The sequence below is a fragment of the Rhipicephalus sanguineus genome, unplaced genomic scaffold (genome assembly GCF_013339695.2).
Source record: "Rhipicephalus sanguineus isolate Rsan-2018 unplaced genomic scaffold, BIME_Rsan_1.4 Seq964, whole genome shotgun sequence".
Lineage (NCBI taxonomy): Eukaryota > Metazoa > Arthropoda > Arachnida > Ixodida > Ixodidae > Rhipicephalus > Rhipicephalus sanguineus.
Window position 1 is genome coordinate 17 of NW_023616391.1, and position 72089 is coordinate 72105.

The 72089-nt window shown below is 45.4% G+C and overlaps 1 protein-coding gene across 1 annotated transcript; it reads left to right on the forward strand.

The window, feature by feature from the left end:
• Nucleotides 1-833: 833 nt before the first annotated feature.
• On the forward strand, nt 834-28802 carry LOC119378762 (sodium-coupled monocarboxylate transporter 2-like). Its single transcript, XM_049411812.1, has 7 exons — nt 834-964; nt 9769-9898; nt 22240-22328; nt 25573-25682; nt 26965-27032; nt 27917-28003; nt 28668-28802. Exons 1-7 carry the CDS (start codon nt 834-836, stop codon nt 28800-28802), a joined length of 750 nt encoding a protein of 249 aa, XP_049267769.1.
• Nucleotides 28803-72089: the final 43287 nt, after the last annotated feature.

The window sequence follows — 72089 nt, forward strand, 5'->3', positions numbered from 1 at the left end:
GTCTTAGTTCTCTCTCTCTCTCATCGTTTAGTGACATCTCCGTGTAACATCTTTTAGTGTATGTGCGTAATATGACTCAAGTTTACGGGTAGCACTAAAGTTGCCAGCAGCTTGAAAAGTACACCAAAATAACGCACGACGTTGTAAATACTATACGATAACATTTTCGGCAGCCTTTTCGTCATCGCAGGAAAGAGAAAAAATCTTTTCCTCCAATGGCAACATGAGCGTGTGGTAGTTAGTTCCATTCTTGCACTCTACGCACTAGAGCGTGTGGTCTGTTGTGCGCCTATATTAACGCGACAGCGTTAAAGAGCTTGTTTCGCAGAAATTCCGGCGTCGGCGTCGTCGTCGTCTTTGGTTGTTAACGAAAAAGCAGCGTTGGTCGTGAGCGAAAATTCGAGGTAGATGCAAATAAAAATAGGAGCCGCAGCGCTGTCGTGTGTGTGCGTGTTACTCGCTGTTCAACTCTTAAAGGCGAAGATTAAGGGTCCCCCAATTTTTTCCCTTCAATTTTTTATCCATTTATGCTCTGTGAGGTCCTTATCCCCACGTATCAGCATCAACTTTGGGCTGTCCAGAGAGCCTGCGATGCGGCGGTTAGGCTAGGTCTAACTGTCCCCACGTGGGAGCGGCCCGCGGTGTCACCCTAAGGGGTGGCACTTCTCCGGATCTTTAATAAAGTTCTTCGTACCGTAATTTTTTATCCGAGAGATTCTGTTCAGAGATTTCAAGGGTCTTCACGAATTGAGAAGTCAAGCACATTTCACCTCTTCTTGTTATGTGCTGAATTTACGAAGTTCGGCTTTTAATACAAGGCTCATTGGCCGGTGATGGCGCGCACGCACAAGAATTTGCATCGCCAGTGCTGCATCAATTCTACAGAATGCTGGGAGCAAGGCAGCATGTTCGCATCTAAGGAGGATGAGGTAACTTGCATGTTTATTACTCAGATTGCAAGCAGGTTAGTTACAAACAAAACCCTAGTCATTAGACTATATCAGGAAAATAAACTGTTCTGCGTATATTAGTTACTATTTTTGTCTCAGATGATGACTCAGATTTAATGCGCACAGAGTAAAGTGCAATGCCGAAGAACCTCAAATTATTGCGATTCAATGTTTTTTTTTTTTTCGGTGCAGCACCGGGAGCACGCAAACATCTCGATGTATGACCTATGAATGCCCTGTACCAACAGCATATGTCGGCGAACTCACTCGTGAGTCGACTCGCCGGACTCACTCATACTCAGATCGGCCCGTGAGTCTGAGTCTGAGTGAGTCCGGGTGAGTAATATTTTGGTGAGTTTGAGTCCGAGTGAGTCCTATAGACCTTTTTCAAGCAATCCCAGAACCCCCCGCGGGCGCGCGAAGCACTATGGGAAAAGTGTGTACGGCGAGCCCGCCGGCTGTTCCGTCGCTCGCTGCTCGTTGGCGCCGTGGGAGCACCAAACGAAAAAAAACGCATCGCCTGGTTGTCCATTATTAAATCCTAAATACTACACGTCTCAACGCACCTGCATGTATCTCTACTCATGAAATGCGAAAGGAATGATGCGGTAAGTGTAGATATTACCGAGCGGATGTATACCGGAAGTAGCAGTTAAGCGGCATGCGAGTTATCACATAAGTGCCGATACATGCAGTCAAAACGTGCTTTCGTGAGCGATGTGTGCTGGAACACCGAATTCGTATTTATTCAATGATTACTTGTTCACAAGCCGCTATGGCATTTAATGTCATAGCGGCTCGTGATCGGTTTAACCAAACTGTAGAGGTGCTACAGTGTTCAGGTATACAGATGATTATTTGATCTTAATTGACAAGTCACGCGCTGTACAAAGAAGTGAGCACATTCTAAACGTGTTTAAAGAAAAAGGATGGGACTAGAATTCACTTGCGAGATGCATTGCTCTGATAATTTGCAGTTTCTTGATACATGCTTTAAGTTTCACTGCGGAGCATGTTTGCGGGCAGTATAGCCCGCGTTCAGCGAAATCGGTGTTTAATTTCGCATCGGCGCATTCTAATATTGTTAAACGAGGAATCGTTATGTCATGATTACGCACGGCATTGGAAGAAAACTTGCGCACATAAGATGAGCAGTAGTTTCCACTGCAAAGTGATCAAAGAGGCGGGATATCCTGCGTATCGTTGTATCGGTTTGCGAAAATCGTTCACATGGCAAAGAAAGATTAACACGGACGTCCTCCATCCGTAAATAATGAAGAAACTAGAAGTATTGCAGTTACCACTATGTATAAGAAGTCGCATGGCCTGAAGAACGTAGGGAAGCGATGTAGGGGTGAAAGTTCTGTTTGCCGCCCCAAATAAGCTTAGTCGCATTAAGGTCGCAGGGGTCTGCGGTGGACAAAGAAAAATGCGGTCAGAGGCATGCCAATTGTTTTGTAAATTGTGTAGGAGTTAACCGCAAATTTCTCTTTCTTGTTTCTACATGTACATCGGCCAGAGTGGTCGATGTATTAATACGCGCCTCAGCGAGCATCGAAATTCATTGAATGGAGCCGTCTCATCTCGCATCGCTATGTCAGTCATGAAAATGTAATCCCATCTTCGAAAGCACAGTAATTTTGTACCATCAACCTAATCAGACAACGCGAGAAATTTTGGAGGCATATCATGTCACAAATAACGACACACTTGTGTCAGTCAACCTTCTCAGTCGTTACAAGACAAGGAATTCAACTTTATTAATCGACTGTAAGCACGCGCCTTGGTTGTTTGACTTTTTGTGCCTCTTTAAGACGCGCTACGCGCTCCCATTTTTGTATGTTTTTTTTCACGCGTTCAATAAACTTTCAGTTGTGTGTGAGCGCTGGTTTGTGCATTTCTTTCCTTGTACTGCTCCTTTCTTTTTTCGCTCTAAGTATTATTCCAACCTGTAGTTATGGCACCAACGAAGGTTAGTAGGCACTTATCGTTATATGGTGCGAGCGACGCATGAATGTATCTCATTTTCCCAAATGCCGACTACACTTTCTAGTGTACTCCTTAAATATCAGAACCTCACACTGTACTCGTCGACAGTGTCGATGGACGTTAAATAAAAGGCGACGCTTCTGAGCCGCTCAACTATAGCCCAACAGTGGGACAGATGGAAATCGTCGAGAGGTCGTAGCAGCTAAACACTGAAGTTTGTGATTGAATTGCGCAGTAACATGTTGCACCTTGCCAAATTCACTGTGCTAAGAAGTCCTGGCACGGCGCAAGCGGTAAGCTACAGCGCCAGGCCCGCGCGCTCGTCGCGGCGGCTGCTGCGGCGTACACACATTCCCCATGAGCGCTTGCGTGCCCGTTGGTGGCGCTCCTGTGCTTGAAAAAGGTCTACTGAGGAAATTTTTAGTGAGCCTGAGTCAGAGTGAGTCCGGTTGAGGAAAATGTTGGTGAGTCTGAGTCCGAGTGAGCCCTAAGCGCAAATTATATTTCTTGAGTGAGTCTGAGTGAGCTGCACCTTTATTGCCGACCTATGGTCCTATCTACTCATCTTCAGCATTACTATCAACCTTATATCGGCTTACGTTTATACCGAAGTCTATACACACAGATCTCAACGCATTCACGTTCATGCGCCACATCAATATTTATTGGTCAGAGACGTGAATTGGGAGGGTGCCATGACTTTTCCCCGCAAACTTTCACGGAATATTCTTGATAAAAAATATCTCATGTGAGTCGGGTATTTCATAAAAATGTCCTTACTGGATTACTAATAACTCGTATTTGAAGGTATAAGATCAAAAGACGTATCGTAGAGCACCGATTATGTGACATATTGGCATTAAGGAGCACTGACACCGAGATCGAAAAAAGGTAGTCTTACGCTCATGGACTCATGAGTCGACTCACTCAGGCTCACTCAGACTCAAGTCAAGCCGTGAATCTGACTTTGACTGAGTCCGGCTGAGCGATATGTTGGTGAGTGTGAGTCCGAGTGAGTCCGGTTGAGGAAAATTTTGGTGAGTTTGAGTCCGAGTGAGCCCTCGGAGCAGAATACATTTGTTGAGTGAGTCTGAGTGAGCTCCAACTTTTTTTGCTGACCTATGACCAACAGAGACGTGAAATGAGCTCTGCGTAGTCTTAAATTTATGCTTAATTTTCTCGGGGAAGATACGTGTCTACATTGTGGGCTTTATTGATCATTCCGCAGAAGAAAAAAAAACCTGTTTTGAAAAAGCTCGAAGTTCTCATGTGAACTTTTATAATACTCAGAGTTTGTGATCATCATTCATCCTTCTCAGCCTAGTTTATGTGCACTGCAGGACGAAGGTCTCTCCCGATGATCTCCAGTTTACCCTATCGTGTGCGAGCCGATTCTATTTTATCCCTACGAACTTCTTGATTTCGTCGCTCCATCTAACTCTCCGCCTTCCTCGACTGCGTTTCCCATCCCTTGGTAACCATTCTGTTGCTCTTACTGTCCACTGCTCTTGTCTGTCCTACGTATTACGTGGCTAGCCCCAGGTCCATTTCTTTCGTTTGATGCCAACTAGGATATCTGCTACCTCTGTTTGTTCCCTGACCCGTTCTGCCATCCTCCGATCTCTTAATGTTAATCCCATCATTTTTCGTTCCATTACACGCTGCGTAGTGCTCACCTTGTGCTCTAGTTGCATTATTATCCTCCATGTTTCAGCCTAATATGTTACAACTGGCAGTATGCAGTGATTATATACTTTTCGCTTTAATGACAGTGGCAGATTTCCTGATATTATTTGGGAGTGCCTGCCGAATACGCTCCGGCCCATTATTATCCTTCAGTGAATTTCCTTTTCGTTATTAGGCTCTCCTGTTAATACTTGACCTAGGTATACATATTCATGTATACACTCCAATCTATGGTTTGCAATCGCGAACTCTCTCTCTTTCGCCAGGCTATTCAGCATTATCTTTGCCTTTATCATGTTCATTTTTAGGCCTACTTTAATACGTTTTCGGTTCAATTCTTCAATAATTTTTGTGATCTCAAATAAATATCACATATCGCCTTGCGTCACTCATGCAGGAACCGCGGGCTTTGATCAAACGGGCGTGGTCGCGCGCGCTATCTCGACGGAGATCAGCAGACGGCTCATACCCTTGTACGTGGTGTTCTCTCCCCGCTCACTTCGCGTTGAAGCGACAGACAGCACATAAGCCTCTTCGCTCGCTTGAGCGGCCGTATTCCCTTAAGCCAGCGTTTTGTAGAGTTACGCCAGATCGGATTCTGAAGGACTTAGCTGCTAGCGTTACTTCGATGTAAATTGTGACGAAATTGTGACTTTTTCAATGGAATGTCAAGAATTTTCCAAAACTGTCGAGCATTTCATGTAGCGGATTGCGCGATCGTTCACGGCGACTGCACGTTAGTTATTGAATGAGGTGATACCCCAGCTACGCTGACCAAACAGTTTCGCAGCGTGTATTGGAAGGCAATATTCTTTTTGTGCTGACATACATTTCGCCACCAGATGTTCGCGGATACCCGCGTCGTAGCATAGCAGCTAAGGTGTTGCACTGCTAAGTTCGAGAACACGAGTTGTCATGGCGGCTTAATTTCGATGGCGGCTAAACGAAAAAGACTAGTGCACGTAGACTTAAGGCGCTCGTTAAGAAACCCTTTGTGGCTGAAATTATTCCTGTGTCCCCACTACAGTGTCTCTTAGCCTGAGTCGATTTTGGGACGTGAAACCGCATAAACTAACCAAGCAATGTTACCACTTTGGCATGTGTTCACACGCGCATCTGTTATGGGTTGGTAACAACTTATTGATAGTCCTGCAGAGCTTTCGCGACCGGGCCTTCGGTCTCCCACGTGGGGACGTCGAGGCCTTCCCTCACCGCCGCCTCGCGGGCCTGCTAGACAGCCCAAAGTTGGTCGCCGTGGCTGGGGCTGCGCAAGGCAGCGGCGAAGAGTACATACGCATCTGTTATTCGCGAAATAATATGAGCTATGCTATTTGACGTCTACCAACACTGGCGGTTGAACTTTTCACCTCGCTGTTGTAATTTCGCCGTATGTATTATGTAAGATTAACAAGGTTTAAAAATGCGAAGAGATCGAATTTATCTTGGTGTGGCGCTGGCGCCACTTTTTTAAATATTTTTTTGAGCACGTGAGGTTCGTAGGCAACGAAAATGAGTGCTTCACAAAAACAGAACGAACGCAGGGAACAGTGGTTTCGATAAGGGGTAATAGAGTTTTCTTGTCGTCCTAGAGGATCACTACGCGGCTGTACATGCAACCGCAAGGCGAAGCTCCTTGCTAGCTCCTTTAGAGCCTTGTCGACTCCAATATTCCGTGCCTCCGTATATAGTCGGTTCCTCGACAAGCTGGCCGGCAGCTGTCTTCCACAGGTGAACTGTTTAGATATATTAGAGCACCTACGTGTCTAAGCATTATGGTACCGGCGGCACGTCAGTTTTGTCTCGAGTAATATGCACTTGACAAGTTCCACGCTAGTAGATAGCTGAAGGAAACTGCTGTAAGCGAAGATAATACGCGCAAGCCAACTTTCTATCACCTCCATAATTGCTAGCAAGGGCTGCCCGTATATCATGCGTGAAGAGACTGGAGACGACGGGCAGTTGGCACTCATTCGGCGCTGCTTGCTGCGAGATACGCAAACAGAAATCGACAACGAAGAACCGGCACTAGGGCATGTGTCGGCGCTCTGAAGTGTCTAGCTCTTAAAAAAAAACAGACCAGACAGAGCGCTAAACTGAAAGAGAAAAAAATTAGAGGAGGAAGCACTCTCGTCTTCCGAACATTCATTTCGACGTTTTCGTTCGTCCGACGCACTCGTCCTCGTGGAAGGAGATAAAGGAGCTTTGCAGGCTTCTTTGAAAAATGGCATTACCTGGCCTTACATTTAGAAAGGGAAAGAATAAAAGGGACCAAGTGTGGGGATAAATAAGCTAGGGACGTGTTTTTTTATTATTATTATTGAAAGCAATTATGTGCCGGGACTCGCATCCGCCGTTCTTTTTCAATCGCGAGAGTTCTTTTTGTGGCCGGTGTGCACAAGACTCGCGTTCTGTTCTTTAAAAAAAAGATGACGAGATCTTTGTTCGCAAACGAGATTGGTTCGTAGGAATTATTCGAAAACGTCTTGAGTTCATGGTCGCCAAGTAAAAAAAAAATGCGAAAGGGAAAAAGAGACGGCCCCTCGCTGGATTATCAGCTGCATATAATTTAAAATCTATTCTTTCCTCAAACAACCAACCGCCAACCAGTGTTGCAATGCTATCTCTCTATAACCCAGAGAGACAGAAGAAAACACTCATGCATTTTTCTTCGCCTTGTACACTGGTGAAATAGCCCCCAAGTATTGCGTTCTCTCGGTTTTCGTCTTGCTTCTGCCCCCCCCCCTCCAGATAGATAGATAGATAGATAGATAGATAGATAGATAGGATAGATAGATAGATGATAGATAGATAGATAGATAGATAGATAGATAGAATAGATAGATAGATAGATAGATAGATAGATAGATAGATAGATAGATAGATAGATAGATAGATAGATAGATAGATAGATAGAGATAGATAGATAGATAGATAGATAGATAGATAGTAGATAGATAGATAGATAGATAGATAGATAGATAGATGCAGAGAGGGCGACTTTGTGGGACATTGCATTGTGGCCTTGACGAAATGCACACAATGTCCGCACTCAGTCGACAGTGCTGATCCCACGTGAAAACTTATGGCGTTCGTGTATCTGCTGAACGGCAAATATCCATCGTATTGTCTTTTTTTTGTGCGTGTGACTGTGCCGCTGTCAATACAGATGTGGGCAGCTTCGATCGCATCGTGCACTGCTACGAACAGCTTTGTTACTGAAGTGTATCGGACTTCATTATTAAGAAAACGGCAGGACAATAAGAGACGAAAAGACTTTAACCACACGAGCACAAGTCTATATTGGGCCGCTTCCAGGCACTTCATGACGCGTTCATATACAATAATTTTGTGTAAATGAGTAAAGTCACTCTTAGGAAGTCACCAAGTTCTTTATTCGTGTCCGGAGAAACGAATGCACACTGTCAGGAGACAAAAAGATATCCAGAATTCTATTCAGTCAGTTCAATATGCCGGTCGATGAATGAATATCCCACTGACGCATTCAGGCTGTCGCAACAGGCGGTGGCATCTTCATTTTATGCGAAAGTGACGGTTAGCGCCCATCCACTTGCACTCATTGTGTGAGCGCACCAAAGGCGTGGTCAACACGTTGTTCGGACGCGCACAAAGGATCAATTTTTGAAAAGCAGGTATTGCTCTGTTCGGTCGTCAAACCAAATAGTATCACTAATTTTCCTTGCATTCAAGATGAAAAGCAGATGATTTTGATACTCAATAAGCAACGAGGGCCAAGGGCGTCCGTTTTTCTGCCGCCTCATTTTATTCTCAACCTACGCTTCCCGGAACTCTACAGAAAATAGACTGAATTGCTACTGCTTGCCGAGGACGGAAATTGTAGAGTTTAGGAAGATATATTTTGGAGAAGCTATTTATTCGACAAAGTAGTAAAAAAGCAATAAGCGTATCAATGCAATGTAATTTAGAGTATCGAGAATCGTCCTAGAGTGAAAGTATGCACTAAAACCGAAGAATCGGCAATAGTAAATGACTTTTCATGAGAAAGTGGGTACCTTTTGGCCACATGATATTTATGGACGCGAAATTCCACCGTCGAACCTCATATATCTATCACCCATTTATGAAAACAAGCATTATCATCGAGCTTAACTGACCCATGCTTTTTTATTTCCGCTTGTCAAATGAACCGATTTCTCGTTTAGTCGATTTCGCCTTTAGTTTTTTTTTCCTGTGCCCATGAAGTAGTAGTATTCGTTTGACTGATCACATGCCTATTCTGCGGCTCTTAATAAAAAATAGCACTGCGCCCAGGACGCATCCGTCGAAACCCACGTATACGATCTAATTTGTGCAGCAGAAAGTGTACGCAGAAAGCATACGTAATGGCAGGAAGCGTACGGCCATTTGCGATGCAAATTATCCCTGCCCTAACCAAGCGGCTTGACACACGGTCTTGCAATAACAGCAAACTCGGGTTTGTAAACACGTAATTTTAGCAGTAACCTTATTCAGACATCAGTAATTACACTATGCTGTTATCAAACACGTTTAGTGCGTCTCCATGGCGTTAGGCACTGCCTTTACGAACGCTTGTAACGTTCTTTATCTGAATAGCCGAAAGCGTCGCATGTAATTCTCGGAAATATGACGAAACTATGGCTGTGCTTCCTCACAAACTATGTGATATGCGTACCGTAGGCTGAGCTAGAGCATTGCACGGGATCGGGCCTACCCGAAAACCCGGGCCCGGCCAAGCCGGTGCGCCGGGCCGGGCGAGGTAAAGCAGTTTTCACGGCGGTCCCGAGCCGGCTCGGGCCTGAAGCTAACGCTTAGGGTTGGGCCCCGGTTTGAGGTGGCGGGCTCGGGTTGGGCCGGGCTTTGACTTTGCTTAGTTCTTAAAGGTACACTAAAGTGAATCATTGAATCGGTTTAGACTGAAAACATGTACCCTAAGAACTCGAATGTCATTAAATTAATCGCTGGATGACGCCGCCGGACGACTACGCCTACAGCCAAATTTTGCGTTTGATGAGGCATCTAAGGCTTACGCCTTAAAATTATCATAGCACTTACCATACGCGAGTTTTTGATATTGTCTGCGGTATATGCCCAATATTTTTTCTAACAGTTTTGTGTTGTCTTTCTTTTTTTGCCGTTAATGCAGCATCACCTACATAGGCGTCACGTTGAACGCCTTGTACAACTTCATCATGGCCGGCATGGCTGTAGCCCTAGTCTACTGGTACCGAGATTGCGACCCGCTTCTGTCTGGTGCCATCACCAAGCTTGATCAGGTGACTATGGACGAATAATGCCAACATTGTGCTTCTTTTGTTCTTTTTCTGGTTGAGTTATAGCAGAGTTATGCTTCGTTAACAATAAAGATATCGCTAGTCGTACCTACTTCAGGTTCTCTGTGAAAACTAAATGTCCACCTTTTTGTGTTCACTGACGAAATAAAATAATGGAGGCGACCCTAATCCCTGACTTAGGTGTCGGGTAATGGCACTCACATCTCGGCATTCTCGTTCGTGTACCTTTGTGTATTCCTTGTGTTAACTTTGTGTTTCGTCGCACTGCCGAAGCAGATCTCAGAGACTGCGTAGGAAGAAGAGCGCGGTTGAGATCTGCACCGCCAGGTTCCGCAACGATCCTAGCTGCTCACAAAAAACTATCTGCTTTTTCAATGAACTCGTTCAATCAACTTTTATTAATTATCCTGACAGTTGATTGGCCCTTACCTTAAGTGAGCTTATGCTCCGATAGCATATGTAACCATTATAACTCTTAACTTGAACCAAAACCATCGATTTCATATCAGATTCATTTTTATGAGAATTTTCGTGAATATATTCTTATAACCGGAAGTAAGTACTCGACCGGAAGTGCTTGAAGAGAAACAAGAGGTCACTCGTTGCTTGTGCAACTAGAAAGATGACATTTTGGTGTCTTTGGATGGCATCTGCTGCCCCTCGTCAGTTAGCATAAAAAACAAAGAAGAACGAAATAAAATTAATTTAAAACGTTGTTGGCAACGTATTGTTGCACGTGACGTCACCATTCTGCGGTCCTACTGCGTGCCATATTGGAGAACAGCCGCACAAACAAGCCGTACGTACCAGCCGTACGACTACAGTATTCAGTACGACGGAGCTGACGGAGCCGTATTGCCACGGTCACTTTCTTTCTCGCGGGCCGTTTATTTTGCATCATGGAGCCGGTTGGCACAAGGCAGCCGTTAAATGCTGCGTACTATTCAGGATTCATAACGCGAGCGTGTTCTCGCTATGAGGAAAAGGTACGGTTGTGCGACTGAGTGGATCCCTATACACTTCGACCCGGAACGGACACGACTTCGAACATCTCCGCCTTCCCAGAAGTGTCGCACGGCGACATCGTGAACTATTGGTTTTCAGCGCTAACCTTGTTGCTCTGGGCGAAATAAAGGCGTAAAAGTCAATGGAGTCGCACAACTACTTTACCAGCGGCTGGGTAAAGAGCCTGTCTGCAAAGGAGCTTCGCGACCGTAAATTTGATCGTGCTTATAGAGGTAAGTTGAACGGTTCATCGAATTGACCCATTTGCCAGCCCCGAGTTATCAAATAGCGATGCCCGAACGCTGCTAAATCAACAAATGCTGATGTTTGCGCTTAGTTCACATGCGAGTGCGGCGAGGTGCCCACGCGTCAGCGCGTTTTTCGAACGCGCGTCCCCTTTGCTGTCCGTTTTATCCTAAACATATAGGGATGTATGTATACGTGCGTGTGGGAACGTAGTGCTGAGGGTTTTGTAACTGCATGCGGACGGTCATGGAGAGCGAACCGTATTCAGCTTCATCAACACGCATCGGCCTGTGCTCGGCGCCGTTCGGCCACCGCTTGCCGCTTTTCGTGACGCTGTTTTCCGCGCGCTCATGTCGCGCAGCGCCTGCATGCTTGAAGCTGTAGCCAATTCGTAGAGACGGCACCGAGTCTGGGTTCGTCTCGTCGAACAACGCGGACGGCTTTCCTACGAACACCAAGAGCATCCTCGATAATTAATGTCTTCATATTGTAGCGTATTGAAGAGGGGAAACACAAACACTCGTTTATTGTAGGCGAACTTGTGCCCAGATAACTAGGTGCAAAATCAAGGAGTCCGCTATAGCGTGCCACACATAAAAAGTGTCCGTTCGACGAACGCACTTCTTCTTCTCGCCCGCTGGTCAACTCACAGTCTCGTGACCGTGCGCGAGAGGCATGCGTTGCGCGGCCACATGAAAGCACGAGCAGGCGCGAGACGTTGCGGACGCTAACCCAGCGGCCCGCTGGCTTCTTGGTAGAGAAAACTTATTGTCGGTAGTCTCTGCGGCATTAGCCCCCTCCGGAATACGCATCGTCCCGATGCGCGATGGGGGGAAGTAGACAAGAAGGGAGCGTTTTCACTGTCTCTCGTAATAGGGCTTCATGCGCACTACGTGTACGACCTCCGCAGTGTTTTTGCCGTTTTGAGCGCTCGTGTCCATCGGGGATGACTTGGTAGTTTAGGTCACTAAGTCGTCGGAGAACCTTATATGGACCAAAGTACCGACGGAGGAGCTTTTCTGAGAGCCCGCGGCGTCTTATTGGTGTCCCATATCCACACTTTATCGCCTGGATGGTACTGAACTTCTCGGCGGCGCAGGTTGTAGTGGCTTGCGTCCTTGCGTTGTTGTTGAATTATTCGGTGTCGTGCCAGCTGGCGCGCTTCTTCAGCTCTTTGTAGAAAGTCGTCAACTTCAGATGGCTCGTAATTGTCGTTGTCTACTGGTAACATCGCGTCGAGTGTCGTGGTGACAGTGCGGCCGTAGACCAGCTGAAATGGGGGGGACGCGGGTAGTTTCCTGTAGGGCCGTATTGTAGGCGAAAGTTGCGTATGGCAGGATTTCGTCCCACGTCTTATGCTCAATGTCCACATACATCGATAGCATGTCAGCAATGGTTCGGTTTAGGCGTTCCGTCAACCCGTTCGTTTGTGGGTGTATGCAGTGCTTTTTCTATGACTGGTAGTAGTCACTCGTCATCAAGGACTGCATCAACGCAGATGTGAAGGCTGCTCCTCGATCGGTTAATGACGACCATTGGGCACCATGTCGAAGAACTATGTTTTGAACGAAAAACTTGGCAACTTCAGTTGCCGTTCCTCGCTCAGGCAGCCGGTTTCAGCGTACCGTGTCAAATAGTTCCGTCGCGACGACGATCCACCTTTTCCCTGATGACGACATTGGAAACGGGTCCGAGAAGGTCCATTCCCACTTGTTGAAATGGAGTCTTAGGAGGGGTCTATGGGCTGGAGAAGGCCGGCCATCTGAGGGGTGGTGCTTTGCGCCCTTTGGCATTCGCGACATGTCTTCACGTAATGCCGCACAGACGCAAACAACTTGGGCCAGTAATATTTTTGGTGAATTCTGGCGAATGTTCGACTGACGCCCAAGTGGCCCGCCGACGGTTCATCGTGACAAGCTTCTAAGATTTCAGGCCTCATGGCTGACGGTACAACGAGTAGGAACTTCTCCTTGTTGTGCTCAAAGTTCCTCTTGTAGAGTGCATTAGCTCGGAGACAGAATGAGGATAATCCTCTCTTAAATGCGCGTGGAACTTGGACGTCAAACCCTTCGAGATGCTTTATCAATTGGAGCAGTTCTGTGTCAGCCCGTTGATGCTCGGCAAATTTCTGAGGTTTCCATTACACAAAAGAATGGGAAGTCCTCTTCTTCTGAAGGAGTAGAGTCGAGTGGCGAGCGTGACAAGCAATCAGCATCGTTGTGTTTTCTGCCAGACCTATATACAACGGTAATGTCGTATTCTTGGAGCCTGAGGCTCCATCTCGCAAGTCGTCCCGACGGGTCTTTTAAGCTTGCCAGCCAACAAAGTGAGTGGTGGTCGCTGACGGCACGGAACGGCCTGCCGTAGAGGTATGGCCTGAATTTGCTGATAGCCCATATGACTGCCAAGCATTCTTTTTCTGTCGCGGAGTAATTTCTTTCAGGTTTTGAAAGGGTGCGGCTCGCATACGCTATCACTTTCTCTGCTCCATTTTGCCACTGACGAGGACCGCGCCGAGGCCGAGATTGCTTGCATCTGTATGGACTTCCGTGTCAGCGGTCTCGTCGAAGTGGGCGAGGATAGGCGGGGGCTTGCAAACGTTGCTTCAATTCACTAAAAGCCATCTCTTGCTCAGCATGCCAAACGAACGGTATCTCCTCCTTCGTGAGTCTTGTTAGAGGTTCGGCAATTTTTGAGAAATTTTCCACAAATCGCCTATAGTAAGCGCATAAACCCAAAAATCGACGCACCTCTTTCTTGTCTCTTGGCTTTGGAAATCGTGCGACGGCCGCAGTCTTGTCGGGGTCCGGGCCAACACCTTCAGCGCTGATCACATGACCCAGGAATCGAAGCTTCTCAAATCCAAACTGGCACTTTTCCGGTTAATCGTCAAGCCAGCGGACTCAATAGCCTGAAGTACTAAACGTAGTCTCTCTATGTGCTGGTCAAACGTTGCCGAAAAAACCACTACGTCGTCCAGGTAGACTAAACCAAGACTGCCATTTGAGGCCCGAGAGGACACTGTCCATCATGCGCTGGAATGTCGCTGGCGCACAACAGAGGCCGAATGGGAGTGCTTTAAATTCATACAGGCCGTCCGGAGTTACGAAAGCAGTCTTTTCACGGTCTCTTTCATCCACTTCAATTTGCCAATACCCGCTTTTTAAATCCAATGAAGAAAAATATCTTGCGTTCCGGAGCCGATCCAATGTATCATCGATTCGAGGCAAGGGGTATACATCCCGCTTGGTCACGCTGTTCAGTTTGCGGTAGTCGACACAGAATCTCAACGTATTGTCCTTCTTCCTCACAAGAACTACCGGCGATGCCCATGGGCTTTTGGACGGCTGAATGACATCGTCCTCCAACATTTCTTGCACTTGACCCTTTATGATCCTCTCGTTCTTTCGGCGATACTCGATACGGATGTTGGTATACTGGCCTTGTTGTTTCGTCTGTTATTATTCTGTGTTTAACAATCCTGGGTGCGCCGAACTTTTGACGAGGTGGAGAAACATCCTGCAAAATCTCTTATCAGGTCTTGTATGATTTTCTTCTCGGCTGGCGACAGATTTTGGCTGATTGCAACTGTCCCTCCGACATCATGCACATTTTCTGAGCAGGGTGGTCCTGGACGCCAGGCTACTTAAATCTGTCACAGCTGCAAAACTGTGTAGAAAGGCAATGGCAGTGTTTCTTGCAACATGCTGAATGTTCATTTCCGAAATTCGTGAGCAATACATTGGCACAACCCACCACGTAACTGAATAATGCCCCGAGCTATGCAAATGCCTTTCTTCAGCAGCAACCTCGACGTTGGCATCCGCTATGCCCTTCATAGTCGACGAATGCGTCATTCCTTACGCCAACCAGCACGCTGCATCGTGGTGGCACCGTTACGTCATCGTCGATAACACGCAATGCAGGACACTCCGGCTCCTTCGTGTCTATGGCCAGCTTAGTCGAGAAAGAAACGCTAGAATTCTGCAGGTTGATTATAGCCCCGTTCGCCAACAGAAAATCCATCCCAAGTATTACGTCCCTCGAGCATTCTGGAAGTACGACGAAATCAGCGACGTAAATAGAACCTTGAATTCCGATTCTTTGCGGTACATCTTCCCAGAGGTGTAATGAGATGGCCCCCAGCAGTACGTATTTGTGGTCCACTCCAAGGCGTCCAAAACTTTCTTTAAGTCCTTTGCGATAGCATAGCTTACGACTGAATAATCGGCACCTGTGTCGACTAAAACGTTCAATTCACACCCGTCTACGGTAACGCGCAAGTCCGAAGAAATTTTTTCTTTACTTATCTTAGTCCTCGTATTCTGCTCGTCGCTGCTGCGCTGGGGCCTTGACGGAGGATCTTCGCTTTGTCGGACATCAGCGGCCTTGCCTCCCCAGGTCGCTGGCTTCAGTTTTCCTGACGGGGACTCCATTGAACGGCGCCTTGTTGAGCTTGAAGTTGGTGAACTTGAACGCCGAGGGCTTGGGCGATCAGAACGAGCAGGCGCTGGTGACCTTGGCTCGTGCTGGAAACTAGCAGCTGGAAATTGATGCCTTGACAAGTAGTCCTCGATTTCGACGGGTCTTTCACCATTTCGGGGCATGGCGCATTTACGGAAAACCCGCGGAGACCGACTCTCGTATGGGCACATTCTGTAAAGGTGTCCAGCTTCCTCCGCAATGAACAACAAAGCGGCGTCCTGTCGGGTGTGCGCCACACGTCGCTTTTTAGTGGCCTCAGATCTCCTTGAAAAGGTGAGCCGCTCGAAGCCGATGGACGGCCACCGGGGGCTGCAAACGAAGCACTGTGCACCGACGGATTGCGCAAAGCGTCGGCGTACGTTGGTACTCGACGTTCCTGCAATGGCTGTTCGAGTCGAACAGGTTGCGCCTCGGGTTCCGCTTGCAGAATGGCGTGACGAACTTCATCCCGAATAACAGTGGCAAGAGTTGAGACTGTCGGCGTAACTTGTGGGTGCAGAAGCTTTCGAAGCTCTTCCTTTACAATGGATCGTACCATTTCCCTCAGCGCTTCGCTGTTGCTGCCCATGCTTGTCGAAAGGACCTCTGCAGGTACACTACTGGCATCACGGTTGTAGTGACGAGAGCGCTGCTGCAATGCGCGCTCTATGGTCGTGGCTTCGCTGCGGAACTCGGCAACGGTGCGTGGTGGGTTGCGAACCAACCCTGCGAATAAGTCCTGTTTGACTCCTCGCATCAGGTGACGCAGTTTTTTCTCTTCGGTCATGTTCGGATCGGCGCGTCTGAAAAGGCGGGACATATCCTCGATATACATGCCAACGCTCTCGTTCGTGCGCTGGTTTCTGGACTGGAGAGAATTCTCTGCCTTCTCTCCACGATCGGTGCTGGCATACGTAGCGACCAGATGTCGTCGAAACTCTTGCCAGGTCGGTATCACCGCTTCGTGGTTTTCATACCCATGGTCCCGCTGCATCCTCCAACGCGAAGTACACGCGGCTCAGTTTTCTTGCCTCGTCCCACCGTTGATGTTCGCCACCCGCCTCGAAGTGTTCCAACCATCCTCCACATCTTCGTACTATCACCGTGGAAGGGCTCAGGCAATGCCACGGTGGAGACACGATGAGTTCGGTGTCCACCGGGCTGGTCATCGTTCTTTCGTGGCAGTGGACGATGCCTGTGTTGCCGGAGCAGTAGGGAGCGGTCCAAATTAGGCGGGTCTCCTCGGAGCGGCGGCTTGCACGCTGGTGTACTGGAGTCAGTTCACCAGGCTCCAGTCGCTGAGGGTCAGGGCTCCGCTCTCTTGCACCCAGGGAACTTCCAATCATACCCCGCACCTCCACCAGAATGTAGCGTATTGAAGAGGGGAAACACAAACACTCGTTTATTGTAGGCGAACTTGTGCCCAGATAACTAGGTGCAAAATCAAGGAGTCCGCTATAGCGTGCCACACATAAAAAGTGTCCGTTCGACGAACGCACTTCTTCTTCTCGCCCGCTGGTCAACTCACAGTCTCGTGACCGTGCGCGAGAGGCATGCGTTGCGCGGCCACATGAAGCACGAGCAGGCGCGAGACGTTGCGGACGCTAACCCAGCGGCCCGCTGGCTTCTTGGTAGAGAAAACTTATTGTCGGTAGTCTCTGCGGCAATATCTCCTCTCTTCTTCGCTTGCCTACTAAGAAGTGCGCTCCAGATACATGAACGTTGGGGTTTTCTTCGTCGAAATTCCCACGCCTTGTGCGCGCCAGCAAGGTCCTCCGACGGTTGGCGCTGAGCGTTTTCATACGCTCGCACTGGCCTTCAGTAACCTTTGGTATTCGAACGAAGCTCAGACGAGTGGGCTGCTTCTTTCTTCCGCAGCTATCGCTATGATTATAGCAGCCTACAACGCTACTATTAGAGCAGCCTACAACTGCGCATATAACCATAGTGGAGGTCTAACCGCTGTTCATATTGCCATATACTATATGTTCATATGGCCATATTGGTGAACAAGGTCTAACCACTGTTCACCAATATGGCCGACTCGCTCCAAGCAGTGACGTCAGGTGACGTAGGTGCAAGCGATGTATAGCAACAGCGTAACTCCAGATGTATAACACAGGGCAGTCAGCATATGTAGATGAAGTTTTGCACATGACCTCGCAAAAGCCAAAGAAGTACGCAACTGCACATACAGACAAATATTTTTAATCGCCTATTTATGAAGAACTACAGTCTTCCAGGTTGACCGCTGGACCACACGCAACTTGTGTCCAAGATTATGCCAATTGATATAACCTTTGACAATTGACATAAAAAACTCCCAGGGTCCCGTATGCATTCACCTAAGACGACTCGAAAGACAAAGCCATCTTCTTTTCCTTCTCAATCGATGTATTGATCGTGCATCGCCAGCCTCCGAAAGCTTAGTGCACCTAGCGTGGTTTTGCATTGCCTCCAGGATCGGAGGCACATCACCTAGTTTTTCACTGCCTCCGTGATCTGCCCACTTTCGACCAAGCTACGATGTCATGTGATGACGGCATCATGTGACGTCATGATACCGTCATATGATGACGTCATCACGTGATGATGATATTTCGCATCACTCGTGTGGTCCCCGGCGCCGCGGAACGCCGACGCCGATGGTCAATTTTCGCGTTTGATGAGGCATCTAAGGCTTGTGCCTTAAAATTCGTATAAATTAACTCTCCCTCCGGCTAACAGTAACCTCATCACATTTTACAACGATGCTACTCATATCTAGCGTTCCGCGCATTTTTCCTGTGCGTCAACAAAAGCGTCTGTCCCACACATATTAGCCAAACTCCACCACTCACCACCGGTCCACTAAAAATGACGAAGAGAACACACGGACGGCAAATACTAATTAAGATCATGAGCGAAACGCCAAGCGCACGAAACGGCAAGCCATACACGACGATACCAAGAATGCGGCTGAACGAAGAATTGACAGAAAAGACGCAAACACACACTGCTCAAAAGGAAAATTTTGAAAGAACATGCGTTAAATTCAAAAGGCCCCGCCATGGTGGTCTAGTGGTTATGGCGCTCGACGGCTGACCCGAAGGTCGCGGGATCGAATCCCGGCCGCGGCGGCTGCATTTTCGATGGAGGCAAAAATGTTTGAGGCCCGTGTACTTAGATTTAGGTGCCCGTTAAAGAACCCCAGGTGGTCGAAATCTCCGGAGCCCTCCACTACGGCGTCTCTCATAATCATTTAATAGCTTTGGGACGTTAAACCCCAGATATTATTATTATTATTATATAATTGAAAAGGGGCCTTCCTGGCAAGACATTTCGGTTTTAGTTGCAAGGGGCGTGATCGCCTGTGATTCGAAATTCTGTGCCACATCCGTGTCATTTGCTAAACAGCTTCGAAGGTCATCCCCTTCACAGAGTGGAATGGCTCACAATTTAATAACGAAATGCTGTGCCCGTAGCTTCCATGCCTTGACCATACCACCTTTCTTTGCTAGTACTAACACATTCAAGCAGTTTTTTTTTTTTGTTTTCACGCATACTAAAGCTTTGTAAATCTCTGCCCGGTAACATTCGCTCGTTACCACTAAGCGATGTTTCACCACTTGGGAGCATGTTGCTGACATGTAAATCGCTTCATTTTTAGTTGTCGTTCTTTTTCTTTGTATTTCTTTATCCCAACTAGTAGTATATTTGTTTTCTTGCATTTTCTTTGTTTGCTGCGTTACTAGCATTGTATAATGTTCCCACTCCTGCTATAGCCCTAAATTATGGCTGCAGTATATGCAAGTAAATAAATAAATAAATAAATAAATAAGTAAATAAATAAATAAATAAATAAATCTCCACAAAGTTAAACATATACTTACGTCTATCAATCAACGGTTTTAAGAGACAAAGCTTTAGTATTTACCTGAGATAGTTGTATCTTTGAAAAGTTTTTTAAAGCGACCATCAATTTTTCTGTGTCCAACTTAATAAGTAATACTGGCTTTCTGTGTGATTTTCTCTCTTTTTTTGCAACTGGAGCCATCTTTCCTGGCTTTTTGTGAGAGAGGAAAGGCAGGGATTTTCACCACTCTAGAATTATTGGTATGCTACTCTACACTGCGCAGAGAGATGGGGGAGGTTGAAAGTTAGAAGTAGAGAGAAAGAGAGAGAAAGAGGGGGAAACACACATACAAAGTCGCAGTGCTCACCGTCACGACATCACTACTGATCTATAACCACCTGCATAGGCGTGCACACAAGGGGGGGGGGCAGGGGGGGGGGCGGGCCGCCCCCCCTAATCACCTAAGAGGGAGGCGCAAAATCTGCCCCGTACATTGACCCTTCTAGTCACCTAAGAGGGGGGGGGGCACAAAATCTGCGCCATACATTGACTTAGTAGGGGGGGGCGCTGCGATGAACCTTTGCCCCCCTGATGGGGAACCCTGCGCACGCCTATGACCACCTGTGCAAATCTGTTGTCGACAAGAATTTTAACAGTGCCTTCGTCGCCTTCATCCGCGATGACTTCTCAGGACGACATTCTGAAATAAATGTCGGCAGAAATCATAATGAGAGTGACATATAAGACTCTACAGGAACAATTTTTTTTCGTCTAAGGACGTGTTTCACTCTAAAAAGTCGGTACCATCCAAACTCTATTGTACTCAAGGTGATCGAGCGAACACTTTACGTTATTGTAGCAGCGCGGCAAAGTCTGAAATTGTGTTCAGTAATGCGTCCTTTAGCGCAACAGCGTGATGACACATATTTAATTACTACCTTAGAAAAAGTTCTAATGCAAATGCTATTAGGTTCTTGAAACTTGTATTTGCCTAATACCTTAATTGGTATATCCGTTGATTAGTATAATAAGTATAATAATGTAATTAGTGTATTGGTCTGTTAGGTATATTTGTGGATTATCAGGTTTGTTCGTGCAATAATCTCGTAACACTCTCGATGTACTACTATGGTAATAGGGTAATATGTTAGCTAATAATGTTTACCATAATGAAAAACGACAGCCGAATGACACGCCAGGGCAACTCGGTGGCAGGCGAAAACTAACATAAACTATACATGCACGCATTTGCATGAAAACTGCATGCAAATAAGCACGAATCTTGTCCACCATTGCTGAAAAACAGGCATGAATTGCTAACACATTCACCAGCACTTTCCCCGACATACATACCGTACAAAGGGCAATGACACTGTGTTGCAGTGTGAATACTGCAGTACAGTGTCATTGTCCCTTAATAAAAATGACCACTTCACTTGCATATTGGAGCAGAAGCATTAAACATGTGAAATAATAAACTCCAAATGGCAGACTTGGAGCTGGGGGAAGCAGTGCATATTGATCGACACTGATGGATCCAAAGTGCCGCGAATCACAAGGACAAAACAGTCGCGTCGCATTGTTTTCTACGAAACATGGAACTGTCCAAATACGCTATCTGCACGAACGAGACTGCGAAAGCAATTCCACTCGCGAGTTCCGTTCAAAAGAGACGTTGTCATTTTCCAGCAAACACGTAGGTTCCGCCTTGACGTGGTGGGTGATGGTGACCGCCATTCACTTTTATTCTTCCCACCCACAACGTGTCCTCAACGACGCGGCTCTTTGATGTCAATAGATATTGCATCATTTCGTCTGCGGAAGGGTTTAGTAAACTTGACTTATAAGTTAAAATATATGTTTCCGCAACACACACACACACTTTCGCGATATGTGAGCACTATTACCAAAAGCTCTTTCCTGCACGACTCATCGCGGTGAAGCTGAATAGTGACCTGGTGAGGCAACTGTCGTCAGTGAAGCAAAATTAGTAAGGCTATGTATGTAGGCGCGTGTAGTTGTGTGTGTTGTTGAGCGATAGGGGCCAGTTTTACTATACTTTAGTGCGCTGAAGCCAACTTCAACTCTCAAACGCAATTGGCTGCGGATTTGTACAGCAGATTGCTTTAATGATTTAGCGATTGTTACAAAGAAATACAGATCTTCGAAAAAAAAACTAATGAAGCCCTCTCCATGCCCCCAAGCAAGCAGTCAATGAGCCAAGTTCCTCCTCACAGTTTATCCTCGCAAGAAACAGGCAGCAAGCAAAGGAAGTGGAGTATAGCAACACGTGTCGTGTAATAGGCCAGCATGAACCTATATATATGACCAATATATTTTAAAAAGTGAGTCCAACGAGAAAGTTTTATGCAAGAACCAAATTTGTGTAAGACGAAAGTGTCTAATACGAAGGACAATTCCATCATAGGTAAAACCTTATGGAACTTTCTATTAGTCCAATGCAAAACCTACTACTAGTGTAATACAGCATCATTGTATAACTTATCTCAAAATTATTACAAGGTAATGAACTAATTAGTTCATAAACTTAATGCAGTTCAGCTTGCTTCTTTTTACTTTGTCGAAAATGATGACCAATAGCGTTTTCTCTTTTAGTCGTTCCCACTGCATATTTCATGGCCATTCTAATTGTTCTCAGACAAACCTAGTGCAACCATACTTTCAAATTTTAGTGGTGTCGCCCCCTTGAATGTTGTCGCAATGTCGCTTGTTGTACATGTTTCGATCATTACTCTTTCTCCTTTTTTGCCAGATGCTGCCTTACTACGTGAAGGAAAATCTGGGCGACTTTCCAGGATTCTCGGGGCTCTTCCTCACAGGTGTTGTCAGCGCCGCCACAAGGTACACGCACTACTGCCAACTTAACGCCAAATTTTTTGAGCTTATCGATTGACTAGTGTTTCTTTAACGGCAAGATCGAATAGGTTATTGTTTGGGTGTGATGTGTGTGCTTATCTCTTTCTTTTTTAATCTACAAACAAGCAAAAAAAAAAAAACGCCGGGCCTGCGCGGAAAGCGCAGCACAGTCACAGCGAAAGCACGAAGAGCGGCATTTCTAGAGCCCGTTATGAACTCTCTTGTGGCTACTAATACAAGTACATTAGCAACGTACCCACTACGCCACAAATCATAATTTTGTGAACTGGGAAGCACCCACCACGACACTACTCGTCCTTCTGCGGAGAAGCGAGGTAACAAATGTGCAGTTTCTTGATGCGACAGTTGATGACGATGAAGAACTATGACTGAGCCTTTTGTAATTGGTTGGAAGCGTTAAAGGACCCATTAGTTACGTAATTCGCATTCTGTGACGCCCGGTCCTTATTTCACTCTCCCACCACGCTTTATAACATACGCTAACGTGAGAAAGAGATAGAAAGAGGGAGTTAACTTTATTGAGACCCTGAGGAAATGGATCATGGGAGCCTTATGGGCTTCCTTGGCAACCAATAGAAGTGCACTTGCGAGGAACCCACTACGCTATAAATCATAATTTTTGTGAAGTAGGGAAGCAGCCACTTTGCAATTTTTCGTCATTCTGCGGAGAACCGTGGTACCTGCTAAACCGGTGTAAGGCATTATGTGCACTTTGTTGATGCTGTGGCTGATGACGATGAGAACTATGGAAGAGCCCTTTGTAATGGGTTGGAAGCATTCAACAAACCACTCGTTGCGCAATTCGCATTGTGTGAGGCCTAATTACAGAATTCGCGTTGTGTGACGCTTGGTTGTTATTTTACTCTTTTACCACGCTACATTACATATGTTAATGTGGTTCCTTCTCGACATGAAACAGGTATAAGGTCTTTTTGCAAAGCAGTTTCAAGCACCAGCATGGCTCTGAGGTAGAACACTGGGCTCCCACGCAGATGGCCCAAGTTCGAACCTCATTCCATCCTGGAATTTTTTCTTATTTCGTTTTTAAATGCGAAGCATTTCTTAGCGAACTTCTGCGACTTTGAGCGTATCTATCTATCTATCTATCTAGCCGCCTACGACTTTTGCTCTCCTGGTCGCTTGGTTCATCGAATGTGCACCAAAATTGGTATGGCGTAACATGACTGTATGACGAACATAAATGACAAGTCATAACATGAAAATCATGACACGCATGTCATGTACAGCATGATTTACATGCTACGTTCATGGTGCGCTGGCGGCCGTTTCGCTAGTTTGATATACACCAAAATTGGTATCTTGCGACGTGACTGTGTGACGAACATAAATAACACGAGTTAAAATGACAATCATGACACGCATGTCATGCACAGCATGACTTACGTGCCACGCTCATGGTGCGCTGGCGGCCGTTTCGCTAGCTTTATATAACCAAATTGGTATCTTGCGACGTGACCGTGTAACGAACATAAATAACACGAGATAACATGAAAATCATGACACGCATGTCATGTACAGCATGACTTACGTGCCACGCTCATGGAGCGCTGGCGGCAGTTTCGCTAGTTTGATATACACCAAAATTGGTATTGCGCGACGTGACTGTGTGACGAACATAAAAACACGAGTTAACATGACAATCATGACACGCATGTCATGTACAGCATGACTTACGTGCCACGCTCATGGGGCCTGGCGGCGGTTTCGCTAGATTTATATACACCAAAATTGGTATCTTGTGACGTGACTGTGTAACGAACATAAATAACACGAGTTAACATGAAAATCATGACACGCATGTCATGTACAGCATGATTTACGTGCCACGCTCATGGGGCGCTGGCGGCCGTTTCGCTCGCTTGATCTACCCCGAAATTGGTATTGCGCGACGTGACTGTGTGACGAGCATAAAAACGAGTTAACATGACAATCATGACTCGCATGTCATGCACAGCATGACTTACGTTCCACGCTCATGGGGCCTGGCGGCCGTTTCGCTTGCTTGATATATACCAAAATTGGTATCTTGCGACGTGACCGTGTAACGAACATAAATAACACGAGATAACATGAAAATCATGACACGCATGTCATGTACAGCATGACTTACGTGCCACGCTCATGGAGCGCTGGCGGCAGTTTCGCTAGTTTGATATACACCAAAATTGGTATTGCGCGACGTGACTGTGTGACGAACATAAAAATAGAGTTAACATGAAAACCATGACACGCATTTTCCTCAATGACATACGAGACGATGTATGCAGCTCTTTGCTGGCTGCTTCGCATTACATCGATTCCCACAATGCGTGGGATCTGCCGGCTTTTTTTTTTTTCTTATTTCGAGCGATAGTGGTTACGGACACCGGCGGCGGCGGTGGCGGACAACCACGGCGCCAAAAACGGCCCTTGTTGTGATCTCATAACAGCTTTCGCTGTAAAGCTATTCGCCTGCCCCTGAGTTCCGGTCTGACGTAACAGAGAGGCCGCGTTTTCTGCGTGCCGGGTGCGATCAGTTTCGATTTCGCCATGAAAATTCGATTATGAATATTTCGAACTACGTGCAACTTTTGTGATTTCTAAAAATGGGTATTCCATAAATTGGCACGCAACACAACTTTCTCATATAAGCTGCCCTCAATTCAATGATTAAAAAGTTAATTAACGAGCTTTTGTTAATTAGTCTCGTCAATATCATTTTAGTAGCAACAAAGTATTTTCGCCTCGACATAGAGTATGTGTGCGAAAATCACTGGGGTGTTACTCTCATAGAATATTTATAAAAAGTCTCTATTGTCTAAAAAAACACCTGTATAGCTTAATTTACGTAGGGCACTTGAAATATGTCCGTGCAATTAAGTAGTGCTTACGTCTTCCACAGTTGAACTGATATTTTGCTTATAAGTCACTGAACGACGGCTAATTATTATTTTCAAGACCGAAGCCGCGAATCACAAGGGTCACTACCTAAATCACACAAGTGCACGCAAGAAACGTGTTACTTTCCTTCTTGCCGAATACACATCTGCTCCGTTCCATTCACACTGACTGTTTTTATACAAGGCGAGGTTTTTAAGTATCATTTAGTGAGGAATGCTGTCTTAACTTTGTAAACCTGTAAAAAGCACACAGATCAAGTAATGGCGTAAGCATGATGACGTTGGTTATGTTTGTTTATTTTCTACAGCACTGTGTCATCCATCATCAACTCCCAAGCTGCCGTGTTTTACGTGGACGTAATTTCGCAGTACAGAAAGTTTTCGTCACAGCAAGCAGCAGCCTTTACAAAAAAGAGTGGTAAGCAATTGCTCTCTTCATGAACCCGATGAAGTTAATTAATGCGTGTATAGTATTTGATTATGGGGATTTTCTAAGCCTGTAATGGCACAAATGTTGTTTTCAGTCAGCATTTTAAACGACTTTAAAAACGTTCCTTTTCTTTTAATTGAAGCTGTTTTCTGAAAGAGGAGTGTACTACATGCGTGTTGTCGCATGCCGCAAGAAACATAACTGAAGGAATTATGGACGTCAGCGCAACACTCGGTACCTCCATCACCACGCGCCGCCTCATTATAGCCTTAATATCCAATATTTATCTACGAAGCAAGCTAGTGACAGATGCCATCACGTGCAAGCAAAAACTAAGATAAGGCAAGATAAATTAAGTGATAAACACACGTTCTACGCGCGTCATTCGATAACTATACATGTTTTTTTTTTCTTAATCCATATTTCGGCAAACGTAAATCGTGTTTGCTAAGAAATAACACTCGTCATCCGTAATCACTTTTTGTTATGCCCTAAACATCTAATGCTGTTCATAAGGCATAGAAAACTATGGCGTGTGAGAAACTAGGGAATAAATGATACTACGCGCTAATTCAAGCCGGTGACTAGCAGAGGTCGCTGACCAAAGTGTCCGTGAAGTGACTGGTCACACATAGTCGCAAATCGGTCTCTGTAGCTTCGGTCGAAAAGAGACTACATTGGCTCATTCGTTCGCTTCTGCAGGTTTCGCTCGTGCGACATCAGTTTTAAACATAAGCGGAACTAATAAGCGGGAGGCAAAGTGCAAGGACGGTACATTATACACGCTTACGCTCAATTTACGTGGTCATATGGTAGCGAGGAGGTGAAGTTGAGTTGTGAAAAATACGCTGTTTCCGTAGCCCTACAGTTGGTAGCACGGCTAAGCGTCACTATGGTAGTGCGCGCAGGTATGAACGGTATCAACTGCGAGACATTTAGGTGTCGCGATGGGCAGGTAGCGCTTGCCTGTGTGAACATCGATTGCCGTGAGTCGCTCTTTGGTCGCCATTCATGGTCGCTTGCGTGACTTTTTCAGTAGCAGCGTGGAGGAGCCATAAGTGTTACCTACAAAGAAACTGCCCTAAAAATAAGCGAACGTAAGTGCCTGTTTTACAGCAGGGGTGCGTGAGTGCGGTAGTCCCTTATCGTCGCGTGTTACCTGTCGTTAATGCTCGGTTGCTATTACCGTTCACCAGGCGGCCGAGCGTGCGTGGCTTGCCCGAATGACTGCGTAGTGACCTGTATTCACTTTGTCCGTCTTTGTCTCCAGCCCTCTTCTTTGGATGCGTGCTCACCGCTTGTGCTGTAGCAGTGCCTCACCTAGGTTCAGCTGTTCGGGTAAGCAAGTCTCAAGCGAGTGTACGTTCCTCTTTACTTGAAGCGCTGTACATACCCATTTTGATGCATCTGAACATCTCAAATGCCTTGAGCTAGATCTTTTAACCAGAGAATATAGGATAATGCCAGCGACTGGTGGTGACGCTGACGGTAAATGTTGCATATTTATCCTATGATTATGTTTTTGTTGCTTAGATGCGCCACTCGAATTACTGTTTAACACTTTCTAAATTATGGTTCTGTGGATTTGCAGATAGGGCAAAGGTTGCAAATTGTGCATCTTTAAGCTAGCCTGGTGTTCATTGATAGACATGCGTTGTGCCGCTCTTCGTGGAACTTGCACGCCTGCTTCCTTCCTATTTCCTTTCTTCATTGCATTACATGTGTTTACGCGAGTCCGCATTTTATGCATGTAGAACCAACACTCCAAGCAGTGCCCCTTCCAATGCAAGCTATAGTATAAACAAGTTCCAACTGCCACTACAACAGGCAAAGAGGGGACCGCGTGGCAGTTTAAGAGCCTATCAAATGCGTATGCCGCGACAGAGACCTCAATATTAGAATCGTTCGCCATTGGTGCACAACCTTACACTTTGGTCCATTCGGTTACCTTATATTTTAGAGTGTTGTCACTTGATCTACGAAAAACAAGGTGAAATGAATAGGGGCAGCGCGAAATTGATACTGTCATGGCACCTTTAACTATTATGACAGATACCCTCTAACGCAACTGTTTTCAAAGGTCTTACACACTTCTCAAGTTAATTCTCAACGCTCAACTGACTAAACCGTTTGGAAATGTATTCATAACAGTACAGCGCTCACAGCTCCTATTACCATGACAAATTATATTAACAGCTTTCATTTCAATTCTTTCGTTCAAGCTTATTTTGGTGCTGCACAGCGGAGGGACTGCACCATTCGTTGGACTCTTCGTCTTGGGTCTTATTTTTCCGTGGGCCAATGCGAAGGTAATGCATTCTGTATGCTGAATATGTTGTTGTTCTTGTTGCTTAGTGGGATGATAAATAAGTAAAGCACGTTAGTAAACGCGGGCAAATGGCATCTAGAAGGATCACAACGGCTACATAACCGAAGGGTGCTTGCGGCTAATCGATGGTTGAAACTCAAATGTTCCGTGTTCTCTAAAAGGCACGGAAATGTGCCAATAAAACAAGAACAATAAAGCAAAAGTGCTCTTTTTCAGTTTCCATGACACCAATTTAACACATTCAAGCCACTGCGTTTATGTTGAATGGTTACGATAGTGTTGCATGCGTCTCGTTTCCAGCATGTGCGCAGACTGTTTCGTGATGCTTATTAATTAAAGGTACTACAACGAGGGTCACAAAAAAGAGCTAATGGAAAGCCGACTAGCGTTTTGTAGATTGCCTCTTTTCTGACGAGAAAGCTGCTATGCGGTATCTAGTGAGATCTCGCTATACATCCGGTAATCGCATAGTAGTACTCAGATGTTGATCAGTTTGCTAACATTCGTTGTAGGATTGGGCATTTCGAGTACGTTCTCTGTGTTGTTCCTACAAGTTATCCCCAGGCTTCTACGGTGGCCGCGCCACATTCACCGACCACGATACTCAGGCACTTAATTATGTGCACTAATTCGTGCTTTTGCAGGGCGCTGCAGTCGGCACTTTGGTTGCTGGCTCTCTGCAGCTGTGGCTGATGTTCGGAAAGATCGCCCTCGACGTTCATTCCCCAGGATGGGCGTCACTCTCGACTATTGTCCAATCAACGCCACTTTTCCAATGACCAACAATTTCACCTTTATTACGGACGAGGTATCGTCTGTTGAAAGGTGAGAACAGCTCGTTATTTCATTGGCCACTTGGCGCTCTCTGCATGTTCCGTACCCACTGATTTTAAAACACGCCGCGACTGAATGACTATCTCCGACTTTTTTTTTCTGCATTCCTGTACTACTGCTTCTTTTGTAATTTATGTTTTTGTTTTCTGTTCTGTTCTTTGTGTAACAAAAGTGCACAGTTACTAAGGCCTGGAGCTGTTCATGGGTACTTTAAGAAATGAATGAATGAATGAATGAATGAATGTGAGGTAAAGCACCCTCTCTAAAGAGCATGCAACGCTAATCACTAACGCACCGATTACCGATCGATTACCGAGTTGACAAGTTGCTTTCCAAACATCATGAAAGCCGAAATATACACAAGTATTACCAGTAATCAGTGTAATAACTACTGAGTAGGCACTGTATCTTCGTGTTGGTAATTTTAAAAAATAGACAAATCTTTCATTGCCCCTGACTTACCGCTACTATTAACGTTCTTATACTTGTCTATCCAAGCTTCAGTACGCTTATAACCGAGCTTCAGTTCTAAACAGCAATAAAGAAACAACTGTACGTTGTTCTTGCATATAGAGTGGTGATGTATTACATGGCAGTATTGTTATGGTAGTGATAGAATTTATTGCGATAAATATTGAATGCACCATCTGTTTTGTTCCAGGCTTTCAGATCATCAAGAAAACAGCCTGCTTGGCTTCTACCAAATTTCAGCCTACTGGAGCTTAATATTTACCACCTTTCTTACTATCTCTGTCGGTGTTGCAGTCAGTTTATTAACAGGTTAGTACGATAAAAAAATTACCCTTCCACACGCATCAGTAAAATGTTGCCTGAGTTTTCTTTTTTTTTTCGCTCTGATGGGTTCGTTGCCTTGCAGACTAGCAAAAAAAAAAATGGACCTACTGGTACTACTCTTACCACGTGTTAGTAATAAAAATAGTCGTCACGAAAGCTCTGAAAATAACACTTGTTAGTTTCCAGTCTGTGACGAATATAGTGTCATTATATTATAAGAGAATTGCACCGCAACCAGCATTGTGCTAAGGCGTCTATCTAAAAAAAGAATTGATATGGGTCCCTATCTTTAAATTTAAGGGTATCATGCCGCCAATTTCAAACAGAGTATAGGCCTCCTGCCAAGTGACTTGAAGTTTTCTTATGCCGAGCACCGGGCTGTAAGCGCGCTTTTAACTATTTGGTCAGTTGCGTGGAAGCAGCAGTTCTCTGCCTCCGACAGGAGTGACAGCTGCCCAACCGTTTCACCAGGAGTGTAGGGGCGCGGGGTGCACCCAGAGGCCATCACACGTCTTTATGGGGCCACCTTTCGAGAGGAGATCCTGATGCATAACCGAGCGCTTTGTCGAAGTACTCCTCAAACCTTAAGAAAAACTAGTGGGTCCCCGGTGGCACTGGGAGTGAAACCCAGTACTTCCCGCATCAAAGGCAGATTCTCTAACATTTTACCACAACTGTGATGTCGAAAGTACTTGTACTACTTTGTCGAAACAAGTCCCCTTGTCGATGCCAGCGCTTGGACAAGGGACACTGTCTTCATTAGGGCAGCATGTTCTTATCTTGACAGTGCTTGACATCGACTACTCTAGGACTTTGGTCGAGAGTAACAGCGAATCACTTCGAATATCGTTTAGTGACTTATTTATTTTCCCTGCCACCAATAGCCTAGGCACTGCAGAGTGGAGTGGGTGATATATAGAGACAGAAAATTAACAATTAATAAAGCGCAACACGCACAAAGGTACGAGCCGTCTGCTGATCGCCTCTAAAGATACGGCGAACGCGAGCGCGGGGCTCCACACCCGGTCGGTCAAAGTACGCATTTCCTTCCGGAGGCATGCAGCCCCCCCCACCCCATCTGGCTTCTATCACCGTGCGCCTTTCGCACGACGAAAGACGGCCTTCTCGTTTCATCTCTGCGTGAGCTGTATTCGTCGGTGGCGCTCGCTCGCTTTCACTCGCACATAGAACATCCGGCACGCGGGGCGACGTCGTCGATTTGGGCTGTACACAGAACATGACGGCGATGACAAAAACCGGAAGTACGTAACGATGACGCTGTGTCAGCGCTGTGTCTTGTGTTCTATTTTTTGTCCCCGTCTGTGTGCGCTGTAACGTTTATAAGAGGCCAAACCAGCGGAGTGTGTCCATATAATTATTATTGCAATAAGAAACGTGCGCAGATAGAGAGAGAGGAGGACACAAATTAGGGAAATACAGGGAAGTTAACGGACATTGAAACATCTGGTTTGCTACCCTATACTGGAGAAATGGCAGTGAAAGATGGAAGTAACAGCGGAGAGAAAACGCAGGCGCGCAAGAAAAGAGAAAAGCTAAGTAACCTAAGTATTATATGCTTAATTGGTCACTGCCACGCAATAAAGCCTTGATTGACTTCCGGTGCGAGGACCTAGAAAAAAGCGAAAAAAAGGAGTGATCAGAAATAAAAAACAATTTCACCGGATAGGCGGTTCCATTCTTTAGATGTGTGTGGTATGACCGAATAAAAAAAAAAGTTACTGTTACAGAAAATGATTTAACCTTGTGTTTATTATCAATCCGCGCTGATAGGTAAGTCGGTGGCGTGATAAGCTCGGTACGTAGTAATGCATGATGGAAAACCTCATGAAAAGGCCAAGGCGGAATTTTGATGCCTGTCCAGCGCATATGAAATAAATAATAAATAAAATACGCGGACAGTAAAGGTAACTAAGTAAGCCTTTCTGTGTCTACAAAATTTTTTCCTTTTTTTCGTATGCGCTGAAAATCCATCAAAAATCAATGTTTCCGCTAGTCCAGCTAACTGCTTCAAGTACTGACAAAACGAGAATACTTACGAGGCAATAATAGAAATTATAATGACATAGCGTCTTTCCTTCAGAGCGTGTTTTCTGTTACAGTGTATGATGGTAATTAGAAAGAATGAAGCATGTGGCGTTATTCTAAACTATTCAAAAGACCTAATTATTAGAGCTGTGCGAATAGCAAAATTTTGGGTGCGAAGCGAATTCGAATAATAAAGATTGAGTGCGAATCGAATCGAATAATTTCGAATAATTTTCGAATATTTCTCAAACATTTTTCGAATAATTCGAAGTGAAAAACAGAAAAAGTTGCAGAGAATCCCTAAGTATGTTCTTGTGAGATAGCAACATGAAAGTGTTTCTTTTCGCTAGGTTGATGAAGCGCTGGTGGGTCATATTTCATAGTTGTCTTTCTTATCAAGAATGAGGCAATGTAGAGGCCGAATTCTATTTATGTAGATGATTTGGGGCAACCAAAGTGTTGCCGACAACACTTTACTCGTGATGGGCAAAAATGCCATTTCCTCAGCCTCTCCTCCTCTCTCAACTTCTGTGGAAGGCCAACTGGTGTGGCAGACTAGAGTGTGCTCCCTTCAAGTCCGGAGTTCCAAATCTGCCTCGTAGACGTCGATATATAAGAACATCTGAAATTTTGGATGCTAAAAAGCTTCGGCGTCCGATTTTTTGGACTTCCTGCCCAAATTTCAGGTCCAAAACAGCATTGAGCCCCCAACTCTGCCAAATCTTTCATCTCCATATTGGAACCAGCGTTTTCTTGAGTTAATACATTTGCGACCGTAGCGGAGTTTGAAAGGCAGCTTTGCCGCAATACGGGGATGTGATGAGGTGAAACATATTGAGAATCTAGGGACCACTTCCAAACAGACGTTGAATGTCTCTTGGCTAAGTTCGACCATAACGCACCTTACAAGGCAGCTTTGCCGCAATATGGGGGTGTGAGGAGGTGAAGCATATTGAAACTCTAGAGACCACTTCCAGTCAGACGTTGACTGTCTCTTGCCTAAGTTCGACCGTAACGGAGCTTGAAAGGCAGTTTTGCCGCAATACGGGGGTGTGATGAGGTGGAGCATATTGAAAATCTAGGGACCACTTCCAACCGGACTTTGTCTCTTGGCTAAGTTCGACCGTAACGGAGCTTGAAAGGCAGCTTTGCCGCAATACGAGAGTGTAATGAGGTGAAGCATATTGAAAATGTGAAGGGGTCACTTTCAACCGGACGTTGACTGCATTTGTCTTTGGGAAGTTCGAATAGTTCGAATAGTAAAATTTCAGTGCGAATCGAATCGAATAGCAAACACTATTCGAAAAATATTCGAAATTTCGAATATTCGCACACCCCTACTAATTATATTTGCTTGATGAGGATTCCAGACTGCTGCGGCGTATTGAGAACGCACAAGAGTTTTGTACACACGTATTTAAAGAGAAGGTGGGGCTTTATTAAACTTACGTCTTAAGTGCCCCACTATGCGGTTAGCACTGGGTGTTAATATGAGTATTCCATGTTAGATTGTAGGTAATAGTAACGCCGAAGAATCGATATGATGAGACATGGTCGAGTTTGATGTCATCCAGTTTGTACGTTGAAGAGCTTTCGTATTGCCGAGAAATCATCATTAATTTACATTTGTTAGGACTTAAATCCATGAGTCGATTATCGTACCAACATCTAACGTTATTTAAGTCCGTCTTTCAGGTAATTTTATCGCCATCATTGCGTATTTCACTCTAAAGTACACAGTCGTCGGCATACAGGTGCACAGAAGAGCCGCAGTTATGCAGACCGTAGATATATATTAAAAACAAAAGTGGACCTAAAACTGAACTATCAGGTACTTCCGAAGTTAACGTAACTTGAGATGAATCATGGCCGTTAATTGTGGCGCACTGAGGGCGGTTTATTGGATAATAACGGAGCCAAGCCACGTCTCTGCGCTCTGTCTCTGTTTTCTGCCGCTCTGCTGTTTTCCGATTTTCGACGTTTTGTGGCTTCTTTGTAGTTAACTAAGTTAAAATCGAGTTTGAGTGAGGAGAGTTTAAACATTAGTAAGGCGCGATTAACTTTTTCGAGGGCCTTCGCTTATAGCCCAAAGTATGCAGTCGATCTGAGAGTGTTTATCAAGCATAGCGTTCAATTGATGAGTGAAGAGAAGCAACTGTGTTTCACAAAAGAATGTACGCCTAAAGCCTCGTCGGGCCGATTTAAAAAAACGAATTGTGTTCTAAACATTCAGATATATACGAGAACAATGCATGTTCCGCAAGTTTACACAAAATGCTTGTTAGAGAATTGGGCCGGTAGTTGAGAGCGGACTGTTTATCACCAGACTTATGGTATTGGATCCACCTTCACTGATTTTCCAAACGTGCGGCAAGATTCCTTGATAAAGAGACTGGTGACAGGTCTTGTGGGAGAAAAAGGAAATAATATGCGCATGTCTGCTCGAGATACTTAGCTAATGTTACTCGTGTAGCATAATTTTGTATCCGTTATATGGTATTCAAGACTGTGGAATGAGGGAATCCTGTTCCTGGGGAGAAAAGTAGACTTTTAAAACCCGAATGAGAACACAGGTGCTTGGGACACACTGCCTTGGTAATAACTGTTGACAATTTCATTACCTATACCCTATGGACAGCCCGGCAATATCGTTTATGCGGCTAACTTCAAACATTATAAGTGCCTTTTTTTATTTAATTAATCTATATTGCTCGTGTTAGCTCTGTGGTTTATACCAATTCCTCGCTAGAGCTAACGGCGCGAACGCAAGTACTGAAGTTACGCTTAAGTTATTTTCCATTCTTTTTAACTTTGTGCCATAATACTTGTACTGCAGGAGAGAAAAGGACGTGCGCCGAGAACTTTCCTCTCACAAGCAAACTTGCGTTGCGGTTATGGAGGAAATTAAGACTGCTACCAAAAGCTGAGGTAAGTGTCACATCTCTGTATCGCGTCGTGAAAATAGTGCATGAAGCATGTCGCCATGCGTAAATGTATGATTTTGTTCTCTCTCGAAGAAATACCTTAAGAAAAAGCACGTCGACTGATAAATAGGCTGCGCTCGCTAAAAAAAAAAAGAAGAAAAACACGGAAGCATGGAGTTAGTAACAATTCTGGTCATCCGCAGAAATCAGTGCCAATAAACGCTTAGTAATGCGCATCTAGTACACGCGCTAATTTTACGGGCAACCTCGTTGAATAAAAAACGAAGTCAATTCTATTAAGCCATGTAACACATTTGCTTACTAACAGCACAGAACGAACTGCTGGACGAGTTGGTAAGTCACCTTCAGTCGGTGTTGCGGGAAAAGGACAGTAACACTAAAAAGAACAAACTTTGTCCGTGTTTTTTTTTTTTTTTGTCTAGTGTTACTATCCTCTTCGTCCACCACCGCTTGAACATAACAGCACACTGGAGTCTTCAAAACAGAACCGCGATATCGCGCGCAACATTATATAACGTCTGAACGAATGAAGAGCAACTTCTTCGAGGGGCTCGTTTATTTGTTAGACACAACCAAGGGATTACAGCAGACGATGAGGCCCAATTGCCTGTTGGAATCACTTGATTATACGTATATTGTCTAAAGCATAATGCACAAGTTTTATAAAAATGTATTAGATAGTTATATTTATATATGCCTTTAAAAGGAATGATTTAGCGCTCTTATATCAATTTTACAGGGTCTTATACAATTTCATTTTATATGAAGGGTGGGGCACTGGGAATGTATACGGGTTTTGTTCGTGCGGACGGAGGAGATGGGAGGTAGCGGGGGGGGGGGGGGGGTGCTTTGCGCTGAGTCATGCATTCACTGGGAGTCAAGAAAATCGCGTTTCTACGACCTAGACGTAGGGTAGCGCTCTTACGCTGGTTTTGGGCTTTTTTCCAGGCCGAGATTCCAGCCAAAGTTGAGGAAGATGAAGACGAAAAGGACATCCTCCGCCACGAATTCAGACGGGACGAGTCCTTCGACTCAAATGAGAGCAACGTGTAATCGTTTCATCTGGAGGTCCGCCAGGAACACCATTATTCAGCGCGCGCTAAGCGAGTAGGGAAGAACAGCACAGGATTGCACGTTTCCAGTAGTGTCCTCGAGTTACATCTCCATTTCGACCGCTTTCTTTATCACGAGTCGGCTAGTTCGTGTGCGAGACAAACGCACAGTCGGCAGCGACATGCATCGCCTCGGCACCGTTGTGCCGCTCGCGGAGCACGAGCGTTGGTAATTGTGTTCATTCGCGATGAAATGAACACGTGTTATTCATTCTTGGTCACATTGGAACGACGTATGTAGCAATGTATTGGACGCGGAATTCGCATCTTGAACACTACGTGTCTAACCGAAACGTTCACACACAGAATAGCAGCGATGCTTCCAAAGTTTCGAGGCGTGCAATATTTGGTCTCGCTAAAAAAAAATTTGCGTAAGTGTGTGGTAGTAAGCGACATAGTCACTACTCCTGCTGTACAAAGCAGGTCATCAACCAGTAAAACATAAAACAAAGAAATTTGAGTAAGCTACGCACTAGTGGTTGCGAAGACTGAGGAAACAGCGGAGCTGATGGCCTTCTTCTCATCCTTGACCTCCTCCTCACCCTGACTTCCCTTTCTTACCCCCTTGCTCTATGATACTATACACGGCTATTCTATGCTTCCACTTCCCTTTGCACAGCTGCGCCGAGTTTTGAGCGGTCGCCGGCCACGGCTGGAACTCAAGCTTAAGCAGCTCCACTCTTAAAAAACCAAAAAAATAAGGCACATAATGAAGCCGCTGTTGTAACGAGTTTTCCTTTTCGTGCAAGATTTAATTTACCGTTGTGTTCTTTCCACAAGGCTATAAAGAAATCAACCAGCCGATTGTAGCACGGCATTACAACTCGAAAAATGCTTTTCTACGTGTGCTGCTTCTGTTTCGCCAACGTCAAATGCTGCCAAGGTTGTTGATAGAGTATATATTTTATTCCCATTCCCTATGGTTATGCAGAAACACAGCCGATAATCGTAGTACAATGTAATTTTCCATGTCTTCGCCTATTTTCGCCTCCATACTGCGCGTCAAAGCTGTCAATTTCGACTTCCCCGTGGCATCGTGCTTATGTTGTCATCGCTGTAGGCGTGAAGCTACAGATCTGCAGTTGCTGAAGCAGGGGACAATTTCAAGCGCGGATCTAACAGCAGACGCATCAACCCCATTTGCACCCACTTCATTCGAATGCCACGCACTTCAGTCACACTTCATTATTTCAGAAACGACCAATAATGCAGGCACACTGTAAGCAGCGGCGCAGTGCACGACGCGACAACTGGTCAGTGCTAACACTGCTTTTTTGGGAAGATATCAGTCTAAAGTAACACAACATTCTAACGACACGCTAAGCAATGGTGCGTATGAAACGTGACACAGCGGCATCGAGTTAGGCAAAGTATAAGCAATCGGTTCAAATTTCTTGCTATATTGTTCCAAAAGCAGGGTACCGCAAGTACAGATATAGTGCACCTTCAAAGAATTTTATTTCAATATTTTTTGCAAGCTCTACATGTCGTCGTAAATAATGTATATCGTATTTTTTCCATAGATAGCTCCGTTTTGTTCTAAAAAAAACCACTATGCAAATCAACACCGAGGAGGACACAGTATATGAGTATCACTGAATACACAGCAACGAAACCAGTCGCAACGTCATACTCTAAAAGATAGCACGATAAATTCAATATACCTCATTGATGTCGAGCATGCGGTACTCGCCGATCAGAAAATGCAAAATGAGAATGTGGAAAAAAAAACAGAACGAAAGGACAGCATGACATATGTCAAAAATATCAGTAAGTACGCGCAGCTACGAACATACTTAGTTCTTGTACGCCGACACACTATCCAACCTGTACATATTCGCCGTGAGAAACAACCTAACCGAAAGCCTATCGTGTTTTTATCGGTTGTTGGCACGACCGGACAGTCGTAGGCGAGTTGTCCCTGGCGCAACCGCAAAATGGTCCTCACGTGTTGGGCAATGGTCGTCGAAGAAAACAACTTTTACCATGTTTCATCGGGGGCGATGTCAATAAAGAATATGAGCAGACTTTCATAATCCCAAAAATGTGCTTCAGGCGTTTCTTACTTTTCTTAGTTTTAAGAACATTATTGAAAATGCCTTCTTAAGTTGTACGTTGAATACCGCTTCCCTTCTACTTTGTCTGCTGTAACGGGGCAAGCAATGACAAATAGGCATATTTCCGAGCTTATACGTTCGGCGCTAACCTTGTATATATCCGCATCATGAGGGTACAGTAAATCGGCAAACGCGAAGTGTTCGTCAAACTGAATCGTAGCAAATGGAGGGATGCTATGAGCGTCTCCTTTATAAAGGGACGGTGACTATTACTACTCGTGAATTACTACTCGTAGTAAAAACAAGAAAATTCTGTTCTGGGTGGTAAGAACATTGAACTACTTCTTCATGCGAACGCATCTTCTGCAACAAGTCTCGCCAGCTTCCACAGCGTTGCACGTGATGTGTGAAGCGGAGCCTGCAATGCACAGAGTGGTGTGCGTAGCACTCGAGCACTGGCAGTTTCTGTGGCAATATGTAACGAATGTTAAATTGCTACAACTGCGGATAGCCAAAACTTCAAACGCAGTTGGTGTTTCCCCAACACGAAGCTGCGCTCAGAATTCGCATTAGGCAGTGTCGCAATCGTTGGTGAACTTTTTTTACCACTGTAAACAACCTTGCTCGAATATTTTGTATATTTGTTGTGAGTTCATAATTCTGTGTGCCCGTTGTCACGCAAGAGATGTGCAATTGAAAGTTGTGTGGCCTGTGCTTATCTCCAATGTTCTGTAAAAGTGAACTGACGCACAATGTATGGTGGACTGACATATGGACGTATGGGTTCATGTGCGGGACTTTTATGCGCGCTCTTTTCTGTTCATCGAATATTTCATAACATTCTTTAAGCCGGGGGCAGTGTAACAAAAGAGCACGTACACGATGCGCGCGCCATGGCCTTCTAAAGCCAGCGTCAAATCACAACCGCCGGCCGACAGCTTCGACCGAGCTCGCGCAACGCACCGTTTATCATATGTTATCTAGGCTATTGATTCACACGGCATCTTGGTCGAAGGAAATTAGCGAAAGAACAAAAAGGGGTTCGAACGCAAACGGAAGGCGTTGCCAAACCATTAATGGCAGCTTACCGCCATAATGCAAGAGAAAAGTGTACAATCATTGCATTCAGCGCATAGCATATGGGGAAGAAACTTGGAGGGAACGCAAGCAGCGGCCAGGGCTGCGTTGGGTAAAGCCTTCACTATGCGTTCCAACCCGTTCTTTTTCTTCCGCAAATTTCCTTCGCACGATCACGCTCCCGTGTGATAATTGGCTTAGATAAAAATATGCTTCTGCAGATTGAAGAGGCTGACAGGCAGACATGAATTCTCGCTCTAGTTCCATTTGCGCTCACACAAGGCAGCCTTGACGTTTAAAAATTACGCATTAAGAGAAACTGCCAAGAATGATTGCAAATTTCTTGACAGACACCGAGCAAGCATCGTAAAACCTATATAAGTTAACTCATTTTGTGTCCCGCTGCCTCCCGTGTTCCTTGTTTTATTCTTTTGAGAGCTGAGTAGCCAGCACACTACTAAGCCCCCCAATAAACCATAATTTCAAACATTCAACAAAGACAGTTTTGCAATATGAGACGTTTTTCTAACAAGCTAGGGAAATAAGTTATGTCGCAATATGCATGAGGTTCTTCTTTCTTTCTTATCCTACGTCATAGATTAACAAAACTTCAGGAAAAAACTGTTCAAAAAGAAAGCCTGTAGTCATTAGTTTGTAAACTTTGCCTCGTTCTGATTAGATGCTCAATTATGTATGAAGACTGTTTCTTTGCGACAATTTTACGTACTTTTTCTGAGGTAGACAAGTTTCTCTCTGCAGAAAATAAAGTTTGCCATGCTTACATAGTTGGGAAGTGGGGAAAAGTGGGAGTTTAAAATCGCAAAAGACCGAAATACCGGCGATTGATCAAAAATCAGTGAGAAAGCTTCTCAACATGGATATTTAGTAGGCTAGTGGCGAAAGGTGAAATGACTGCTTTCAGTTATCTCGTGCGGCTGCTGACAAGAAGAAAGCATTCGCGTTGACTCGGGAGAAAACACTAATGACAGCGTGGAGCCTGTCAAGCTATATATTCGCTTCAGAACGCTGGTCTGCCACAATACTTTGTTAAATTGGTCTTGCATCCCTAATTACACAGAATTTTACTGCTCGAAACCTGGTTTGTCTTCCCAAGGGCAAATATTGTATGATTTACTATACGTACAGTCGAGAGCAAAGGTTTAGAGACCGATTGGTTGAACAAATGTTTTTGTGACCGCGAAGCTGTTTAGGCTGTCGGTAACTTGTGCTCTATCATAAAACTATCGCCATCATGAACTGGTACGCTCTCTCTTCATTCTCTTTGAGAAAGCTGCTTAACGTGGATATTTGGTAGGCTAGTGGCGAACAGTGCAAAGGCTGAAGTCGCGAGCGAAAGTTTAAAGACTAACTGGGTCAACACATATTTTTTTTTTTTTTTGACAGCGAAGCTATTTTGGATGTCGGTAACTTGTGCTCCGTCGAGCAAAACTCCTCAGGCGGGCCACGGGAATGGGGCAAGCCCCACTACAGTGTACAGGAGGTGCGAGTGTCAAACGAAAACGAACACGTGAAAAGGAGAGAGAGAAAGAGAGAGATAGAAAATAGAAAGAAAAAAAGAAAAAGAGAGAGAGAAAGAAAGCGACAGAAAGAAAGTGGAAGAGAAAAATAGAGAGAAATAAAGGGAATAAAGACATAAAAAGATAGAAAGACAGAAAAAATAGGAAGAGAAAGAAAGAGAGAAATAAAGAGAGAAAAGCTCTTACGTGGTTTTGGAGAGAACATGTCACGTGACTAGCTGTCACGTGATGTTACATGATTTTGAGTCACGTGACTAGTTGTTATGTGCTTTATGGCGGGAACATGTCAAGTGGCTAGCTGTTATGTGATGTTACGTGATCTTAACCACGTGGCTAGTTGTTATGCGATGTTACGTGATTTTAGTCACGTGACTAGTTGTTACTTGTTTTTGGTGGGAACATGTGACGTGACTAGCTGTTACGTGATTTTAATCGCATGACTAATGTAACTAGTTGTTACGCGATGTTATTGTGATTTTTCTCACATGACTAGACGTTATATGATTTTAGTAACGTGACTAGTTGTTACGTCACGGTACGTGATTCTTAGCCACGTGACTAGGTGCTATGTGATTTTAGTCACTTGACTAGCTGTTACGTGATTTTAGTCCCGTGAATAGTTGTTAACTAACGTTGCGCAATTTTAGTTACGTAACATTCTCGCCCATCATGGTTTTGGTGGGAACATGTCACGCGACTAGCTGTTACGTGACTTTGAGTCACGTGAATGGTTGTTATGTGCTTTATGGCGGGAACATGTCAGGTGACTTAGCTGTTATGTGATTTTACGTGCTCTTAACCACGTGGCTACTTTTTACGTGATGTTACGGGATTTTAGTCACGTGACTAGTTATTACGTGATGTACGTGATCTTAGACGTGACTAACAGTTAATTGCTTTTAGTCCCGTGAATAGTTGGTACTTAATGTCACGTGATCTTCAGTGACGTAACGTACTCGCCCATCATGGTTATTGCGTTCCACGGCTGGAAAAATCGGCGCACGTGTGTGGGAACGAAGCAGAAGATGAAGAAGAGGATAAAGAGAGCGCGTGCCGGTTCATTTCTGTTCGCACTACCCGGCGCTACGAAAAGCTTTAACAGCCCCGCTGTTAAAAAAAGTTAAGGCAGCTTCGCCCTAGTGCTGCCAAGCCTGAAGGAAGCGCGGAGCTGGGCGGCCTTCTTTGTTTCTCTTTAGTTTTCCTTTCTTCCCCTCTATCATTCTCTTCCTCTCTTTCCGTTTTTCTTTTTTTTGTTTTTTCTCTTTGTTTTTATTTATTTAGTTCTCTCTCTATATCTTTCTCTTTGTTGCTCATTCTGTTTGTCTTCCTGTTTCTTCCCTTTCTCTCTCTCTCTCTATTTCTCGCGTGCTTCCACTTTCATTCAATCTTTCTTTCTCTCTATTTCTTGCTACTCTTTCTCGGATTCTCTCTCGCTCACTCTTTCTTTCTTCTCTACATTTTGTTTCTCTCTATTTCTCTCTCGCGCATTCTGTCTGTGCTATGCTTTACTCTCTCCCGTCCTCCTTTTCCTCTTCCCCCCCTCACGTCTCCTCATCACCATCACTGCTTTCTCACTCTCTTTTATGTCACCGCACTTTCTCTCTCTGTCCTTTTTAGGGGCGAAGCTCCTTATGCCGTGGATCTGTCCATCCTCCGTTTGTTGTTTATAGTAGCCACCTCTAGTTCGTGAAGTGCTCACTAGATGGCGCCGGTGGCGCTCGCTCCATATATATATATATAGAATATATATATATATATATATATATATATATAATATATATATATAATTGCATATAATATCGCTAGATGGTGTTAGTTCAGTATAGTTCCAAAGGAACCAAATGAATTGGTTGGAGAAGGCGGAAAAGAAGAGGCTAGAAGAAGAGGTAGAAGAAGCCAGGAGGAATGTAATAAAATAGCTGAAAGCACACTGCTTTCGTTGGAACTTTGCATGCCCACGTAGACGATGTGGAACGGGACCCCATACTTACTGCGGTGGTCATTCTCTGTCTTACCGTGACGTGGAACGCCAAAAGACCATATATCAAAGGATACGTGCCAGTCGTGTGCATCGATGATGCAGAGCGTCCTGCAGGTGGTGTGGCCGTATACGTCAAACAAACAGAAAAGGCACAAGATCTGAAACTACCAACGACACAGAGCCACAACGGTGAATATGCTGCCATCGATTTGATGGATGCATCATCATGACCATGTACATTTCACCCAATTTGTCGAGTGGGAATATCAAGACATTCATTCATACGGCATAGCGTAATTATGACAAGTACAAGAATAGACCATTTGTGTTAGTTGGTGACCTGAATGTCGATATTACCGAAAAGAACAATCCGTGGTTAACACAAACATATGGCAGCCAAATATGTTCTCACGTGCACGTCCTTTGATCATATGAAACCAACGACCATCCGAGGGATGCGTATAGACCTGGTATTTTCAAATTTCCAATTGCAACCCGTACAGGAACCGCTATCCCTTCATTTCACTGACCACAAAGCCGTGTAATGAAGGGACAACGCAAGCCAAGCATAATCTAATTAAAAAAAATAAAAGTTTGATGTTTGTAATATACACACAGTGTTTCTCACTCTTTATATGATGATTGATGGGGCGTTACACGGAAGATTCACGGTTTACCGATGATTCCATCCGGAGCTTCGCCCACTCATCATCATTCACCACGTGGATATGCTGTAATTTTTTTCTTTCTTTCTCTTTCGTCATTTTTTTCTCTCTCTCGGATGCTCGCTTGCTCCCCCTTTATTCTATCTTTCTCCTCTCTCTCTCTCTTGAGTTCCTTCTCTCTCTTTCTCAGTTTCTTTTTCTGACTTTCTCTCTATTTCCCTCTTTCTCATTTTTTCTTTGCTATGCTTTACTGTCTTCCCTCCACCTTTCCTTCTTCTTCACCCCCACATCTCTACTCCTCACCTGACTTCCTTTGCCACCCTCTTGGTACACTATACTATACAAGATGCTATGCTCTGCTAGCGTGCCTGGATAGCCGAGTGGTACGATGCCGGCCTTCGGGTCGTGGTAACGCGAGTTCGAGTCCCATCTCGTCAAGAAACTTCTTCGCCGAGAATGTTTCTGTTCTTTTATTTATTTTTCTCTCTCTCTCTTCTTGCTCTTTCTTTATCTCGTCTGTACTCGTTCCTCGCCCATCAGGCTATACTGTATCCCGCCCGCAGTAATTGCCGCACGTGTTCTAGGAGCCAAGCAGAAGATGAAGAAGACGACGAACAGAGCGCGTGCTTATTCATGACGATGATCAGAGAAAGCGAAAAAAATTTCTTAGTCGCGTGGCTGGGTTATGACAGCCTAAAGGCATGTTAAAATAAACGGCTATCGATATTAGGGTGCTTGACATCGTTCAGTGGAGAGCTGTATGCAGCTGTCCCTATAAGAACATGAGCCGCCCAAACACAGAGCTTCGCAAAGTTGTCAGCCTATGCGGCCGGCTCTCATATTTGAGGATTTCTTCAGGTAAATGTTTTGATGGTGTGCCGGCCGCTGTCCCACAGCGCTAAACGTTGCTTCGGTTTCGCCTTCACGCGCCTGCACGTGACCTCGCTGGCTGTTCACCGAAAACGACTCGCGCACCATCAGGGATCTCGACAGAAAAAAAAACAGCATATCCACGGAGTGAATGATGATGAGTGGGCGAAGCTGCGGAGGTTCATCGGTAAACCGTGAATCTTCCGTGAATTCTGCCCAACATCATCACCGACGTGAGATCGGGCGCGTTTATACTAAAGGTTCGATGAGTTATGACGACTTGCAGCTCACTTTAATTTACATGTACGCTGTGAATTTTCATTGTTTAGAAAACCATTGCTTTAGAAAACACCTTGCGTCTTTCGTTAAGCAGCTGGCGTCTTTTTCGTTTTGCTTTAGAAACATCTGGCGTTCTTTCGTTTGTTTTTACAAAACATCTGGCGTCTTTCGTTGGTTTATTTCATCAATCAACGGCGTTTTGAACAAAATTTTATTGTTTAATCACGCACAGGAGAAATCTCACCAGGCACTACCTTGGAGGTAAACAATGGCTGCTAATGGGAATGAGAGACAGAAGAAGTCGGCTTTTAGCTAACACTTACACTTCTACAGAGACAGAAGAATTCGGCTTTTAGTTAACGCGCACGCTGCGAATTTTTTATTGTTCAACAACGCACAGGAGAAATCTCCCACCGGCACCACCTTGGAGGTCAAAGGGTAAGACTTGTTACTCACTACTACGAGCACGACGAGGGACGAACGGGTGCCGCCTTAAGGAGCTTCGCCCCTAAAAAAGCGTCGCTCGGAGGCTGGCTTTGCTTTGAGATTGATTAATTACCAGCGTTCACTGCAAACGAACACATTACTATGCCCGGCCATATTACAATACTTCGATCCAGCAGTCACTGGCAGGTGCAAGCACTGTGGGGAGACAGCCGATGTCTACCACATGGTATGGGCCTGCCAGCTGAACACAGCCATTCCCCCCTCCCCAACCCTACGCGAGAGGATTGGAAGGCGACGCTGCTTAGCTGCTCTGACCTGGGGGCCCAACAAGCCCTCATTGCGCGAGCAAAAGCAGCGGTGTCGTCCAATGACGTCCTGGACTGAGGATGTCACCTAGTCTGTAGGGCCCTTTCAGGGGCTCATACACTCTCTTTATAATAAAGTTTTTCACCACCTCCACACACACACACACGTACAGTCAACCGCTATCCCATAGAAAGTGCATAGTGCTCCAAATCGTCAAACATTTTTCTAAACACACAAGCTATTACGATTGCAGAGCACATAACCCTAAAAAGTTCAAACTTAAGTCGGTACATAAAAAAACACTTATAAAAAGGTAGTAAGGGTTCTCGCTAATGGCTGTATAGGATAACAATATCCGGAATGAGAATTCCATCGAACGGATGCCGGACATCACTTGGGCACGGCGATTGCGGTATTGCTTCGCCGTTACACTGTTCCTGCAGAAAGGTATGTCTGGTCGGAATTGGAACGCTGGAATTCTTCCGATGCACTCCACGCGCGACGCAATGAGAGTCTACCCGCGTCTCGCCATCGTCGACTGCAGAGCACAGCTCAGGGTCCGCCAGCTCGACATTTCGCTTCCGTTGTTTAATTGCCGGTCCTTGGTCGCAAATGTTTCGTACCTTCCTTTTCACCGCCTTTCAGGTATAAGATGTGTCGGGTAATTTTCGAACGCTGTAGGGACAGCATCGGGCTTCAGACGTGGCTTCTCCCGGTCGATTTCGTTCCTGACACTGCTCACCGTAATCTGAAAAGATCGTTCGATGCAATCATTCTCATAATGTCTTTCGCACACGACAGCCTTCAGCGTCAACCTTCTGTCTGCCCTCTTGATCCTACTTTCCCATTCTGCAAGCCGTGCTGGGTCCGTAGGTGCGGTGAACAAAGACACCTTTTCCTTGTTCGACCGATAACCGCTTTGGCACAGCGGCACAGCGGCACAGTGGCACAAAACACGTCCTTTCTTTGCATAGCCGCTTAGCGTTTAACATCTCAGGATGTTGCTGCCCACATTTAGCGTCGTCGAACTTGAAAATACAACACATGATAGTTGTCCAACACTGATTTCATACGTATGAAATTCCTTAAGAAATCGGGCGAGTCTCGGCATCAATGCGACGACAGGAGCTTGGCGGCTTTCATGCACCCATTCGACATGCAGCGCCGCTTGCGGCCACTGCGCGCAGTCATCACGTGCGGGGCCACCCTCTCTCGTACGGAATGCACGCGCTCCACACCCTAGCCAATATATTGTAGGCGCTATAGTGTGACAGCCAGGTGAGCGTCGAAGAGCTATTTTTCGATATGCATGGATGCTATGAGCGAGGCTTGGGTTAAAGCCGCCACCTCGCGGTGTGTTAAAGCGTTGATGAAATCACACTTCTCCTATTGGAAACGTGCCGAATGGGATGGTCGTAGCAACGGCGCGTTGCCGGAGCTAATTGCGGAAGCAACGAAGTTTTTTTTTTTCTAACCTCGTGGCCCACAGTCACCACCCCGTTATAAAGGAGCGCTCATAGCATCCATCCATCCATCCAAGAGCACTGGGAGAGGAAAGTGTGAAAGATGAAAGGCGCGTCCATGTGGGCTGCGTTATGTGTTTGGCGATAGCTCAGTGGGCTAAACGCTCGCCAGATATTGCCGCGGATCTAGAGGTCGTGAGTTCGGCTCCTGTCGACGGAACGTTTTCTTATAATTCTTTTTAATTGCCATCTGATGGCGTTAATTTTGCTGACGTAATTCCGTGACGGAAATACGTCATAAAGCCTTGGTGGACCGCTGCATCAGTTTCTTGTTAAAAGGCTAAATCGCTTACTTTGGAATTGTTTTTTTTTTCAGCGAAAACACGTAAGAAGCAGATTCCGTTCCGAGCAATTGTTTCAGAGAAAGGCACCTGGCAAGTCGCTCTATCCAGATATTTGCATAACTGCATAACCTCTGAGTTTTTCAGACCCTTTTCGTGTGCGTAATTCTCAGGCGCTAGTTCATTTCCTCTCAGAGGAGAACCCCGGCGGTTGTAAAGCTTTTAGTATGGATATTAAAGACCTTTATTACTATTTGCAGCATTAGGACTTGTTAAAATGTGTTAATGACTGTATTAAAGAACAACGGCACGAGACGGTTTTCACCGATAATGTGGTGTTTCTAAGGGGGCTTTTTTAGATATCATATCCATGTATTTAAAGTCGACGCTGTTTGGTTTTGAAGGAAGGCGTCTATGTGCAGAAATCAGGGATATGTATTGGTTCTAATGCTGCCCCGGTTCTTAGTGATTTATACCTTAGGAAAATTGGCAAACGTTCGGAAGGCAGCTTAGGTAATTCTATTATTAATGTTTTTCGTTATGTGGACGATTACTTGATTTTTTTGTAATGGTGAGGACTTTGAAACCGTGGTAACCTCAGTGAGGGAAAAATTGAATTGAATGGAGGAGGGCTGAACTTTACTAAAGAATTGTCTCAGAATAACGGAATGCAATTCCTAGGCATTTCCTTAACGTTTCAGAGGAACCTATGCTGGCAGTATTCTCCTAGATCTTCAAAACCGCTGTTAAGTTTTTCGTCGAAGCACTCGAAGGCTGTAAAAACGGTATAGCCACGTCTTGCCTTAAGTCTGCCCTCACCAAGTCGTGCGGGCAACAAATTAGTGATAGCTTTAACGCACAGGTTACGCGTCTTTTAGATGTAGGTTATCCTTGTGTTGCAGTGGCCACACTGTAAACCACTTTACACCCGTATGGGTGTAACTTGGTGTCTATAACTCACACCCCTAACCCCAAAAAATAGGTGTACCAAGCAGGATTACACCTATACAATGGGTGTAATTTCAAACTTTCACCCAATGGGTGTAAAAGCATATTACACCCAAATGAAAAAAAGGGTGTAGGGTGTAAAAGCACATTACACCCAAACGAGAAAAAGGGCGTTAGGGTGTTTATGCACAATTACACCCAAACACCCAGGCAAAAATTTCCATAATTCGAGTGGTTCCCCTCCCAGTTGGCTCCCATTGAAACGCTAGAAAGCTTACCCTTTAGCTAGTCCTTTCAAGGGCGCATGACCTATTATAGTGGCTCCTGCCACAGAGGGAAAATCCTGGCAGCAGCACAGATTTTATAATGCATATGAAGCACGGCATATATGGCCCTTACATATACAGTGCAATCGTGACTGAATACAAAGTTTTACCTAAAATGTGTTGACACATATTGCAAGATGTTCACACAGTTATCCAATAGTACAAAATAAAGTCAAGCTTTATTAAACACAGAGCTCGTACATCCGAGACAAATTCTACGGTATTCAATGACCTTTCTCGAGTGTGCGGAGCGGCATCGCGTATGCCGCCAAACAAGGAGCACAAATGACATGGAGCACAAATGACCAAGGCGTTTGTGTCAAAATATGAAGCAAGGGCGTTATTTCCACTTCATAATGAGGAATTCAATTTAACATGCTTCATTGTAACACAGCCGTATAGTGCAGTATGGGTCTTAGAACAAGCTACACCCGTGCGAGTGGGGTGTAATAGATGAAACCGCCCTCGAAAAGGTAGCAGTTACATGGAGAAGCGAATGAACCTTCTCCTGTCAGCCCCCTTGGGGCACTACAGACCTGGTCCCTTTGGGCGCACCCCAGAATGAATTTTCCCGCTGTAGTTGCCCTTCCCAAGACGGGAAATATTGGTGCCACTTCTTATAGCTGCACTTATGCAGTTGATAAAATAAGGTACCATCGTCTTAAATGGCTGATAACATCAGTGTATGTGTTTGAAATCAACTGGAACACAAGGTACGGTGTGGTCGTTCTTCTGTTAAGGAATAGTTCATAAATGTGCAATCCCTTGATGAGAAAGTGGATTGATAAAGTTTCAAAATTCCAGCAGTGCCCACACCATTGTGCCTGTTGTCGACTTTCTTAGTAGGGTAAACACTGCCATCACACAGCTGTAGCTGATACACGAGCAGGGTATCAATGCTCCGTGACAACTCACGCAACATTATAAGTACTCAGAACGTCGTGTTCCACAGCAGGCCTCCATATTATCTCTTTTCTGGGAAAGTACATGAGTGAAGTAGAAAACTGTGCACATTGCTGGAATTATGAAATACTTCCCACTTTCTCAAGAGCAATAGATTGTGGCTCCAACACAAAAAAGTGAGCAATCGGGCCATGACGCGCACGTCGCAGCGCATGCTAAATGCGGTAATATGCAGGAAATGCATGGGAATAGGGACGTTATGACAACGACAGCACTGCAGAAGCATTACCTACATAACAAAAGTGGAATCAAATTTTACACGGGCAAGTTCAGAGAAATTTAAAGATTATCCCTTTCCAAGCAAAGACAACAGAACCATTGGTAATTGAATAAAACGAGTATTTATTTCTTTAAAAAAATAATGACAAAACTTAAAGCTTGTCATATAGCTCAAAAATAAATTTTAAAACAATATTCGATGCACTAATTTCACTGACAAGTACTGGCAGTTTTGTTAAGCTAAAGTTTCAATAGCAAAAGATCTCAATTATTAAAACTACTGCAAAAAAGTCACAAAGTCCTTTGAATATAAAAACTAAGACAATAACCACAAAGTGGAATGACCTGCGAGAACATGTTGAAATCGGCAGACAAAATGGCTTGTATTAAAATGTCACAAGAAAATGAGCAAGAAATTGAATGAAATACTAGTACCGCCATAGTATTCGTTTCTGTATAATGTAAAACAAATAACTTCGTTACCATATGAAAATATAACTTTATGGCTTAAGCTCGAGTTAATCACAGGTGGCGACATACTTTAAGCAGAAGCTAAGGCCTATTTTCTAGGCTTTCTTGAAAATGTTCAGGAGCTTTACTACTTGTGTCCTCGGAGTCATTACCCACTGGCCAAGAAGAAGAACACCTTGTGATGGCAGTCGATATTTAACAGCCAATGTGCTGCCATGAGTGCAGCTACTCATTCTTCGGCATTGGACACACTGAAGAGCAGTTCTTGTCCACAGGAGGAAAAGTTGCTTGCATAGGGAAGATCGGGGCCATCGTACACAATGCAAGGTGTTATTGGAACGCTCTCCCTGCATGATAAAAAATAAAAAGATCATTGTCTGGAAAGCGCTACGCAGACTTCAATTATTTGTTTCAGTAAATAACAGTTTCTGTACCGTGTACTATCGTGAGTAATATGGGCTCGAACATGCGAGCACGTGGAAAATAGCCTTAAAACTGAGATAGGGTGATACGTGGATGGCGTTGCCGAAACTGGAGGGGATAGGGGGGGGGGGGCGCTGTTCCGCTGACTGTTGGTACTCCCGCCTCGCTAGCGTTTGCTGCGAGATGTCGGCTGATTCGTGCCAATGACCGCTAGCATGATAACAAAATCAATAAATGAGGCACGGCAAATCCTTAGCCGACACCACCGAGATAACGATGCGCAAGCATGGCCTGCGCATCGTGCAGGCTACGTCACGCCGATATCTCAGCAGCTACCTAGTCTGATGTGGCTGTTCGCGTTGATGGGAATTCATATCACCGCTAGCGGCCTCTGACCTCAAAGATGCTGTTTCGCATCAACAATATCGAAGCGGGAGGGTCAACAGCTAGTGGGAAGCGCGGCGCCCTCTTCCGCTTTGTTTCCGACCGCCGCCGCTGCGAATCAGCCGACGTAGGTTCAAGGCTGTTCGCCACGCGCTCGCATGTTCGAGCTCATATAGTACCATCCAAATATGAATCCATATAGTACCATCCATATAGTACCATCCACGATAGGTACCATCCAAATATGAAGCTCATAAGATGGCCCATATGGAATGGAGAGAATAACAGCTTCTTACGTGCAATTAGCTGTTTGGGAAAGAGAAAGTACTATTTGACAAATATCATCCGCATTTTTAAAGAAAAAGGAGCATTCTTTAGTGGCATGAAGGATCCTGCACATCGATAAAAGCATATAAACAAACTATGCACAAACAACTCTCAAGGCTGCAACTTGCAGCCTTGAGATGATGGAGAATTTAAATCTCTTATAAATCATTAGGCTTGTCTTTACCATAATATCATTGGAGGTGGTCGTGCAAAACTGCGTTTTTAATGTTTGTACACGTAAAAGTATTTAGCGAAGTTACAACGCCAAGCGAGGCGAGGCGCTATAACTCTTAATAACCACAACAAATAATGAAAGAGAATAATGAAACAAACAGAATAAAATAAATTGTGCCGAACGCGGGCACTCAGGCGTACGCACGAAGGGGGGGGTGGCCCCCCCTAGTCAATTCAGACAGAGGGGGGGGGGGCAATGTCTGCCCCCATACTTTGACTTTTAAGGCGGGGGGAGGGGGGAGTAAGGCGGGGGAGGGGGGCAGCGATTAACCTTCCTACTTCCCTCCCCCTGATGGGGAACCCTGAGCACGTCTAAGTGCACACTGATGCTCGAGCACAGTTCAGCTATTTAAGGCGATTCGGCCACACATACACTGAAAATTCATTCGAACACAAGTCAAGTTTAACGAACGGCTCCCCGTGCACGGGTGCCGGCATTATCAGGAAACCTATGTTACGGATGAATTAAAACATCGGTACGAATTTAACGAAACGGAATGTATTAGCACTTAGGCGAGCTTCGCGCGGCGTACCTGAAACGAAGCAACATGCTGCGTTAAAATGACCCACACGCATCAACCGAGCATCACGGTAGTTTTAGCGCACACGGACGGAAAAGAACGACGCGGACACCACGTCGTTGTTTTCTGTCCTGTTCTTTTTTTTTCTTGCGCGAAAAAAATGCACTTGAATTACACAGGCCGAAGCATACGCGCCTTAGACACGCTTGACGCTTAGAGGTAACAGGCGCCGTCACAACCCAACTATCTTAAATCAAAATATGGTTCATTGAGAGCGGGGCCCCCTTCCAACACCACCGCCGACAGGCGGGCACCGCCACAACTGCGTTCAATCCCCCCGAATCACAGCCGCGCATGCGCAAACTGCTTCAACACCAAACAAAGCAAAGCCAGCCTGCGCCTAATGTCACACAACTTTGCCTTCATCCCGATGAAAACAATGCACTCACATATGCTCGCTACGTTAACAAATGCTCACCGATCGTCAACCGTTAAGAAAAGCTTAGTTAACGGCATTAGATCGCGCTCTCGGAGTTAACAAAGCGCTGGCCGTAGCAACGTGATAGTGGTACATACCGTTTCAGTTCGAGTGCTCCACGATATGAGCTGCAGGTCTCCTTTGAGTATAGTGCATCTTCGTAATAAGCAGCACTGGCAGAAGGTAAAGGACGAGCACACAGAGCAGGCACACTTCAAACAACGAAACACCGACTGCAAAACTCGACCGATCGGGAGGCGACGCACAACACACGCAGAAAACGATGGAGTCCGGCGCGTGTCTGAGCGCGTTGCATAAGTCACGTGGTGATAGAGCTGTTCCGCGCGCTGCGCACGCGCGGCGGCCGCGGCGGCTGCGCCGGCCGAGGAGTGGCGCCCCGGCCGTTGTTGGGTCGCGTGGGCGCAGCTTTCTTTCTGCGCAGTGTTATGTTTTTTATGCTTTACACAGTGTTTCGAATCGCAGTAAGCATTGCGACAACACAGTAAGGGCTGCATGACTACAAGCAGGGCTTAAAGTCTCCCTCACTGGACGGGGGGCCCTCACAAAGCGGCAATATATATGTATATATATTATATTATATATAATCTCAAAGAAAAGATCGCCTAGCAGCGATCTTTTCGCCGCTAAACTGATGCTGCTGTGGTCTCAGCGGCTGCTACGCGCAGATCGTGAGTTGTTGGAACGCGGTGGGAGCTGTCATAGCGAAGAATAAACGCAGGATTTCTCGATATATCGGTCAAGATCCACTTTCGCGGTCGATTATCCAGTTTTGGCAAAAGGTGATGGTATTAAACGCATGAAAATGCAAATTTTCAAGGGATGTTGGCAGGAAATAAAAAGGAGAACGTATTAGGCTGAAGAACGTATTGTGCAAAATCGTGTCAACGAGATTTCACTGTATATGTATGCTATAGATTAAGCGTTAGGAGAGGTGTTTGGGATGATCACAGTGCAGTGAAGCCAACTATCTCTAAACTGAACAAATGCTTATGAATGCTAAACAAATACATATATTATTCCGAATATTTCGGGCATTCATTCAAAGTGTCAATCCAATCAAGCAATAATAAAATATTTTGGAAACGATTTCTCAAAAATAAATCGGGATGTAAAGGCTAAATATATGTGAGCGCAAAATATAACATCAGTTGACTCACTGCATTCAGAACCTCAGGCACGACAATGCTATATTTTATTTTCACTACCACTTGCTAATAAAGTAGGCAAAAATACATGCGTCTTTGTAATTACACCAGACTTGTGATGCACTACTAAAAGAATGAAAATTTAGTGGCAATTAGCAAACCAATGTGAACCATTACTGATTCACGAGCAGGTAGCTTCACACTCAGGTGCCTCGTGAAACAGTATCCTGTGCCAAGACGCTCTGTCGAACAGTGGTGACCCGTGGTTTCAGGAGGCGTTGCCCGTGGTGTTCAATGTCTCAGTTATTGCATTCAGCAGTACAACGATACCTGTTTAACCTATGGGTCAATTCGCGTGAATTGACATAGGTGTAAAATTCAAAGAACACCCATGGTGTTTAACAGAACATACACCCATTGTACACCCAAAAATAGAAAAAGGGTGTGCGAAGGTGTGCAAAGAAGCATTACACCCTTTCGGATAATATTGACAGAAAGAAAGGGTGTACGATAGGTGTTTATCGCAAATACACCTATAAGGGTGTGAAACGGTTTGCAGTGCACTGTCGCTGAACGTTTAAAGAAATCCATTATGTTACAGAAAAATGAAATTTGGGTGAGTTGGATTCTGTTAAACATATTGAGTGGATTCAGTGCGATGCAAAGGCGTTGGTGGTCACGTGGTTTATAGGTTGTACTTTAAAATATGTTCAGCGCTAATAAAGTTAGTTGTGAGAACAGCGCTGGTGTTTCGTGCCCCTTCTTCACCACTGTCCTTGTTGTATCGTGGTATCGCGCTGAATCCATCGATCTGTTTTCCGTTATGTTAAGGCCGAGCAATTGCAGAAAGCGATAGGAAGAAACGTCGTAGGTATACCGCACGTTCATTCTCACAGGCTAAGGAAGTAGGAAGTAGACACGGCGTTAATGTGTTTTCACAGCTGCCATTAAGCTATAGTCGGATACAACTTTGAAGTCCGCGGCATTTCCTCCTTAAAGGCGGATGCTTACAGGCCTGCAACAATGGGCGCGCACTTCACACTGGCGTCACGAGTGGACGCCGGTGACTCCGACTGGTGTATAAGGTCCCTTTCAGCTGCGGTCGCTTCTAAGTCGGACAGACGGGTCGCTGCATTAACCAGAGATTATTGGAACATAAGAGATCGCTAACCGGAGGTTCACCTGCTAATGTATCTTTACATTGTCGGGAGTGTAAGTGCGCGCCAGTTTTCGATGAATGCGCAGTTTTGTACCGGTGTAGGAATGAAAAACGTGCCTGATGATTGAGGCACGCCATATCGATAATAGTGGTAGCGCATGCGTGAACCAAACCTTCGATTAACTTGTATAAAGATCAAATCAAATGCCTTAACAGTTATCTTTCACGTAGACCCCACGCGTGCCGGAGTGATAGGTTCTCCTATCATGGGCATGCGCGGGTAAGTTTTCGTGCTTCTTCTTTTCGCCGTTGTGCGTCTCTTCAATTGTTAGTCGGCGTTTGTGGTACCGTGACTTCCTTCTTGTGCCCGTGTTTGCGCGCCTGTTGTTTTTTTAGAATGAATAGTTGCCAACTAGCTGAGCTCTCTGTTATTCGAAAACTTTATATTTCAACAATCGGTGTCCAGATCTCAGACATCATGGAGATCAGTGTCGATATTTCTCTTGAAACCTGACGTCAAGTCCCCTTCATAAATGGCCCATATATGAGATATGGAAGCGTTTGTTTCTAATGGCATCGTAGGTGACATTTTGTTACAACTCCTCCTTCTTCCCCCCCCCCCCCCCCCCCGCGACGACCACTATCTTCACTATCCCGAGCCTTGTGGGACTAAATTTCGCGGCTGCGGCCCGCTAGCTGAGGTAAGGTGAGTACATAGTTCTTTGCAGTTTCGGTTTCAGTGTTTAGGTTGGCAACACTGTGTCCTTGTGCTTGAATACATTTGTGGACCATCTATTAAAAAGAGGGCAGTATGCAACACGCTACCGGTGTTTGCGAGCATGTAACTTCTTCATTACAATTAGGTTATATTCTTTTCATACGTTTAGTCATTTCTGTGGTCTCCTAATGCAATGAATGCTTTGCTTCAAGCGTACTTTAAAGGGACTGTCTACCGTCCTTCGTCGCTTTTCTATTCGTACCGCATAGAAAGCGTGCCGTCTGAAGTTGCAGCGTTTCTCTGGTGAGTAGAAATTTTTAAAACAAAATTTTTCTACCTGCGTTTCGGTTTCTCAATTGGCGAGAAACATGCGCACACCTGATTGTGCGCGATGACGATTGTTGCCGGTAAAAATTAAACCGAAAGCACATGTTATTTCTGTAGGATTACATATTTTCACCTGAACCTATTGTAATGAATCTAACAAGCTCGTTTTCAGCTCGCTAGCGGTTAAGTGAAGCCTTATTATAAGAGAACAGAACACTTGTTTTTTTTTTTTTTGAAGCACGGAAGCTTGGGCGAGTTTGTAAGACATCATGGCACAACTTCAAAGCGCTAAAAACAGGGACAGACGAAAAGAGTGGACACGACGAGCGCTAACTTGAAACTGAAATTTATTACAAGAAGATTGGAAAAAGGTAAACCCTATTTGATGGCGCACATGCGTGCACACTTGCGCAGACTGCTCAGAAAAGCCCAAGAAAAAACACCACAAATCACTTTGGTATGACGCCAGATTTCTTGTTTTTTGTAATCGTGGATTTCTTTTGTTGTAATCGTGTCTATGCGTTTATTTTAGCACTGCTGCCGCAATCCAAGCCAAGTCGATTCATCAAAAAGAGACAATAAATGCACGCCTTCACAGAGCAGCACATGTGAGACATCCTAACAACAATACAGCGGCACAGTACGACCAGTGCGGAGAGCCGCATGACATAGCGCATGAGTTGAAGCAGACGAAATCGAAGACGGCGCCGCAAGCAGCGCCACCGGGCGCCTTTTCGGATGCGTGAGGAAAAAAAAGCAAAAAGTTACTCTTACTCAAGTGCGTAAAATACAATTTGAAGTATACATGTTTTTTTTAAGCAAAATGAGTCTACCTGCGAGGATTTCTTGTCCTACCAGTAATTAAACCACATCGCCATTGGGTTCGCTAGCGGTCATTCTTTCACGATTTTCAACATCAAGTTGAAAAATATAATTCCTTTTTTATGGGGCAAAAGCATGCTCGTTGCTGCCGATGTGACGACGATCTTCTCATTTTCACCACAATCAGAAAAATTTTTCCGAGCGGTAGACAGTCCCTTTAAGAGTACTTCACATAAATATATGTCAGGTAAAGTACAGCTAAGGTAGAAATACCTGCCTCCTAAATGGTGGTTGCAATGTGAGCCTTCAATGCTTCACATTATGAGAGACACGTGGTGTTTTCCTTATTTTCTTTATTGTGGTCTGCCTGCTTTAGCGCTGGTATTTAGCCACGAGTTAAACAAAGCGAGCTTACAACCAATGTCGTTCTCGTAGCAGCACTGCAAGGAAAATCACAAGGAACTCATAGTGAGCTTCGAAGTCATGTATTTATCAAGGAACAGCTCTCATGGAGTGCGATTCGTTCACAGTGAATCATCAGCAATGTCACGTGTCGGCGCGTGTCGCTATCACCACTCCAACGTTAGCCGCCGTGCCATATGACCGACACGCCATCAGAAGTTAAGCATGTGAAAAGCTCATAGATGAAGGCCGGTCGCTGGGGTGAATAACTTTTTTAAAAGCCCAGGCTCTTTTCGTGTTGGCAATGTTAAATATTAATAGGCACACACGTATCATATATATTATTGTAAATGAGAAGAATTTCTGGGAGAAAAAGAAGCACTAGACCAAAATATAAATAAAAGTGATTAACTGAATGAAACCAACGACATAATATGGCACGCCATGTGGCGCTCGTTAGGGTATTTTTATTTCGATTAATGATTAATTAACTAAAGTCAATTATGCAAATTTTTTTAATATTCACTTTAGGGCAAAGTGCGTTTCGTTACGTTGTAGAGGGCATTCCAAAACGGCCGATCCAGTTTCTTGTGGCAACGTACATGCTGCGTGGTGATTTTTTTAGGCGTTTAAAGAAAGTATATAAAAAGTGATTGCAGTTTTTATGTCGTCTATGGCACACGATGCGTCGCAAAAAAATATCGCTACCAGCGTTGTTGCTCCTGTACAGCTGACACGTGATCTCGTATTCCGAGAACGGTAGTACGTTTACGGACAAGGTAAGGCTGTACAGCGGCATTAGCACCATCGTGCGAAGGCTTCTTTGACGTCGTAAGTAGATGGCATCCCGCTAGCTGGTCAGCAAGTAGAGCAGTGACACCATCAGTTACGAAAGTGACACGCGAAAACCACTGACAGCTCAGCGTATAAAGATCTGTCTTTAAGCAGCTAATTACCAATCCTAATAATTGTTTCTGAATGAAACTAATATACTTTCAGCAAGAAACAGAACTTTTGGGATACTAAAAGATATTTCATTGAAATTAAACAAAGTTGTTCCCAGTTAAGAGATTTTCAAGCAAACAATTTCTACATAGGCGTTTGCTGCTTCATATAGATCTGTACTAACAAATTTGCAAATGTATCAAAGTACCTTAAGATACATTTGGGAAGTATCGTATCGGATACAGTTATTCCAGTAGTATCTTGTGTCTGTATCTCAAATACTTCATGCCCGAGTATCTTGTATCGTATCGCGATACAATTTCAAAGTATCTTTGGCCAGCCCTGCCTGATAAGAATTGCGTGGCAATCATGCTTTTATCGGATGCGACAGTTGTTATCAATGACGATAAGGCGCGGTAGTTTTCAACATGGGATAATAGGGTGTGCATATGCAGCGCTCGAATCTGCTGCGATGCCAGGCGGTGCTCACAGCAAAAAAAGGCAGGAAGGGGGAAGAGAAAATAAAAATGAATTAAGGGGGCGTAGGCTGCAGTGATCAGCTCTGCAGCTTTCGCATCGGCCGTGTTCTCTTCCGCGCTCCACATATGTTGACATAAATTACATTAAATCCTATCCTACGACATGCACTGTATTTACCCATAACACCAGCACTGATTCGCTATAGTGTTCACTAATGTTGCCTATGGTTGGCTAACCACTGGCTATCTTGGGCTAGCTTTCGAGTAGTGTTGCTTACTGCTGGTTACTGACTTCTGTTGACTATAAGCTACTGTTGGCTAGTGCGGGACAATGTTGGCCATTTATAGCGGAGTAATCATAGGTCGGCAAACTCACTCATGAGTCGACTCACTCAGACTCACTCAGACTTAAATCGAGCCGTGAGTCTCAGTCTTAATGCGTACGGCTGAGTAATATTTTGGTGAGTGTGAGTTCGAGTGAGTCCGGTTGAGAAAAATTTTAGTGAGCCGGAGTCCGAGTGAGTCCGGTTCAGGAAAATTTCGGTGAGTCTGAGTCCGAATGAGCCCTAAGCGCGAACGATATTTCTTGAGAGAGTCTGAGTGGCAGAGACAATCTTGGCAGAGAACAGCGCTTTGCGATAGGTGGCGAGACACTGGAAGTTGTAAAGGAGTACGTCTATTTAGGACAGGTAGTAACCGCGGAGCCGAACCATGACAGTGAAATAACTAGAAGAATAAGGATGGGATGGGGCCCATTCGGCAAGCATTATCAAATCATGAATGGTAGTCTACCACTATCTCTCAAGAGGAACGTATATAACGGCTGCATCTTACCGGCACTTACCTACGGAGCAGAAACCTGGAGACTTACAAAGAGGGTTCAACTTAAATTGAGGACGACGCAGCGAGCGATGGAAAGGAAAATGATAGGTGTAACCTTAAGAGACAGGAAGAGCAGAGTGGGTCAGGGAAGAAACGGGGGTTAAGGATATCATAGTAGAAATCAAGAAGAAGAAATGGATATGGGCCGGGCACGTAGCACGTCGGCAGGATAACCGGTGGTCATTAAGGGTAACTGACTGGATTCCAAGAGATGGCAAACGCGTGAGGGAGAGATAGAATATTCGGTGGGTAGATGAGATTAAGAAGTTTGTAGGTATAACGTGGCAGCAGAAAGCATAGGACCGGGTTGATTGGCGGAACATGGGAGAGGCCTTTGCCCTGCAGTGGGCGTAGACAGGCTGATGATGAGTCTGAGTGAGCTCCGCACTTTTTTGCCGACCTATGGATGTAATAAATAACATATATGATATATGTAATACTGCGCCTTCGCCACACTCTTATTGTATGGTCGACGAAAATAGCGCTGGATGAACAGGGACACAAGAAGAAGATAGACAACACAGGCGCTAACTTCCAACAAAATGTTTATTTTGCATGTGCCCAGCTACTTAACTGAACACTTTACAAATAACACAGAATCACACCTGTGCACAGATTCTTCTCATGTCGCTATCGCCCTGGCATGTTCATCTTTATCTAGGAAGGTCAGATCCCTATCTCCTGTGGTAAAGTTTACATCGACCAAACTGGCCGATGCATCAACGATCGGCTAAGAGAACACTACTACAATGTGAATAGCGCGATTCAAGGTCATCTTGGTGTGCACTGTCGTGACTGTGGGTGCGAACCTATTTTCGATAGGTGCAAGGTTTTATCTCGATGTAAGTCATCCCTTACACGAGAAATCGTCGAGGCAGCCGCCATATCACGTGCGGGTCAGAATTGGGTGACCTGCCCATCTGCAGCTTTGAGTGAAAAAGAGCCGACCTTTCTAGGTAACGATAAACATGCAAGAGCGATAGCGGCGTGAGAAGAATCTGTGCGCAGGTGTGATTCTGTGTTATTTGTGAGTTGTTCAGTATAAATAGTGGGCACATGCAAAAATTAAAATTTTGTTGGAAATTAGCGCATGTGCACTGTATCCTCTTCACGTGTCCCTGTTCATCAAGCGCTATTTTCGTCGACGATGTTGAGCCCGAATGGAAACTGCTCAACTTATTGTATGGCGTTGCTCGTCCCTACAGGAACGTGCCTACGCGAACGCCATCGACATAGAGGGAAGAGAAGCACCAGGAAGTTCTCCAGAGACTGAGTCAACGCGTGTCACGCGTGCACCGACAGCTTGCGACGTCGTCGACTCTGCACAACGACGGTCACCCGTCGCATGCCCAACTAGCTGTCACTTAATTTTTGGCTGGGCAAGGTATAACCACACTTCTTCTTCGCCGTCATACACCTCAGGCCGTTCCCCGTCACTTCTTCCTGTTTTCAAGAATAAAACGCGCGCTAAATGCACACCGAAACGTCCCCTCGAAAGGCACCCAAAGGGCCGCAACGGATGTTCTCAACAGATTCTTAGAAAAGGACTTCTAAGATATGTACAAATACTTGGAAACTCTGGCTCGCTGTGTTAATGCCCAAGGTTCATATTTTGAAGAATGCAACATGTATCAAATGTTTTTTCCGAATAAAGCGTGTTTCCTGTACTGAGTCTTCTTACTTTCAGGACAGACTCTGTAGACTGAAGTGCACCATCAAGAAATTTGGGGGGTCAGAATGAGCCTGGAGTGTCCCACTACGGCATGCCTCATGATGATATAAATTTATCGCGTAGTAGCCCAAATATGAGTTTTTTACGAGCAAGCGTAAATGCCCCATTTGTCATATTGCTATCGCGAAGTGTGTCAAAGCCATCCCGCTTAACGCAAAGACGTTCTACGGGCAATGCACAAGAGGAGAGCATCGATTCGCTTGAGGGTCGCGCACGTTCATGAAGTGAAGCTTCACTTAACTTTCTTTATTGCGATAGCAATTATATGGACAGTATCGACGGGTTTTTGCCTTCGCCGTCGTGTCCCGTATAAAGTCCAAATTGATAAGGTCCCCCCGCGCATCGTATGTTCTACTGCGGGTAAAAGCGCGCGAGCGAGGGCGGCGAACGCGGCCGAAGCAGAGATCAAACGAGCCGGCCCATTTCCGTCGCTTGCAGAGTGCATGCGATAACATTACCCCTCTCGGGAGGCCTGCCGTCGAAGCAAACAGGAAACCCCCCCGTTTTGAACGAGCATGAAAAGGCGGGAGGGGGTGTCGCTCGAGCAGCAACTTTGAACTTTGATTCTAAGAGCGCAGTCGCGATCGCTGGCGCGCGCGCTATCTCAGGAGCCATCACCTGGCGGCTCGTATACCCCTTCTACGTGTTGCGCTCTCAACGCGAAGTGACAATGCGGAAAGAGCATCTCTCCCAGCGGCCGTATTCCCTTACACCAGCGTTTTAAATGCGAAGCATTTCTTAGCGAACCTCTGGCACTTTGAGCGTTTCTATCTACGTATCTATCTATCTATCTATCTATCTAGCCGCCTACGTCTGGGTGCTCTCATGATGGCCTCCTTGACTTGGTGTAGACCAAAATTTGCATGGGAGGGTAAGAGGATTTGACGAATATGACTGCCGGGTCGTGACAAGAATAACGTTAAAATCTTGTCGTGTACGTCGTCAAACCCTTTCCACTAGACACTTGTGGCACATACCCGTTTACCACGGGCCGCGGTGTACGGGTATGCGCCACAAGTGATTGACAGTTTATACATACCCAGGAACGGCGACAACAGACATTGATAACTTAAATGCTAGAGCGGTAAGGGAAACCAACATCCTCAGCGCTGACTCAACGAATGGAACGAAAGAAAATTAGGATCCCAGCAGGAATCGAACCCAACATTCTGCGTGGCAATCAGGTATTCTCCCACTGAGCCACGCCAGGTCTATAAACTAGTTTGGAAAAACCCTACGCAGGCGTAATATCGGTGCAACGTCAATTGTGGTTGCGGTGCTGGCTATCTAAGTTTACAAAAACAGCAATAAACTACATGATACCCTACGATGTGTACTCCTACGATACAGGCGTCATATGAGATTAACGTCTGTAGTTCCAGTGTTGGCTACGCTTTTATAGCAGTCTAATAAACATTACGTTTGTATTCCTATGATTCAGCAAGCTATAATGAAGCATTGAGCGAGCCCGGAGGAATACATTAACGAAAGTTACATATGATATCAACATCACCGCACCGTAAAGTCACTTCGTCTACCAGAACGACGCAGTGTCCTCTTCATTTCTTACGAGGCTGGGCGATGGCCTCATGCTGACCGAAGATGACGCCAGATTGATTGACAGCCGCTTTGTAGACTAGGCTACGTAGGCCACATACGCCCAGGTAATCTAGGAATACGACAAACACCATCCACTGATGTTGGTCTACGTAGCACTATCCAGGCCTACCAGCCTCGACGGCCTATACCTCACCAACGCGAAGGGTGGCTTCAGGTTCCGACGTGTCCCCGGCTCTGTCGACAGATAATTTCGACGAAATGACCGAGGCATCCACGAATCCCAACAGCTCTACTATACGACATACCTCACTACGCATGGACCCCTCGTCACCACGATCACGACCGGATCTTATAACAAGTCATGACCAGCTGCTGGTGCTCACTGATCACGGTGATGATGCCCTTGTTCAAGACTGTCAAGAACTTCTTGCACACATTCACACGGCTTCGTGAAACGTGCGTGCGTTCTCGGGACACGTATAAGCACTAGATATCAGCTTACCGCTTCTGGTGTTGGCGATACCCACGTTGCCAGTGGCAGCGTTACCCAACCGTAAACGACTGGTTATATAAACCATATGCGGCTCTTCAACATATATATGTGTGCGTATAAACATATACCAATCTATAGCGTCATTTTGTAACGTGTCGCTCAGTAAAAAATTACACCATTTCCCGCTAAAGGGGACCATGAGGCGATGCGAAGCCGGAGCACTTGCACGATCGCGTTCCGTTGGCGTTCTTTGGGCATGCTACCGACCTTGCGTCGTGGAACGCGAAGAGGAACGCTACGCGCCTCTTGTCTTCCCTCTAGCCTGGCTGTTAATTCTCACAGGGCGAGTGGGGAACGCGGTCGGAAGGCGTGCGAGAGAGGGCAGCGTAGAGGAGAGAGGGGGGGGACGCGCATGCGCTGGTGCTCATCGCGGCGTTGCGCAGGAGAGAATTTCGGCATGTCTAGCCCGCGTTTCAGAGGAAGAGTGGAAAGGGGAGGGGAGGTGGGAAGTGGAGAGGGGGAGAAGAGGGGAAAGGGGAGAGGGTATGCGCATGCGCAGTAAAGGTGGTCACGCCGCACACGACCACCACCGCCATAGGATACTTCGCATCTAAAAAAGTTACGCCACAGTCACCTACCCGCCCCTTGCTTCGCATAACATCGACTCCAACGGTACGTAGGATCTGCCGAATTTTTTTAGTTACGCGAGATCGGATACAAAGAGTTAGCTGCCAGCCTCATTTCGTATAACACTAGAATGTGTTGCTGTCGCATTCATTGCGACGCCCTTGGGGTGAAACTGCTGCTTTTTTTTTTTTTTTGCTAAGCACTCAGTGTCTGGACAAAGGATCTTTAAGTTTGGGGAAGCTCATTCTTTTTATTCGCATAAAAATCCCTAGCGTTATATGAGCACCATTTCAATAAAGGGCACGCAGAAAGGCTGAGGCTCCCATAACTCTTTCTCGCTCGAAAACGACGTAAAGCTCTCACATCCGGTTTTCACGGCCATCGACAAAGGTGTGCATTGCACCTCGACCCATATCGGGAGAGGCTTGAATGAACACACATTTGAGCTCCCCATCGTGCCAGTTTGGCTTGTTTGTATGTCACTATAAGTAAAGATCTTTAATAGCGCAAGCAGGTGGCAATAAAATTATTAAACTGCTCAGCGCAAAAAGTAGACAAAGCACACAGAATTGACGAGGACCAGCGCAGGCAGCGCAGGCTGCGCTGGTCCTCGTCAATTCTATGTGTGCTTTGTCTACTTTTTGAGCTGAGCAGTTTAATAATGGAATACCAACTAGCCCGATCGCACACTTAACTTCGGTAATAAAATTATGGCAGCTGGCACTAGTGGTGCCAAGTCTGAAGAAAAAGCACAGCTGGGCGGCCTTCTTTGTTTCTTTTTTATTTTAAGAGCGGAGCTCTTTAAGCTTTACGTTGCGCCGGGTAATGCGAACAGTAATTATCATCATCATTAGCCGGTACGCGCTCGCTTCGTTTTCACTTCTGCTTCGCTCCCACAACACGTGAGCCGATTTCATTGGCGTGGAGTGTAATAACCCTGGTGGGTGAGAGGAGAGAACGAGTGCAGAGAGAGAGAGAATGAGAGAACGAAGCAGAGAGACAGAAAAACGGATATAAAGATAGAGAAAGTCATGGCGAAAAAACTTTCTGATGGGGCGGCGGGATTCATACCCACGATCCTAAGGCGAGTGTCCTAACCATTCCGCTATCCACGCACGCTAGCAGAGCATAGCATAGACTTGTATAGTATAGTATAGTATAGTATAGTATAGTATATTAGTATAGTATAGTATAGTATAGTATAGTATAGTATAGTAGTATAGCGAGGCGGCGGGAAAGGGAAGTGAGAGGAGAAAAAGGAGGAGGGGAGAGAGTAAACAGCATAGAGAGAACGAGAGAAATAGAGAAAGAAAGGGAAAAAGGCAGATAGAGGATAAAAGAGAGACAGAGCCAGCGATAAATAGAGAGAGAAAGAACGAAGGGCAAGAAGGAGAAAGAAAGAAGAGCGAGAAAGACAAAGAAATGCATAGAGCGAGAAGAAAAAATAGGAATAAACAGAGATAAAAATACATAGGATAAACGAGATATGAAGAAAAAGAAAGAGGATGAGAGGAAACAAATAGAAAAATAAAGAGAAACAAATAAGGCCGCCGAGCTCCGCACTCCCTTTAGGCTTGGCACCACTACAGTGCGAAGCATCACGTAAAGCAAGTCACGTGACAAAAATCACGTAACATCCAGTCACGTGGCTAAAATCATGCAACATCAGGTAACATCCAGTCACATGACTAAAACCACGCCACACTCACGTGACAAAATCACGTACCATGACGTAAATAGCCACTTGACAAGAATCATGAACCATACTGGCGTGACTAAAATGACATAACATTTTGTCACGTGACTAAAATCACGCAACATTTTTTTCGGCAAGAATTTTTCGATTTTTTTTGTATATTTCTTTCCGTCTCTCCGTTTGTTTCTCTCTTTCTTTCTTCCTCTCTCCCTCTCTTTGCTTGTTCTCTCTCACCAATAAGGGTTACTACAGGCCACGTCGCAGCTGCGAGTACTAGGACTTGCCGCAATTCTGCGGCACGTGCCCGTTTATGATGATGACAGTAGCAGGGTCGACACTTTACGCAGAGCTAGAAACAGCTTCGCTGTTCAAAATGATAACACATGACCTTCAATTGGCTGGCACAACATGCACAAACTGCGCTCCTGCAATCCCTTTTATTATACTTGTACAGCTGTTCGTAAGAAGTGTGACATGCTGACCCTTGTAATTATTGAAGCTGACGTTACTACAGGCCACTCGGGGAGCAAATTATTTAGATTGATTTTGACAGTGATGTTCAAAGAGACCGTGCGCCTTGACGACGAGGATTTTTCACCGGTCTTTGAAGGCTGTGAAAGCACCGATAGCGGCAGCGTCGATGATGACACGGCAGGGCCGATTTTCTTTAACGTGTTTTACTGGTTAACTGCACGGCAAGCTTTTCACAATCGTAAGTCCTTTGTACTTGAGTTACATTAGTGTTGAGATCAAAATAAAAGCATAATTTGTTTGATGCGATGCACGTAGCGCAACTTTTGTGGCCGCATGCTGGCAAAAAGCTAGACGAGCGGAAGCGAAACGTGCAATCCCGTCCTCAAGCCGCGCCGCTCAGTTCCGAAATGACTTGAGCATTAGCGATCGAACGGCGTCGTTGTTCAGAAATTCTTCGACGTTGCGAAGAGCTTGCGTGTGCATTCGTTTCGAGGTGCTCATCAAACCTCTACCATTCGAGAGAAGTCAACTGTGCACTCCGCGTTCCTCACCACATAGGTAATGATGACGGATCAACATGTTTAGAAACCATTGTCACGCTTAACACGCGGTCCTGCGCAGCAACGATGGCGTTACTCGCTGGCTGCCTATTACTACGGAAATCCGACAGGCAGGCAAAGTACGTATTCTTGGAGTGCCGTTCATTTCATACGTTTTCTGCGGCATGCACAGGATTTCGTAAAGCATCGTTGATGCGCGGTAACGGAGCCGAAGTATAACCTCTCACACCGCGGTAAATAAAGAGGCAGCGAGCATTTCGCACTTTCCATGGTTTGGGCAAGTATTTTGACCTGATATCCACTTCAGTGCAGTTCATGACCTCATCCGGTGAAAGTGGCACGGCCGTCCGTCCACTGTTCCTATGCTAACAACGGATTGACCCTCCTCTGGGCTCCATCTTGAATCGCACAGCGCCCCACCTATAGTTCGTGGGCATTGCGAATATGCTAAACCCTCTAGACTTCAAGGCCTGAAGACCGCCGCCGTAGTAACGGCCAGCGTAGTAACGTCAGGCAGTGCGCTTTTCCGTGTCCTTTATTTCGTCAGTGTTCCTGTTTTGCGCCTAAAAATTCCTTCCCAGAAGGGAAGGAATTGCGTGCAAATGTTTACGGTCAAGTAAACATCACTTATTTGTCAGCTTTTCTCCCTTGTATAACAGTATCTGGGGTTTAACGCCCAAAAACCACGATATGTTTTGAGAGACGCTGTAGTGGAGGGCTCTGGAAATTTCGACCACCTGGGATTCTTTAACGTGCACCTAAACCTAAGTACACGGCCCTCAAATTTTCGCCTACATCGAAAATGCAGCCGCCGCTGCCGGGATTCGATCCCGCGACTTTCAGGTCAGCAGCGACGTCATAACCGCTAGACCACCTTGGCGGAGCTTTTTTCTTTTCCCCTTATGAACACTAAAAAAACTGTGCTTGTTATTAGGAATAGCCAGCTCTTAACACAGCTTTGCATAGCTTATGCCCTGTATTTCAGCTCGGTTGTAAGGAGAAATAGATATATCAAAATGTCCACAAACTTCGCATAATTTTGTTCATCTGTTCTTGGTTATACATTCTGTAGGTAGCAGAAATTTGTGAATGATTGATATATCGTCCACAAAAAGTTCGAATACGTAGTCGCCCCTCGAAGAGAATTATGTTTGCGTAAAACATTCAGGGAAGTTCGAGTGATAACAAAAGCGATTCATAGGAAGAAGCTAACGTTCGACGTTTAGTTAAACTGCAAGGTTAAATGGTAGCGCGAAAATGTTATTCTCCATACATTTTCTTTTCGAGTTAAGCTTGCCAGTGGTAAGAAAACTATTGGGCAAGTAATAATAAAGCAGAGAAAATATCAAACCAGACCGCGAGCGTGCTTATAAACGAGAACGGGAGGCTGATGGCATCTTGTCTGAACAGCTCTATTTATAGCGGAGCCAAAGGGACCTCCAGAGCTATTTCTAGCTGAGCATTTTCAGCTTTCCTTCTTTGAATTCGGTTTCAGCTTCTAAAATCTAATCATTCGTTCTGCTGAAAAACACCTTTGAGAAGATTCGTGCGGCACCGTACACGTGCTTCAAAACCAGCTCCCTAGCGACGTGTCCGTCGTCGCAGGTACGAAAGTCTGACGACTCAGTGGTTAGGAGCTCCACGGTGAGGTCTGTGACCCCTTCGCGCTGGTCCGACAACTTGAAAAGTACTTCTTGCTTTGTTACTTGCTCCACGACTACATAGTGTATTCATTGTCTGCCATTTTCATAAACATTGATTGCCAATTGTGCCACTAGGAATGCTTTTACAGTGTAGTCATTGCTTTATTTGCGAGCAATTTTCGCGAATCTTTTTAAAAGTAAAAGTGCGTTTTTCTCATGATCAGTTTTTCGAAAATTATCCACAGTTGATTCACTTTTTCTGGGAAACGATCATACTGATATTACGCTGAAATTTTCACGTTATACTAAATCCTTCGGAATAGTCGGAACCTAAAATTTTGAAAACCTGTTGAGCTATACTCAAGAAAAAAAAAAGATTATTGGAAAGTCACTCTTACGGCACGTGCCAAGTGAGGATGATATATTTTTTTTTTTTGTATTCATCTGGGACAGCTTGCTGGCAACTACAACTTGTAGAATTATACCAACAGCTCTAATTCTAAGCTGTCGTCGGACAGCATGCATCGCTTCTTAGTGAATACGTTCGCAGCTAAGGTAAATAGCCGCTCTAGGAGCGCATTAGACGACACTCCTGTTGTCAGCACCTCGCAGGCCTATAGTAGTCCGCCGCTGCGACATAACGATAGCTCTGGGAATGTGGCGCATACGAGACGAAGTAGTTCTGTGTGAGACTCCCGGGATAATTGGAATAGAAAGTAACTTGACACCTCACGTTACCAAAAATGTTAACGTAAGTACGTTACCCGTTACAGTACGAAATAGTAATGTACCCGAAAAAGTAACGGTTACCGGTAACGTCGTTACTTGTAACGCTTTACCGCCAAAATTGTATAGCACAAAACCGTTTATGATGATGATAGTGGTAGGGTCGAAACTTTACGCCGAGCTAGAACAGAACCTGAAAACACCGATACTCTGACTTGCCAACGTTTCACTAGCCTCAGGAAAAACATTTCGAGATGTTATTCAGAAACTTAAGAATTATTCTTAACTCTGAAAAATATTCTTTCCCTTGGGGCATCCTCTCTGGGTCACAGCAACAGGAACATTTGCTTAGCCGTATGCGAAATTTGTTAGGGACACAAGAACTATTCCTTGTTAATTATTCCCAATCAAAATTTGGTACATCGGACTTCCTCGCGCAATTTCAATGTATTCCATATGATTGGCCTATTCCTATTTTATTGGTACATAAGTTATTAATTATTCAATTTTGCTATATACTCCACATGGCCGATTAGTTCCTTTTCCTTCGTCTAATTTCTAAATTTCCCCACTTATACTAACCCCGGTCTCATGGCCAATCCCCGTAGTGGGTGAGAGCCAAGAAAATAAGGGTCAAGCAGGCAAGCAAGCTCGTGTGCTGTTAAAAACAATAGCCACATGATCTTCAATTGGCTGGTACAACATGCATAAACTGCGCGCTTGCAGGTCTTCTTTGTTTACCTTTTTTTGTTTATACTTGTACAGGTCGTTTGCAAGAAGAGTGACATGCTGACCTAGTAATTATTGAAGCCGACGTAACTTAGGACTCCGTCCAGCTTGTGCGAGCAGGCTGTCATGTGCTTGACTTAGACTAATATCCATTAATTGTTGACGTGCTTTAATTGAAAGGTATATTAGTCACTGTTTCTACGAATGAAGTTTATTCGAAGTTAGCGGCTCTTCTCACTTTGTTTAGCTATTCTGACATTTACTGTAATTTCGCTCAATTCGTACGATCGAGTTGACAGCAATCTGGGAACCGCCGTTCTGCTCCTCAATCGCTATAGTCGGCGCCATCTGCATTTGTGGATTCATAGTAAAAAAAAACATCGCGAAAACTACAAGGACGAGACAGATGAACAGGACTAGCGCCGTCTCGTCCTTGTAGTTTTCCCGCTGTTTTTTAATGTGAATATGTACCAACAAGCTCAAGTTCACACGCTTCTCATTATGCGGATGTTTGCAAGATTTGACAAGCGCATAACTTAGGACACGAATGTGACCAACACGCTAAACAAGCCCTAAAATCTAAGCGAGGACAACCAAATCAATCACGATGTGTAGCAGCGAATACTCTTATCACGATTCAAAAAAATACATTGCGACCAAACACACATATCAAAAAAGCGCTCAACATTTCAAATTACGTGAACGAGGCAGCGCGAACAATTGATGACACGTTTTATCAACCCTTCCCCACCAACGAGGCAGCGTGGGCTCTCGCCCGTATTCTTCTCGACAAGGATGATTGCTCACAGCACTCACTTCTTTGGCGAGAACGAGTAGCAACGCGGCGTCTTCGATACACGTGGACATAGTCCGCTATCGGACTTGAAACAAGCCGTCAGTATGTCCTTCTCCACGGAACTCTTTAGCCGTTCGCAGTGTGGAGTGTCTCAAATATCACGTAAGCCACTTTCTGCAGGAACTGCGATGCCGCATGGAATGTCCCCGTGTTGGAAGCACTTGCTCATCAGCAGGGGACGTTTTCTATAAGGGTTGCTCTTCTTTTGACTGGCCTACATGGCCTTCTTGAGGTTCTTTTAACAAGACAGTCGGCAATAAAGCCACTGGAGCAGGTTGTATCCCAGGAGATCCATGTCACCCCTTCGCGAGTGTGCACCAATGCGGGCGTCTTGAATAGCGAACTTGGTGGTGCCGTCGTGCGCCTTCCCGAGATCTTGCATGTATCTCTTGTGTTTGGTTTGTCCTGTGTGTGCACGCAAAACTACAGAGCGCACCATGTACTTCTTGTTTTCATTGCCTTTGCTAAATACAAGAAGCCACCTGGACGCCGTCACATCGGCGTGGATGTACTCGTAGCAGTGGACGTACTCCGAGACATCACTCACGCACGTGCCGAGGCTGAAGGCAGTCTTCAGGGGCAGCGTCTTGCCCTGCGTGCCAAGGAGGAAGACAGTCTTCAAGGGTGGCGTCTTCACCTGTGTGCCGAGGCTGAAGGCAGTCTTCAGGGGCATCGTCTTGCCCTGCGTGCCCAGCCTGAAGGCAGTTTTCGGGGGTCGCGTCTTACACTGCGTGCCACGCCTGAAAGCAGTCCTCAAGGGCAGCGTCTTGCCCTGCCTATCGAGACTGTAGGCAGTCGTCAGAGGCAGCGTCTTCTCCTGCGTGCCGAGGCTGAAGGCAGTCTTCAGGGGAAGGCTCTTGCCCTGCGTGCCGAGGCTGAAGGTCGTCTTCAGGGGAGGCGTCTTGCCCTGCGTGCCGAGGCTGAAGGCAGTCTTCAGGGGCAGCGTCTTGCCCTGCGTGCCGAGGCTGAAAGCAGTCGTCAGGGGAAGCGTCTTACCGTCCTTGCTGAGTCTGAAGGCAGTCTTCAAGGGCAGCGTCTTCCCCTGCGTGCCGAGGCTGAAGGCAGTCCTCAGGGGCAGCGTCTTCCCCTGCGTGCCGAGGCTGAAGGCAGTCTTCAGGGGCAGCGTCTTGCCCTGCGTGCCATGGCTGAAAGCAGTCCTCAGGGGAAGCGTCTTGCCCTGCATGCTGAGGCTGAGCGCAGTCTTCAAAGGGAGCGTCTTACACTGCGTGCCGAGGCTCAAGGCAGTCTTCAAGGGGAGCTTCTTTCCCTGCTGGTCGGAGGACCTTCTGTAGGTCTTCTCCAATCGTATGCATGGACGGTACTTGGCACAGCTCTCTTCATGTGAGACAAAACCTCGGAAGCGGGGCACGCAGGCCAGGGCGTCTTCTTCTTCTTCTTCTGCGTCTTCCCCAGACGCCGCTAAGGATATATCCCACTACATGTACAGTTTCATAATCATAGAAAGCCACGTAACAATATATCCACTCTCTCAATCTCGGTATATGGTTTCTGGGTAGGGTCCAGTGCTCAACACACCCGAAAAGGGGTTCATTATAAATAGCTTAGAATATAAATCAGTTGTTAACCAAACTAGTAGCGCTTCGCATGAAAATTAGGCTTTTTCTACAATTTTAGTCTGAAAAGTTTTCTTCTTAAAAACATCGTAATACGAAATGGGATGATATGCATTTCACACGAGTGAAGTGTGTCTGTAATTCATTGGGAATTTGGTTTTCACTTTCAAAGACGTCAATGACCTCCGCGGTTTTCCAGTTGCGTGGAAGCTGTCTTGTCGATCGCAATTTTTTTTAAGCGAAGCTTATTATGAGTTACAGGTTTTGGTGGCGGCGTTGCCGTACGATAAAGAAAAACCGCGCCAGCGAGTGTACAGAAATGCGGTCCTCGAAAGTGCGCCAGTCCCATGCGTATTTGCATGCGCCGTTTTCCAATAACTGGATGCTCTATCGATGGTTGGCTTTAGACGTTCCTGATAAGGCAGTCTGGTCTTTTATAGAGGGTC

Excerpts from the sequence above, each read along its gene's own strand:
- LOC119378762 (XM_049411812.1), top strand. The coding sequence starts at position 834 with ATGGCGCGCACGCACAAGAATTTGCATCGCCAGTGCTGCATCAATTCT. Across the intron at positions 965-9,768 it reads ATTACTCAGATTGCAAGCAG|CATCACCTACATAGGCGTCA; the intron begins GTTAGTTACAAA and ends CCGTTAATGCAG. Across the intron at positions 25,683-26,964 it reads AGCCTTTACAAAAAAGAGTG|CCCTCTTCTTTGGATGCGTG; the intron begins GTAAGCAATTGC and ends CTTTGTCTCCAG.